The sequence below is a fragment of the Panicum virgatum genome, chromosome 4K (genome assembly GCF_016808335.1).
Source record: "Panicum virgatum strain AP13 chromosome 4K, P.virgatum_v5, whole genome shotgun sequence".
Lineage (NCBI taxonomy): Eukaryota > Viridiplantae > Streptophyta > Magnoliopsida > Poales > Poaceae > Panicum > Panicum virgatum.
The window spans coordinates 38901961-38971687 of NC_053139.1; the positions used below are offsets into that span (position 1 = coordinate 38901961).

The 69727-nt window shown below is 48.3% G+C and overlaps 5 protein-coding genes across 12 annotated transcripts; 2 read left to right on the plus strand and 3 right to left on the minus strand.

The window, feature by feature from the left end:
* The first annotated feature begins 25107 nt into the window (after positions 1-25107).
* On the plus strand, positions 25108-29405 carry LOC120703924. Its single transcript, XM_039988128.1, has 11 exons — positions 25108-25836; positions 25905-26305; positions 26433-26504; positions 26735-26830; positions 27049-27128; positions 27222-27297; positions 27422-27632; positions 27729-27808; positions 27903-28008; positions 28127-28216; positions 28431-29405. The coding sequence occupies exons 1-11, from the start codon at positions 25296-25298 to the stop codon at positions 29186-29188; spliced, it is 2511 nt and encodes an 836-aa protein (XP_039844062.1). The 5' UTR covers positions 25108-25295; the 3' UTR covers positions 29189-29405.
* A 5111-nt stretch (positions 29406-34516) lies between these two features.
* Positions 34517-37990, minus strand: LOC120703925 (FT-interacting protein 1-like). 2 transcript variants are annotated; one of them, XM_039988130.1, is made up of 3 exons: positions 37552-37990; positions 37347-37400; positions 34517-37230 (listed from the first exon to the last, which is right to left on the minus strand). In XM_039988130.1, the coding sequence occupies exon 3, from the start codon at positions 37205-37207 to the stop codon at positions 34751-34753; it is 2457 nt and encodes an 818-aa protein (XP_039844064.1). In that variant the 5' UTR covers positions 37208-37230; positions 37347-37400; positions 37552-37990; the 3' UTR covers positions 34517-34750. The 2 variants fall into 2 exon arrangements, with proteins under 2 accessions (XP_039844064.1, XP_039844063.1); XM_039988129.1 differs by having other exon boundaries at positions 37347-37465.
* A 4079-nt stretch (positions 37991-42069) lies between these two features.
* On the plus strand, positions 42070-47487 carry LOC120703926 (two-component response regulator ORR24-like). 3 transcript variants are annotated; one of them, XM_039988132.1, is made up of 7 exons: positions 42070-42576; positions 42712-42819; positions 42960-43118; positions 44697-45080; positions 45177-45253; positions 45637-46800; positions 47041-47487. In XM_039988132.1, exons 1-7 carry the CDS (start codon positions 42366-42368, stop codon positions 47089-47091), a joined length of 2154 nt encoding a protein of 717 aa, XP_039844066.1. In that variant the 5' UTR covers positions 42070-42365; the 3' UTR covers positions 47092-47487. The 3 variants fall into 3 exon arrangements, with proteins under 3 accessions (XP_039844066.1, XP_039844065.1, XP_039844067.1); XM_039988131.1 differs by having other exon boundaries at positions 42071-42576; positions 47038-47487; XM_039988133.1 differs by having other exon boundaries at positions 42072-42418; positions 47038-47487.
* A 756-nt stretch (positions 47488-48243) lies between these two features.
* Positions 48244-53659, minus strand: LOC120703928 (transcription factor TGAL8-like). 5 transcript variants are annotated; one of them, XM_039988138.1, is made up of 11 exons: positions 53368-53659; positions 53177-53269; positions 52153-52268; positions 51457-51509; positions 51234-51359; positions 50983-51135; positions 50593-50673; positions 50268-50301; positions 49849-50120; positions 48742-49041; positions 48244-48662 (listed from the first exon to the last, which is right to left on the minus strand). In XM_039988138.1, the coding sequence occupies exons 2-11, from the start codon at positions 53236-53238 to the stop codon at positions 48486-48488; spliced, it is 1374 nt and encodes a 457-aa protein (XP_039844072.1). In that variant the 5' UTR covers positions 53239-53269; positions 53368-53659; the 3' UTR covers positions 48244-48485. The 5 variants fall into 5 exon arrangements, with proteins under 5 accessions (XP_039844072.1, XP_039844071.1, XP_039844069.1 ...); XM_039988137.1 differs by having other exon boundaries at positions 53177-53274; XM_039988135.1 differs by having other exon boundaries at positions 53177-53278.
* A 2065-nt stretch (positions 53660-55724) lies between these two features.
* Positions 55725-59755, minus strand: LOC120703929 (FT-interacting protein 7-like). The gene is made up of 3 exons (XM_039988140.1): positions 59471-59755; positions 58565-58684; positions 55725-58465 (listed from the first exon to the last, which is right to left on the minus strand). The coding sequence occupies exon 3, from the start codon at positions 58383-58385 to the stop codon at positions 56058-56060; it is 2328 nt and encodes a 775-aa protein (XP_039844074.1). The 5' UTR covers positions 58386-58465; positions 58565-58684; positions 59471-59755; the 3' UTR covers positions 55725-56057.
* Positions 59756-69727: the final 9972 nt, after the last annotated feature.

Consider the following 69727-nt stretch of genomic DNA (forward strand, 5'->3'; position numbering starts at 1 on the left):
TGGGGCGTGGCCTAGGGGAGGAGGGGACAGGTGGAGGGTGCGGCCTCAGCGTGGGACAATAGCTCGGCGCATGGCCCGGCCATGGCCGATGGTGGTCGGTTCTGGGCGCCGGAGTGGAGCTCGGCTCTGGGCTCTGCGCGAGGAGGGGAAGAGAACTCGAAGTTGGCCTCGACAACGGTTTAAGTGGTGGCGCTGGGGGAAGAGCCACATGGCCAGGCGACACAGAGGCACGGCGACGGCCATCCTCGGCGTCGTCACGGCGAGCAGAGGACGGCGGGGCGCGTGTCGCGCGTAGGAGAAGCCAGCGCGATCGGTTTTGGGCGATACCGGGGGCGGGGAAGGTGGTTTTGGCCGGGGACGTGACGCGTCGGCGACCAGTGGCCGACGCCGGCGGCGAACGCTGTCACGGCGGGAAACAGAGAGGGGAAGAGAGGGAGACGGCGGTGAGGGCAGTTCTATAATTAACTCAAAGTTCAAAATTCCAGTTTTGAATTGAAAAAATGAAAAAATGAAAAAATTTTGAATACCAAACTTGCTTAAAATTTCGAGATCTACAACTTTTGTTTTAGACACTTTTTCATTTGAGGCTTCGTTTGAAAGATACAATTTGAAATTTGAGTGCATTTGAAAATGTCCTATACACTTCGAAATTCAAATTTTTCTTCCATTTTTGTGTGGCAACTCGAAAAACTTTGAACACAAAAGTTGTTCGTCATTTAAAACTCTATAACTTTGGTTTTAGGCAAAAGGTTATTTGAGCAACGATTTAAAATTTATTTTGAAAGATAATTTAAACATTTAAAAACTGTGATTTGAAGAACTCGTCAATTCATATACAAAATTTCTTTTTCTCACTTTGACTTCATCTAAACTTTGGTTTATCATGACGTTAGTGATATACCGATTCAATTTCATATGCATTCTGACATCGGTTTAAAAGATATTTAAATTTTCTGACCGGTGTTCAAATACACATAGACACACACATACACATGCATATTCAAACATACACATATATTATTTTCCAAGAGAAATGCATAGTTTTATTTGCTCTTGTTTATTAAGCATGATTCTATGTTTAGTTTCTTTTACTTAGTATTTTAAAACTCTGGGATGTCACACTCGGGGTCTCATTCGCTTCCTCCTCGGGTGAGGGGAAGGCAACTACCCGCCCTTGAACCGCGCCGGAGTGGCCGGTTGGGGGTGGATCCGCCGCGCCCCACCTTACAGTGACGGTCCTCTGACCGAAGCTCGCCGGGGTCGGGGCGGGACTACTCCGCCGGCCGGCCTCCATGGCCGGGCTCGAGCCCGCCATGCGAGGGAAGGAGCAAGGGATTGGGAACGACAATTCGATGGCAAAGGGCGGCGGCATGGGCTGAACGGCGGCACGGCGGGTCGGCGACCGGCGGCGGCGGCGGCCAGGCGCAGGGGGCGGTTAGGGTTGGCAAACCCTAACTGCCACCCTTATAAAGGCCGGCGGCGGCTTGGGCTGGGCTGGGCCGCGCGCCTGAGCGCTTGCCTGGCGGCGCTGCGTGCCTGGCTGGGTCGCGCGCCTGCCTGGCCGGCCCAAGCGCCTGCTCCGCCCACTGTTCTTCATTTTTTTCTCTTTCATTTATTTCTTATATAGCAGTATTAATTTAATTAGCATATGTCTTAGCTATGCAAGAACATCTGTTTATTTGTATTGTACATATTATTGCCTTGTACGTGTTACATATTATTTTGTATATATTTGTGGTTTGAATTTAATATATATATATATATATATATATATATATATATATATATATATACACATTGCAATTGAATATTCTATGAGAGTTTTGTTTGTGCGATCATATTTTATTTTTGCACTATACACAGATTATATTTGTGTTTGTTTTTGGTATATATTAGTGCAAATAATCTCCTCTGATTTTGCACTTTGTACTTGTTAAATTTGGCTTTACATCATAGAATCGTGTATGTTCGTGCACCCAAACCATTTTTGCTCTATATACATGATAGCTAGAGCAATACCGACGTCCATTAATAAAGTTGTTCTACACACCAGTTCTCTAATTACCATAGGATCAGAATTTATATCTTGTTTATTTTGGTTAATTAACACAAGGCAATGGAGATTAAGGCATTGGTTGCGTTTAATTCATGTATGAATTATTCTGGCCAGAGACCGTGCCTTAACAAGGATTAATTCACCCATTACTGAGAGGTCTACATCTTGTTTTTCCAAAACTTGATGATTACCTACAACGTGTTTTCACCAAAATAAATAGTTTGAATAGTAGTAAATGGTTTAAATCTTAGAAACGAATACCATTGTTTCATGATATTTTGTTGATCCTATGGTGTATTTCAACTTTTATGATTCGTTGTTTTTGGTCTAAATCTACAATATTCCAAAACTATGATAGGACATAGTTCTTTTTACCTATATATTACAACATTGCCATATTAAATTTACCATAAGGTAAATTAGCTAACCTATGGTTGTCCACGTAGGATCATGGCCACTAAGGAGTTCGATGAAGTTGCTTTAGATGGTAGTAATTACCCTACATGGGCTTCTGATATCAAGATATCGCTTGCATCTCGTGGTCTTTCGGCTACAATTCTGGAACCCCAAGATGGGGTTGTTGTGCAAGACAAGCAAATCTATACTGCATTGGCTTTACTATGTTTTTATATTCATAAAGATTTGAAAGCCGAATACATTATGACTGAAAATCCTTATGAATTATGGAAGTCTCTTAAAGAGAGATATGAACAGCAAAAGGAACTCATTTGGCCGGAGGCCAATCATGAATGGAATCATTTACGTCTTCAAGATTTTAAATCTGTGGCAGACTACAATCACGCTGTTCACAAAATTTGCTCTAAATTGAAGTTTTGCGAGAAAGAGCCAACAGATGCAGATAAGATAGAAAAGACACTCTCTACTATGCTTCCATCTGATTGAGTATTGCAACAGCAATACAGGGCTAAAAATTTCGAGGTTTATTTGAAGCTTATTCATACATTGTCTCAAGCAGAAAAACATGATGAACTTCTTATGAAGAATCATCATAAGCGCCTTGTTGGTTCGGCGCCTTTGCGTACAATAGATCAGTGGGTAGTTCTTGAGTAACTTCGATAAACAGTGACAGTTCTTGGGTACAATGTGTGTGTGAGAGAGAGAGAGGTAGCACACCGACCAGATACCGAAGAGCTGGCCTCGGAGTTCTTGACCATGTCGATGGAGAGATTGGTGAGGCGGCGAGGTGGTCGGTCGGAGTCGTGGACGAGGTGCGCAGAGGCGGTGATCGACGAGGTGGCGGCGGGGCTTCTCATCGCTTCAGCGCTCCCTAGATCGGATTACGGTTTGTAGGTGGGTTAGGAGGGCACGACGATCTTGAACGCTCGTACCCCTACGGCCCCCACCTTCTCTATATAGCGCTGTGAAACGGAGCCACCAGCTATGAGTTTTTTTTTGAGATTACACAGTACAACACAGACACTCACAACGCACGCACACTCACACCCCTATGAACACACGTATGCAAATCCTACCCCTTTGAGCATCTTCGAAGACTGAGCCGGCAAATCCTCGAGAATGACGAAGTCACCACAGGCACCTCGCTGTCGACGGGAACGTCGCCTACCACTGAATGCACAAAGCCGTTAAATCCCAGAATATTCGCTCCCATGGAGAGTCGAACCCAGGACCTCAGGTACTACTGAGGCTCTTGTAACCACTAGGCTACCGGCCCTTTCACACCAGCTATGAGTTGGCTAGGCGCCCCCGATTAGGGTGTGGATCAAGGCCCGACTCAGCCTTTGGGCCGAGCCGGAGGAGATCAACCTAACACTAACCCCACACCAATTAAGTCAGCCTTACATCTAGACGTATTGTTTCTAAGGTTCGGGTCTTTGTATTACAGCTATGGCAGAGAACATGGAGGGTCGTGAAGTTCCAGGAGCGGTCACCGGTAGGCGTTCGGAAGTGTGGAACCACTTTGATGTTTTTACAGATCGTGACGGCAACGTCCGAGCCACCTGCAAACGCTGCCACAGCTCGTTAGGCGCCGATACGAAGAACGGGACGAGACATCTGAAGCGCCATCTGGAGAGCGTGATCTGCACGAGACAACAACAGCGGCGACCAGGATCATCGGCGATAGGTCGTCCCGGCGACGAACCACCGGTGCCTCCTCCTCCAACCAACTGCGCTCCCTCTGAAACATCACTGCAGGCCGCTTACCCTGCCCAGCTGGGCAGCAGCGGCTGGTCGTCCAACAACCAGGAAGAATGCGTCGCCGAGCTTGCTCCGATGGTCGCCTTCCACGGCTACCCTTCCTCGATCGTGGAGGACGAGTGCTTCAGGCGCTTCGCGAGCGCCCTCAACCCTCGCTTCCAGATGCCCTCGCGCGCCGCCGTCGAGAGCGTCTGCGCTGGCCGCGCCGTGGACGCGATGAGGCAGCTCAGGGCGACGCTGGCGGCCTGCTCGGGGCGGATCAGCCTGGTGGCGGACACCACGGAGACCGGGAAAGGGAGGGCGCTGTACATGGCGTGCCAGTTCATCGACGGCGAGTGGGGTCTCCACAAGAGGACCCTGCAGGTGTTCAGGGTGATGCGCTTCCCTCCCTACGGCCACAGCGCGCTGCTGGGCGCCGAGGATGTCTGCCTGAATGTGCCGGAAGTGATTCAGAAACAGTTCACGGTGCCGGGGCCTTCCGACAAGCTGGAGGAGGCAGCTCGGCGCTGGGGGCTCGGGGGCCGGCTTTTCAGCGTGGCGTGGGGTGGGGTGGGGAGCAGCTCAAGACGTGCCTGGAGCACAAGGATTTCCTCGACAGGTTCGGAGCGGCGTCGACTGACGCTGAGCTCTCTGCTGCTGCGCCGTACTGCGTCACCTACGCCAGCGACATGCTGGAGCTGGACTCGGTCGGCGAGACGTTGCTGGAAACGCTCAGCATCAGATTCGAAGAGGCTTGTCTCAGGGCCGTCAAAGGGCTGCATCTGAGCCACGAGAGGCGCGCTCAGGACTTTTCAGAGCTGGGCTTGCATCTCGTTGGGAGGTATGACAAGAGATGGTACACCTACTACTGCGCCTTGGAGGTGCTTCACAAGGAATGTAGAGACAGCAGCAGCAATGGCGGCGAAGCCTCATCACCGGAGCAGCCAACGCTCAACCCAACCCAGCTTGCCGAGCTGTTCTCTAGGATGACACCCACAGAGCTCCAGGCCAAGGTCAGTAGCATGCTGAGCCCATCGGCATCGGCATCGGCATTTAAAGAGAGCATATTTACAGATCTACTTCGCAAGATCTTCGGGGCGATCTACCGTGCCTTGGCGATGATCAGCTCCTCCAGCATCCCCACTGCCAGCCTCTGCCTTGACGGGCTCATGAAGCTGCGAGCCGTCCTGCAACGCGAAAGAGAGGATTGCAGCACCGACGTATCCAAAGCGCTTGCTTACGCAAACCTTGGGGGTTTCTTGGGCGGCAAAGGCGCGCATGTCGTTCTCCAAGAAGTGCAGGATGTGCTGGACAAGCACATGAAGGAAGAGTACCTGTACCTGTGTGTACCGGCCGTGCTGGACCCACGTTTCAAGCTGGAGTGCGTAGCGAAAGCCTTGAGTGAAGTCTGTGGACCGTCGGAAGCTGCAGCCAAGATCTCAGGAGTCAAGAAGAGAATGGAGGATACCTTCAAGGAACATAAGCAGAAGCTCGGAAACATTGCCGTCAATGGCGGCGGCGAGGGCGCAAGCAGTTACATGGCAGCGGCATGGGCCGCGGCAATGGATGTTGACGGCAGCTGGCACGAGGACATCACTGGGCTGGACGATCTGCTGGTGCCCCCGGAAGGAAGCGAAGGTCTGGATGATTCTGATTCTCTCGCCATGCCAGAGTTCGACGACTTGGACATCCCTGAGCTGGACACTCAAGGCAACACCAACGCGCAGGAGGAGGGTATCATCCCAGATGAGCTGGAGCGCTACCTGGGAGACGGCCTGCTGGTCCCTCGTGGAGAAGAAGGCCAAGGCTTCGATGTTCTCATGTGGTGGAAGGATAACAGCAACAGGTACCCGACGGTGGCGAGCATGGCGAGGGATGCTCTGGCCATGCCCACGTCCGACCTGCTGTCTCCCGAGCACAGTGCCCGTATCAGGAGTATGATGTCCAGCTACTGTCTCACATATCCTGATTCCTGAAGCACCATCCAACGACTAGAGGCACCGCGTTTGGAGGCATGGAACGCGGCAACCTCGACGGATTCCTTTCTTGCAGCCGGGGTTCGTACTAGTTTTTTGAACATTAATTCCTGTGTTTCAAACTGGAACTCAAGTAGTAGATGCCTATTTCTTACGTTGATAATTGTGTGGTTACTATTACTTTAATTTTATTTCGTTTGTAATAATAAGATTTTAAGACGATGCCTTCCATTTCTCTATGACGAACTTGGCAGCGAAGCTTCTTATTTATTGCACTCTTTTATTCATGACTTAAGCTCCCTTTTGTTATAGTAAAATAAAAAAAACTTTTTCTGAGATTAGTAAAATAAATAACTTTGTGCCATTTTTTAGAAAGAGTTTAACTCTGCTTTTAAGAAAGACAGCATTTTTACACCCCTTTCCATGCCCTTTTAGTTAAGGCTACTCCATATTGCAATTTGTGGCAACCGGCAAGGAAGGGAGGATGAGCTGGTCACCACGCCTTATGCCTAGGGAGCAGGCCGGTGGCTTCTCCGGTGAAGCTGAAGCAATTTTGGAAAAATTTGACAAAACAGCTTATTTTTGTTCTTCATGAGTGGATAGAGGAGGTGAAACCGGCGAAGCTAGTATTTGTAGGCTTCACGAGGTGCTAGCTTCATGTATAAAGCCGTTTGCAAAATGCTTCTTTGGTACAGCTTCATGTGAAGCTGCTGGTAAAACTATTCCAAAAGCTCTGCCAAAAGCTTTAGCACGTAATTCACTAACTCATGTTCCAGACGTCGGAACTCCTCACGCGGTCAAGCCTGCCTGTTGTTTTGTAGGTTTCCAGATTCACTAAAACTATCATGATCGGCTGATCGCAACTGTGAATTCACATGTTATTCTGCTTGGAGCCATTGCCGAGGATACAATGTGCTAACTGAAAACATAGACAATTGCATATTAACTCATCGTATGCTATGGTGACACATTAGAACTTCAATGCGGACCTCTTATCACTCTCGAAGTGATTTCTCAAAGGTTTTCAGTGGCGAAACAACCCCATCGACAAAAACTAGAGTCGTTATGGTAAGCTTGGGTGCAAAGGGGCTTTAGCCCGGCTGGCAGATGTCCAAGATGGAAACCTCCAGGTCGAGAGTTTGACTCCCGCTTTGCACAAAAAAAACCCCTCGCATGTTCCCATTTTCAAAGCATAGTGTGGGGTCCAGTCTAACTCACAAGACGACGGGCCACTATGTATGGGTGGAGACAGTGGTTTGGAAGTTTTCTTAACCTGTGTGAGAAGGTCTTATTCTTAATACAATACCATGGGAGCGGTCCCCCCCCCCCCCTACGTCAAGTTTTTTTTATGATAAGCTTGGGTCAAACTAAACCCAGAAGAAGTGAAGAACAAACAGCGCAGAATAATTTTGCAACAAGGGTCGGGGCTTAGGATGATGCAGTCAGGACTGATGGAGCCACAAGAAATCAGCCAACGGTTAAGAGCCTAGTAAGCCTCAAAGCATCAGATTTTTTTTATAGATTTGCCAAAATCGTCTACGCTACGCCAGCATGGACAGATCATGCGAAATGTCTCTTTTGCCCCCTTGTTATCCATTACATGTCATCCGTTCATCTTCTACCCGCTCAGGCTGTTCACACTTATCATCCTATAAATTTATCCTCTAAAAGAATATTACTGTCCTACTCATCAAGATTCTTTCCTCTATACTCAGTTTTCCTGCACCCATTCATTCTCTAAATCTCTCATCCATACCAACTAACAACTACGGGACCCACGCGTCAGCTTTTTTATTTATTCTTTACCCGACGCCCCTCCCTCCTCCCACGCACGCGCTCTCTCTCTCTATCTGAAGCGTCCCCACATAAGTAGAGACTAAATATGATACAAATATCAGTCACAGGAGGCTGATAACACATTTATTCAATAGATAGTTCAATCACCATACGACCTCCGTGGAGGCGGATACACGATACAAACGATGATAAGTATTAAAACGGCTACGGTGATACACCAATGCACGACCCAGACGGGGTCCAGCTCGGGCTCAGAGTAACACGCTAGCAGAAGCATCTTGCAGAGGGCCAACACCACAGGCAGCGTTGGGTGCGGACGCAACCTCTACTCGACGTCTTCAGCAACAAAGTCCGGATCTTCCTCTGAAGCAAAACCACAAATATATATCGGGTGAGTACAAAAGTACTCAACAAGTCCAACCCCATCCACAGAGGGAGATAACACAGATATGAACAGGATAAATCAAGCATAATGCTGAGGTTTATTTGCAGCAAAACTAGATTTTACACATGCAAGGGTTTATTTTTGAAAAGGGTTTTCTCAAAGCAATTCTTTAGTAACCGAGTAATGAGTGGGGTTGATCCTACACAAAGGATCCAAGTTTTAATGCTACCGGACTGCTCATCTGCAGTAGCTCACGTCACAACTGCCGGACACCTTCCAAAAACAACTCACACCATAGAAACCATCCATCCCAGAAGCTAGTTATGTGACCAAATCGTAACTCGCCCAGTACCGTGGGCACGGCTATTCGAATAGGTTTTAACTCTGCAGAGGTGTACAACTTTACCCACAAGTGGGGTACCACAGCACGATCACTTTAGTGTCGGTGCAGATCCCAACAAAGTCATTACCCACCTTAGCTAGACCTGACTAGCCAACACAGAATCCACCAAGGGGCCATTGAGCTATCACCGAGGTTTAACCGAGGCATAAATCACCACGATCTTATCCCTTCTCCTTGATCACCCGTTGCTCTCAGCTCTCCTGATGGCTATCAGACTAACTAGTGGGGCTTAAGCTAAGCCGTTGCCACGCACAACGGTCGAGTGGTTTGCACGATAGTTGAGTTAGGCAAGATGACACATCAACTCGGTCCTTAATTGTGACAAGATAGATATCTCCCAACCTTCTTGCTCAACCACAAAGGTACAAGCCTCCAATATGACAATTCACATAGAAATGTCATTCATCCATCCCATCTTAATATTTTTTTCTTTAATTTCTCAAATATCCCATATTTCCCTTTACACACAACTCACGCATTTTCCCTTTTATAAAACATGTTGTAACCATATTTGAGTGTAGTAAAATGAGCACAAGGTCCTACGCGGCATTCTAGCAGTGCTCATCATCCAAACAAAGCATATTATGTTTAGAGACAAGCATAGGTTATTAAGGAATGATCATAGAAATCAAGGGGTGGCTATCCAAAGGGTTTCAGCAATAAAACATATACAATTTTGTAAAACAGGCTGATAGGTTGTGTTTATAAAACAGGGTTAAATATGCAATCAAAGGATGGAATTGGACTTGCCGTCTTCAAAGCCTTTCGGGAGCTCCTGCTCGCGGTACGGTTCTTCAAGCTCCGGCTCGTGGTACTGCTCGACAAACTCCTCAACGGGTTCTCCCTCGATCACACCGGCATCTACGGCGCACACAAACAAACACCCAATAAAAAAAGAAAGATTTTATCGTTGAGCTCGAATTAGGAGAAGTGAAGAAATAAAGGTAGGAAGAATATTTCTAAGAGATTTTTGGATAGCATCTGCTGGAATAATGTTGGAAATGGTGTGGTTGAGTTTCGGGATAATTGGAGGATTTTTAGCACATGAAATGATAGGCTAACGAGGTGTTTAGGGGCTAAATATGGATCCAAGGGCTTATTTGTAATTAGTTTTGAGAGTGAAAGGACTTGGTTATAATATTTGAAAATGTCAGGGTCACTGTTGGAAAGGGCAAGGATCTATTCATAAATATTTTATGTATGGTGGAGGGACCAATTCTTGAAAAGGAATATGGGAGGAGCTTTCTTTGAAAAAAAGAACTTGAGAGAGGGGGGTTCTTAAAAGAGAAGGAGGAAGGGGAGGGGGCTAAGGGCAAAACAGCCCTTCTTCTACCTCTTTCTCGTGAAACAGAGGAGGGGAGGGGACTGGCGCCGGCGGCGCCGATTCCGACGGCCTGGACCACGGTGGCGGCCGGGGAGAGAGGGAAAGAGAGAGGGAGGTGAGGGGACTTGATTCCCCCACTTACCCCGAGCGGAGGCGGCTTGTGGAGGCAGGGCTACGAGGGCCGGCGGGAGGCGGCAACAATGGCTATGGCTGCGGTGCTGCAGGGCTGGGGAGGAGGCGAGCGGTGGTGACCGTGGTAGTGGTGGTGGAGGACGTTGCGGGGGAGGTCTATTTATAGGCCAGCGAGGGCGGGGAGAAGGGCGGGGCGCGGTGGCCGGCCGGCGAGCTCAAAGACGGGCAGTAATGGCGATGGGGGCTGGCTCGGCCACTTGCTGGTGTCTGCTAGCGGCGTGGTGGCGCTGAGGCGACGGCGTGCAGGGGTGGTCGGTGGCGTGTAGCGGGGAGGCGGCGCCCAGGGGAGGTGCGGCGGCCAACGGCGAGATGCCGTGCGGCAGCCGTGCGAGCTCCGTTCGCGACGAGTGCGAGCGTCGAGGTGGCAAGGGGGTACGGCTATGCAGAGGGGATGGGACGGGGTGGCGCAAGTGGAGGAGAGTGGTGGCCATGTAGAGGTGGGGGCTCGGCGCTGCCGAGCTTGCTCTGCTCGGCGTCGTGCTGCGCGTGTGGGAAAGGAGAGAGGGAGAGAGAAGGAAGAAAGGAGAAGGGAGAAAAAAAGAGAAAAGGAAAAAGGGAGAGAGAGAAAGGGAAAGGAGAGGAGGCGTCGGCGGGATTCGCGGCGATGGTCGGGAGCGTGCGGCGGCTTCGGCGAGAAGCGACGCACGCGGAATGAGGTAGAACAGAGAGATGGGATGGTGATTGGTACTTGTGTCGGGACGGCGGGTTGCCGGAAAATAATTTTGGGAGATTGGACTCGGATAGAAAAAGATTTTGATTTGAGCTCAATGACAAAAAAGGTTTTCAAAAAAAATTTAGTGAGTGATTTATTTTGGTGAATTTTTCAGGATGTTAGAAACCTACCCCACTAAAAATGAATCTCGTCCTCGAGATTCGACTGAGTTCTGAACAGATGGGGATATTCCATCTTTAACGCATCTTCGCGTTCCCAAGTAGCTTCTTCTACTCCATTGGACTTTGCAAATCCGTACCTCAGGATTCCTAGTCCTTCTGGTAACAGTGTCTAGGATTTTGACTGGCACTTCTTGGTACCGAAGGTCCTTTTGCAGATCAATTATCTCCACTGGTACATGTTCCATTTCAGGCACTCCTAAATATTTCCTTAGCTGAGAGACATGAAATACCGGGTGTATATCCGACATTTCCTCGGGCAGTTAAATATGGTAGGCAGCCGCTCCAACTCTCTTTACTACTTGGTAGGGTCCAATATCCGAGAAGCTAATTTTCCTTGAACTTGAAACCTTCGAGTCCCTCGAATCGGGGAGACCTTAAGATATACATAATCTCCAACTTCAAAACTTAGTTCCCTTCTTCGTTTATCTGAATAATTCTTCTGGCAGGATTGAGCCGCTTTTAACTTTTCTCTAATTTCAGCCACACAGTCTTCTGCTTCTTTTATGAGAGCTGGTCCGGTTAGTGTATGCTCTCCTACTTCTAACCACATCAAAGGGGTTCTACACTTTCTACCATATAGGGCCTCAAAAGGTGGCATGCCTAAGCTTGCTTGATAACTATTGTTATATGAGAACTCTGCATAGGGTAAACTATGTTCCTAATCCTTGTCATAGGTAAGGACACAAGCTCTTAACATATCCTCCATAATCTGATTTACTCTTTCTGTCTGACCATCGGTCTGGAGGTGATAAGATGAACTAAAATCCAGCTTTGTATCCATAGCTTTATGCAAGCTTCTCCAAAACTTAGAGGTAAATTTAGTTCCTCTATCCGAAACAATTCTGCTAGGCACACCATGTAGTTTCACTATGTGGTCTATATAGAGTTGGGCTAACTTTTCTCCACCATAGTTGGTCCGTACGAGCAAGTAGTGAGCGACCTTGGTGAGTCATCCGCTATCACCCATATGGAGTCATTTCCTTTATGGATCTTGGGCAAACCAACCACAAAATCCATGCGAATCTCATCCCATTTCCGAACTGGGATGGGTAATGATTGCAATAATCCAGCTGGTTTCTAATGCTCAGCTTTGACTCTTTGGCAAATATCGCAATGGGCGACAAACTGGGCGATATCCGCCTTCATTCCATTCCACCAATATTTTTGCCTCAAATCCATATACATCTTGGTAGCTCCGCGGTGGATGGAGTATGCCGAGTTATGGGCTTCATCCATAATAATGTGTCGGAATTTCCCTTTTTTGGGCACACAAATTCTATTCTTATACCATAAGGTTCCTTTGTCATCCACTCTAAAATCTGGGGCCTTATTCTCTCTGGTGTGCTTATTGATTTTCATTAATTCTTGGTCCGACCCTTGGGCCCTCCTAATCTCTTCTTCCAAGGTAGGCTGAATACTCAACTTGCGGTGAGATCCTTGAGGAATGATGTGCACATTTAATCATGCCATCTCTTCTTGTAAGTGGGTATTCTCGGGTCTGAGCTGCCTATGAGATTTTCTGCTTAAGGCATCGGCTACCACAATAGCTTTGTCGGGGTGGTAATGAATTTCCAAATTATAATCCTTAACCAATTCCAACCACCTTCTTTGCCTTAAGTTCAAATCTGGTTGGGTGAAGATATACTTCAGGCTCTTATGGTCGGTGTAAATCTCACACTTATTTCCGATCAAGTAATGTCTCCAGATCTTAAGGGCATGCACTACGGCTGCAAACTCCAAATCATGAGTTGGGTAATTCTGCTCATGAGGCTTGAGCTGATGGGAAGCATATGCAACTACTTTCCCATTCTGCATTAGAACACACCCTAATTCTTGTCGGGATGCATCACAATAGATGACAAAGTCCCAATGAATATCCGGTAGAATTAATACTGGGGCGGTTGTCAATTTTTTCTTCAATTCTGGAAAACTTCATTCACATGACTCTGTCCAAGTGAATTTCTTATCCTTTCTGAGTAGCTCTATTATGGGTCTAGCTATCTTAGAAAATCCTTCAATAAATCTCCGGTAATAACCGGCTAATCCAAGAAAACTTCTGATTTCACTAACATTGGTCGGTTGCTACCAATTAGAAACTGTTTCAACTTTCTCGGGGTCGACTGCTACTCCTTCTGCGGTAAAAATATGACCAAGAAAAGCCACTTTCTCTAACCAAAATTCACATTTGCTGAATTTAGCATAGAGTTTGTGCGCTCTCAACTTTTCCAAAACCACTCGTAGGTGTTGTTCATGCTCTTGAGCACTTTTAGAGTAAATAAGTATGTCGTCAATAAAGACTACGACAAATGTATCTAACTCATCCATAAACACCTTATTCATGAGGTTCATGAAATAAGTAGGTGCATTGGTGAGTCCAAAAGATATCACTGTAAATTCAAACTGCCCATAACGGGTGACAAAGGCTGTCTTCGGGATGTCACTTTCTCTAATCTTAAACTGATGATATCCTGATCTTAGATCAATCTTAGATAAATACTTAGCTCCTTTTAGTTGATCAAAGAGATCATCAATCCTGGGGAGAGGATACTTATTCTTGATGGTGACCTCATTTAGTGCACGATAATCCACACACATCCTCATACTTCCATCCTTCTTCTTGACAAACAAGACTGGGGCTCCCCACGGGGATGAACTAGGTCTGATGAAACCACTTTCTTGCAATTCCCCTAATTTTTTCTTCAACTCTGCTAATTCTGAGACTGCCATCCTATAGGGTCTCTAGGCGATAGGGGAGGTTCCGGGGATAAGGTTAATAACAAATTCTATATCTCTGTCAGGTGGCATTCCAGGGAGTTCTTCCGGAAAAACATTCGGGTATTCGTCCACTACCGGGACCTCTTCCAGGGACTTAGCTTCCATGCTAAAAATCATCGGGTCTGGTCCACTTCCCCGAGTATGGCAGATCACTTGCACTCCGTCTGAGTTGGTCAGGTGTACTACCTTGTCAGCACATCCTATGTGACCATCATGCTGGCTTAACCAATCCATTCCAAGGATTACGTCTATCCCCTTAGACTTGAGTACTACTAGGTCCGCTAAGAATTCTACCCCACTTAAAATGATCCTTACCCGAGTACAACCTAGTCAACAATGTATGTCGGCCCCAGGCATACGGGTTAATAGGGGTAACTTTAGTAGTACTGTGGATATATTGTGCTTCTCCACAAAGCTTGATGATATGAATAAATGTGATGCTCCAAAATCAAACAGTACTGTTGCAAGAACTGAACCAACTAAAAACTCACCAAGTACTACTCCTTGGGCATTCTGGGCCTCCTGAGTGTTGATGTGGTTGACACAGGCTCGCCCAAATGACTGTTGTGGCTACCTCATCTGCTGGCTGTTGTTGGTGGTGTTGTTGATAGGGACTCGGTTGGCACCTGTCACAACTGGCCTTGGTCCGTTCACTGAGTTGGAGAAGATTGAGGCTGCTAGCTTGTTGTTGGCATAAGGACAGTTTGCTATGAAGTGTCCTGGATCAAGATAGTTGAAACAAGTCCTTGGGTTGTTAGTCACATGTCCAGTGTTTTTCTGCTGAGTCTTGACATTGCTTTGAGTCTTGTAACTTGGATTAGGCTGATAAGAAGTAGATGCTTGGGTTCTATAGTGCAGTGGTGCCTGAGTCTTCTATCCTGAGTTGTTGGAGTTCTTCTGCCTCTGGAACCTATCTTGCTGACGAGCTTTTTGCTCCATAAACTTGCGCTTATTATCTTTCTTTTCTTCTGCCTTGGCTTTCTCAGTTTGAATAGCCATGTTCATCAAAGTGTTGAAGTTTGGATAGATCTGAGGGGTCATTAAGGTCCTAAGTTTAGCAGTTAGACCTTTCTTAAATATATCTTGTTTCTTCTCATCGGTGTTGATCTCTTCAGGGGCATAACGAGACAACTCCATAAATTGGAAGGTGTACTCTTCCACTGTCTTGGTTCCTTGTTGCAGTTCACGGAATTCTTCGGCCTTACGCTTTATGGTTGCTACTGGGATATGATAATGACGGAACTCATCCACAAATTCTTCCCAAGTGATGGTAGTGGTATCATCTGTTGCTGCGCAATAGTTTTCCCACCAAGCAAGGGCTGTACCGGTGAGCTGGTGAGCTGCTAAGAGAACCTTATCTCTGTTTTCACAACCAAATGGCTCAAGCTTCTTTTGGATGACATGCAGCCAATCATCCGCATCCAAGGGGATGGATGAACCGCCAAAAGTGGGTGGCTTGGTTCGTAGAAAATCTGTCGGCTTTTCATTCATGCCTTGTCCACGGGGTCTTGGGCGGTTGATGGCATTGGCCAAAGCTTCCAACACACGGGTCTGGTTATTTAACACTTGTGCTAGGTCAATGAAAGGTGGGAGTGGTGGCTGCTGTGACCTCACTTGACTTTCCCCTCTACCTTCATTTTAGTTAAATTCTTGGTCTCGCTGAACAGGATCTTGTCCTTGCATTTTAGGTTGCTTTTCCACACTCGGGTTTGTCGGGGCTCAGCTTTGGGAGGTCCTGGTGGTGTGTGTGGGCGGCATCTATAGATTGAGTGGACCTTTATGAGAGTTGGATTTGGATTTAAGGTGATGTTTAAGTTTTCTACTTTGTATTTTCGAAAAAGCAGAATCCACCTTCTGCCGACAAGCACACAGACTAACAAACAACAAGCACAAATGATTTTTATTTCTAACACGGGGAGGGGTACAACACTTGAGCAAGGCCAAAACACGTACTACACAACCGGGTACATACTATTCAAAAGAGGGGGGTACAAATCTAAACTTCGGACCACACGGCTTCATCCTCTGACGGTCGACTGACACTTATGCTGGGTCGCTGGCTGGAGCGGTTCTCGGCCCATAGGTAATAGGAGAGAACACATATCCACTTGGTCTGGGCTGCGTCAATGGCAGTGGCTCTTCTTCTTTGGCAACTTTTGGATCAGGGGTCTCACGGGAGGCTTCTGTGGGTGGCGGTGCTACTAGGGCAGCAGGGCTCTTTCTCTTGCCAGATCCTTGGGCGGCTGGAATTCCTCCTAGGAGCAAGGGCTCCTCATCCTCAAAGGCATGCATCCTCTTTCGAGCACGACTCACAAGATGGGCTTCCTTCAGCTCCTGTGAGTGCTGTTCTTTGACTTCCTTTAGGGCCTCAATGATTGCGGCCTCATTGCTCTAGGCGACAGCGGCTCGTGCTTCGTCAGCTTTGAGTGCTGCTCGTCATAGAGTTCATCTAGGGTGAGAAGATAGGTCGACATCTGGAGCACAGTGGGGTCATTCTCGCGCTGTCCACATCCTTCCAAAGTCCTTACCCGGGCCAACCAATCCGGGCGGTTTTTCTTGACAGGTGGAAAGAATCTTATTGGAGTATGGCCGATGTGCCTCTTGTAGATCTGACATAGGTAACGCAGAGCCTTTCGGGCTGCCACTTGATAAGTGTCCTGGTGACGAAAACCCATGGCAGTCACATTCCATGGCTGAATGTCGGGGAATCGGCTGCTCCTCCCAACGTAGATGATCATCTCGCACCGGAGGGTTCCACGATCCTCGTACTCTCTGCTGGTGTACTCCGGGCGCTCATAAATGCCGAAACGGTCCATGCAAGCAAACAACTGTCTCAGAAAACCGGGACCTTCCAGACAGTGGCTGTTGATCCATCCTTCTTTGGCCATCTAGAAAGAGTCGGGGGCAAATCAGTTTTCGCTAAAGGGTAGGGGAAGCAAGAAGCTTTATAAATCCTATGTCTTGGTCAAAAGGGCTTTTCCAATCCTAATAGTCACGTCCTACAGCCAATTACGGCTCTAATACCACCAGAAGTGTCCCCACATAAGTAGAGACTAAATATGATACAAATATCAGTCCCAGGGGGCTGATAACACATTTATTCAACAGATAGTTTAGTCACCGTACAACCTCCGTGGAGGCGGATACTCGATACAAACGATGATAAGCAGTAAAACGGCTATGGTGATACACCAAAGCATGACCCAGACGGGGTCCAACTCGGGATCAGAGTAACACGCTAGCAGAATCATCTTGCAGAGGGCCAACACCACAGGCAGCGTTGGGTGCGGACGCAACCTCTACTCGATGTTTTCAGCAACAAAGTCTGGATCTTCCTGTGAAGCAAAACCACAAATATATATCGGGTGAGTACAAAAGTACTCAACAAGTCCAACCCCATCCACGGAGGGGGATAACACAGATATGCACAGGATAAATCAAGGATAAGGCCGAGGTTAATTTGCAGCAAAGCTAGATTTTACACATGCAAGGGTTTATTTTTGAAAAGGGTTTTCTCAAAGCAATTCTTTAGTAACCGAGTAATGAGTGGGGTTGATCCTACACAAAGGATCCAAGTTTTAATGTTACCGAACTCCTCATCTGCAGTAGCTCATGGCACAACTGCCGGACACCTTCCAAAAACAACTCACACCATAGAAACCATCCATCCTAGAAGCTAGTTATGTGACCAAACCGTAACTCGCCCAGTACCGTGGGCACGACTATTCGAATAGGTTTTAACTCTGCAGAGGTGTACAACTTTACCCACAAGTGGGGCACCACAGCACGATCACTTTAGTGTCGGTGCAGATCCCAACAAAATCATTACCCACCTTAGCTAGACCTGACTAGCCAACACGGAATCCACCAAGGGGGCATTGACCTATCACCGAGGTTTAACCGGGGCATAAATCACCACGATCTTATCTCTTCTTCGTGATCACCCGTTGCTCTCAGCTCTCCTGATGGCTATAAGACTAACTAGTGGGGTTTATGCTAAGCCGTAGCCACACACAATGGTCGAGTGGTTTGCACGATAGTTGAGTTAGGTAAGATGACACATCAACTCGGTCCTTAATTGTGATAAGATGGATATCTCCCAACCTTCTTGCTCAACCACAAAGGTACGAGCCTCCAATATGACAATTCACACAGAAATGCCATTCATCCATCCCATCTTAACATTCTTTTCATTAATTTCTCAAATATCCCATCTTTCCCTTTACACACAACTCACGCATTTTCCCTTTTATAAAACATATTGTAACCATATTTGAGTGTAGTAAAATGAGCACAAGGTCCTAGGCGGCATTCTAGCAGTGCTTATCATCCAAACAGAGCATATCATGTTTAGAGACAAGCATAGGTGTAGCGAAATGGCCTCTCATGCCATATTTCAATATAATGTTTTGGCGATTGATGACACACACAACACTTGGACTAATGTGATTGTTAAGATGACTATACTCAGGCCTTTAGGTTCAAGTGATGACAAAGAGAAGAGAGGCGTACCAAGGCCCGAAGGGCCGCCCCTACGGGGGTTCCGCCCCTGAAAGCTCTTCGGTCCAAGGGACAAGAATTGAGGCATTTTGCTATCATCGGTTAAATCGATGTAGGGCAAAATGAACTCACCGGTGCAATCACAGAGAAGGTCTGTGAGCAAGGGTTTTACACCGGATGAACCGACGCTACGAAAGTTATATACGTCGGTGCATTGGCAGATGAAGACCGAGGAAAATACCTACACCGGTTGAACCGACGATGCATCGGTCAATTACATCGGTTCAGTTGTCCAGAGAGGTGGTTTTTGGAGGAACGTGAAGAAGTTACACTCACCGGTTAAACCGACGGTAATATTACATACACCGGTTGATTACATCGGTTAAACCGGCGATACACCGGTTGATTGCTAACGGCTAGTTTTTCAAATAGCAGTTTACATACACCGGTTGAACCGATGATGGCTTTTGGGGTACGTCGGATTAACCGGCGTTACGCAGTTTTCTGGCAGCTTTTCTCCAACGGCTATATTTGCTTATGCTGCCTATATATACCCCCAAGGCCGGGTCATTTGAAAGTGCTGGAGTTCAAGGAAGTATACAAGAGCTAAAGATCATCTCCAACCACCATAGAGCTTCATTGTACATCATATAGGCTTAAGCACACTTGTTAGAGTGCTTAGTGCTTGATTAGGGATTAGTTCTTGCGAGAGCTCCCTTGAGAGAAGTCTTGCTGCGGCAAGCAAACACTTGTACTCGTCGTGTGACCCTCCTACTTGGTGTGGAGAGGCAACGACACTTTGTGCGGGGAAGGAGACCCCTCTTGGTGAGAAGCTCCGATAGTGAAGACGGTGCCGTGGTGACGCTTCGAGATAGACGGTGGCGGTGACCTCGTCTTGGTGACTTGGTGGCACTTAGCCTTTACTTGCCGGGTGCATTGGTGGCCAACGCAAGACGGTGATCAAGCAAAGAGACTCGGCATCACACTTGTTTGTGTTGGACAAGTGGCCGTGGACGTAGGGAGGGACTTTGGTGTCCTAACCGAACCACGTTAAATCGTGCGTCTTGGTGTCTTCACGGGAGTTTGCATATCCTCTCCCTTACCGCTTTACTTACCGCATTATGTTTCCGCATTTACTCTTTCTTGCTTACCTTTACTTTCCTAGTTAGTTTGATTAGGATTGGCTATAGGTTGCAAGTCTTTTGGGGTAAGTAGAGGGTAACATAGATAAACCTTAGTCATAACTAGCATGTGTAGGACGTGTTAGGTTTATCTTATGCAATTAGATTGAGCCCTAGGTTAAAAAGCGATTAGCGACCCTATTCACCCCCTCCCCCTCTAGGGTCGGACACCCCGCTGATCCTTACAATAGGTTATCAAGGAATGATCATAGAAATCAAGGGGTGGCTATCCAAAGGGTTTCAGCAATAAAACATATGCAATTTTGTAAAACAGGCTAATAGGTTGTGTTTATAAAACTGGGTTAAATATGCAATCAAAGGATAGAATTGGACTTGCCGTCTTCAAAGCCTTTCGGGAGCTCCTACTCGTGGTACAGTTCTTCAGGCTCCGGCTCGCGGTACTGCTCAGCAAACTCCTCGACGGGTTCTCCCTCGATCACATCGGCATCTACGGCGTACACAAACAAACACACAATAATAAAAAGAAAGATTTTATCGTTGAGCTCGAATCTGGAGAAGTGAAGAAATAAAGGTAGGAAGAATATTTCTGGGAGATTTTTGGATAGCATCTGCTAGAATAATATTGGAAATGGCGTGGTTGAGTTTCGGGATAATTGGAGGATTTTTGGCACATGAAATGATAGGCTAACGAGGTGTTTAAGGGCTAAATAAAGATCCAAGGGCTTATCTGTAATTAGTTTTAAGAGTGAAAGGACTTGATTATAATATTTGAAAATGTCAGGGTCACTCTTGGAAAGGGCAAGGATCTATTCATAAATATTTTCTGTATGGTGGAGGGACCTATTCTTGAAAAGGAATAAGGGAGGGGCTTTCTTTGAAAAAAAAAGAACAAGAGAGAGGGGGGTTCTTAAAAGAAAAGGAGGAAGGGGAGGGAGCTAAGGGCAAAACAGCCCTTCTTCTTCCTCTCTCCCGTGAAACAGAGGAGGGGAGGGGACTGGCGCCGGCGGCGCCGATTCCGGCGGCTTGGACCACGGTGGCGGCCAGGGAGAGGGGGAAAGAGAGAGGGAGGTGAGGGGACTCGTTCCCCTACTTACCCCGAGCGGAGGCGGCTTGTGGAGGCGGGGTTACGAGGGCCGGCGGGAGGCGGCGGCAATGGCAATGGCGGCGGCGCTGCAGGGCTGGGGAGGGGCGAGCAGTGGTGGCCGTGGTTGTGGTGGTGGAGGACGTTGCGGGGGATGTCTATTTATAGGCCGGCGAGGTCTGGGAGAAGGGCGGGGCACGGTGGCCGGCCGGCGAGCTCAAGGACGGGCAGTAATGGCGATGGTGGCCGGCTCAGCCACTTGCCGGCGTCTGCTACCGGCGTGGTGGCGCTGAGGCGACGGTGCACAGGGGTGGTCGGTGGCGTGTAGCGGGGGGGCGGCGCCCAGGGAAGGTGCGGCGGCCAACGGCGAGGTGCCGCGCGGCAGCCGTGCGAGCTCTGTTCGCGGCGAGCACGAGCGTCGAGGTGGCAAGAGGGTACGGCTGCACAGAGGGGATGGGACGGGGTGGCGCAAGTGGAGGAGAGTGGTGGCCAAGTAGAGGTGGGGGATCGGCGCTGCCGAACTTTCTCTGCACGGCGTCGTGCTGCGCGTGCGGGTAAGGAGAGAGGGAGAGAGAAGGAAGAAAGGAGAAGGGAGAAAAAAGAGAAAAGGAAAAAGGGAGAGAGAGAAAGGGAAAGGAGAGGAAGCGCCGGCGAGATTCGCGGCGACGGTCGGGAGCGTGCGGCGGCTTCGGCGGGAAGCGACGCACGCGAAATGAGGAAGAATAGAGAGATAGGATGGTGATTGGTACTTGTGTCGAGACGGCGGGTTTCCGGAAAATGATTTCGGGAGATTGGCCTCGGACAGAAAAATATTTTGATTTGAGTTCAATGACGAAAAATGTTTTCAAAAAAAATTTTAGCGAGTGATTTATTTTGGTGAATTTTTCTGGATGTTACACTATCCCCCTCGGCTCCTCCGCCATCATTCTCTCTCTCCATCTTTCTCTATCCCTCATGGCGTGGACAGCCATGGCGGCGGTGGGCTCGACTCCGGCACGGTACGGCTCCCCTCCGGCACGGCGCGGCTCCCCTCCATCCTCCTCCCTCTCCGCGCGTGGCGGAGCACTCTCGCCGCACCTCCCTGCCGCGCACCGGCCGCGCGGGGCTTTGTGCAGCGACAGGATCTGCCCTGGCGTGGGGCCATAGCGGGCACCACAAGCTCCGCCACGGCATGCGGGATTCGGCCCGGCTCGAGCGGATCGGCCGCTGCTCAGCTCCGCCCGCGGCCGAGCACGCCGCCGCAGCCGCCCTCCCTCCTCCATCCATGGCGTGCGAGTGCGAGTGCGAGCAGGCAAGGCGACCATCGCGAGGCGGGCGTGGAGGCCAAGAGAGCCCCCGCACCGGAGCGGGCCATGGTGGGTGGGCGCGGAGCAGGGACCATGGCGGGCGGGCGCGGAGCAGGGGCCCTCATCTACTCCGTGGCGGCTTGATCTCCGGCCGGCCTCCTTTGTGTGGCGGCCATGGCGCGCGGCTGCCATGGTTGCGGAGGCCTGCGCGGGGCAGAGGATGGCCATGGCGGCAGCGGGTTTGGCTCCGGCGCGCCACGGCTCCCCTCGACCGGCCGCGCGGCGCATAGCGCGGTCCTGCTCCCTCCCCGGCGCCCCCTCCTTCCTCCTCCATCGTCGTCGCGGCTGGGCAGCCAGCGGCCATGGCGAATCCATGGCTGCAGCGGCCATGGTGGGGCCACGCTTCCCCGCCGGTGCGCCCCACCCCGCCCTCGCCGCCGCTCATCCTTCAGCCATTCCCCCTCTTGATCTCCCTCCGTCGGCGAACCGCGGAGCCGCGCCCCCTCCCCTGCTCCCTCCGCAGGCGAGCCGTGGCGACATGGGCGCAGTGCCGCCGTGCTGTCCGCACAGGCGAGAGCGCAGGGTGGAGCGTGCGGGCCCGCACCAGGCGCCACATCCCCGATAGAGGAGCTCCTCTACTTCCCCAGGGATAGAGAAAAGAAGGTGGTCCCGGATGATGGAGAATCTCATGTAGTACACCGCTGCAGGGCATTTTTCCTCTATCCACGTCCTGGAGGAACCCATCTAGTACACCAGTGCGAACAGCATCACTACTGACTGCTCCGCCCCTGCTCCCGCGTGCTCCCCAGAGGGTTGACGTTTCCCACTACCCTGCTGCTTTAAGCACAGTTGTCTTTACATTTCCGTGACACGTACGGACACATCGTTCAAATTTTAATTGAGGCTTTGTTTAGTTGCAAAATTCAAAATTCTAAATCTATCATATCGAACGGGAATCTTACGTGCATGAAGTATTAAATCTAGATGAAATAAAAAATTAATTGCATAGTTTGCTTGTAAATTACGAGACGAATCTAATGAGCCTAATTAGGCCATGATTAGACACTAAAATGCTACAGTAATTGCTACAGTAACCATGCGCAAATGCCAGATTAATTAGGCTCGTTAGATTCGTCTCGTAGTTTACAAACGAGTTCTGTAATTAATTTTGTGATTAGTCTATATTTAATACTTCAGATATGAGAAGATTCCATTTCAAAAAATTTACAGGAGCAACTAAACAAGGCCTGAATTACAGTATCACCAGCTTCGCCGAGGAGCTTGTGGTACTTGTTGAACAGCAGCCAGAGGTTCATCTGGGTTCTGGACAGCGAAGCATGTGATCGCTCGAAATGCTCCAGTCATTCGCAGATTCAGAAAGGAGAGCGGGATGGGACTGAACTTTCAGTCAAGGGGCAAGTCCGAGTTTCCGACGACTTCTGTCTCCCGGGCTCCCGCGTCGCCTCGCCTCGCCATCACAGCCTCCGCGACCCGCATCCACCACCGCGTCCGGCCGACCACCGAGCCACAGCCACAGCCACGGCAACGCCGGCGTGCGTCTCCTTCCTGTTCCCAGAACATGCCAGCCTCTCCGCGCGCACCAGCTTGCCCGATGTGTCCAAACACTAGAACGCCTCGCGCCGTGACGCCTGCGGGGGCAGCCAGCCGCCCTCGCCGTCGGGGCGCTAGCTCTCTCGGTCACGGCGCCGTGGCGTCCCTACCGAACCGCAGGAGCGAAGCTGTGTGTACTTGACGGGGTCCGACGACCCCGATAAAATCTGCAAACTCCTTTGTATAAGATAGTTATACTTGTCAGGAGTTCTAGGATCTTAAGTTCAAAATAGAACCATATAGATGACATACTTTGGTCATTAGGGCCTCCCATCTTCTTCTTTTGTAGATCTTGTCTCTTGTTTTTGCCTCTGTGTGAGCGTATGTGTGTGTTTGTGCCGGTCACAAAAACCCCGGTGGTGGCAGCACGTAAGGATCGATTTTTTGAACGGGTTTCCCCCTTCTATTTATATGCCGCTCACCAGAGGGACCGACATCCCATGGTCGGTTCCCGTCCCAGATCAGGACGGGACGGGAATGTTCGTTCTCGTTCCATAATTTTCTTCCATTAGTTTATCTTATCATTTTATTGTAGATCATTTAATGAATCGCTGTTTAAGCTTCACAGATCACACAGATTTCTAACAATACTAGTATTTGACCCCATTATCTTAATGAGGCCGACCCCTGTGGCAAGCTCGGCTGGCTCCGCCCCTACAGAATCGGCAGCTTCACCGGCGCGGCGGCGCGTGCTCCAGCCACCACCTGGCGCACAATTTTCCCCGTCTTTTGGTGAAGATGCTCATGCGACGGGTGTGATTTGCGCCCGCCGGAATGCTGGCACCAGGGGTGGACGGTATTTCAGATCCCGTCCACCTGGCCCATGGAAGCTTCTCTTTTTTGGTTCTTCCTCTACAGAATTTATTTCGGGCCGAAATTTCGTGGGCACATGCGGACCTACGTTCTCCATCTCTGCTCATTTTTGTAGAATTATTGGCTGAGATTTGGATCGTCGATTTTAATTACAACATAGAACGGGGGTGGACGGTATTTCCACGGGCATTTCTCTTTTTCAGTTCTTCCTCTACAGAATTAATTTGGGTTTGAAATTTCGTGGAGACATGTGCACCTACATTCTTCGTCTGCGTCCATTTTTGTAGAATTTTTGGTGGACATTTGGATCGTCAATTTGAGGTCATAATGTAGAGTGGGGGTGGCAGGCCATGGTCACTTTCTCTTGCTCGTGTCGCGTCGCGTGGTTGCCATCCCGTGCCATGCCCCGACGCTCCGGTCGCCGTCGTCGTGCGTCGTTTTGCATTTCTTCGACATGAGGAAGCTGCAAAGTTTTCCCTGATCGGTGAAGTGCCAGCTGACTGGAGCCAAGGTAGGTTTGTGTCATTTTGCATTTCTTGGACATGGGGCAGCTGCAATTTTCAACAGATCGGTGGGAAACTGCCAAACTGCCAGCTGATCAAGGCAAAGGTAAGTGTACGTCGCGCCTTGCATTTCCTGGACACGATCGGGGCAGCTACAGTTTTCTGTAGATGGGCAAGATGAGGCGGGTAGCGTTCGCCGCCGGCGACCAACCGGGCCCAGGAATCTCCAACTGCCGTCGATCGACGACGACCTGTGCGGGTGCAGGGGATAAATAGCCTGAAAATCTCTGCCAATACCCACGCGTGCGTGTCGCGATGAGCGTTTGCTAGCTAGCGCTGTAGGAGAGCAGTGGTGGCCGGCCGGGAGCGAGAGGTGGCGCCCGGGTTATCCCCTGGAATAATGGCAGCGCCGTGGCGCGCGGCGTGGGGGTTGGTGGTGCTTGTGGCGGCGGCGGCGGGGGCGGTGGTGACGTTGAAAGAGTGCACCAACCAGGTGACGCCGTCGCGCACGGAGCAGGCGCGGCTGCAGGCGTCGCCGGAGCGGCGGTGGTGGCGCGACGAGCCGCTGTCCCACTACCACGAGCACCACCGCAACCCCACCGACGAGGCCGCGTGGATGGACCTCATGCCACCGCCCGCCGCGGCGGGGGAGCAGCGGGAGGAGCTAGACTGGGCGATGCTCTACCGCTCGCTCAAGGGCCGGCGCGGCGGCGGCGCCGATGCCGCCGGGCCGTTCCTGGAGGAGGTGTCCCTGCACGACGTGCGCCTCGACCCCGATGGCGACGCCGCGTACGGGCGCACGCAGCGCACCAACCTCGAGTACCTGCTGCTGCTGGACGTCGACCGCCTCGTCTGGCGCTTCCGCTCCCAGGCGGGGCTGCCGGCGCCGGGAGAGCCCTACGGCGGCTGGGAGGCCTTGGAACTCCGGGGCCACTACGTCGGTACGTGGAACTCCACATGCGGCTTGGCACGTTCGAGACGGGAGCTTGACGCGGTCGTGCACACGCAGGGCACTACCTGAGCGCGGCGGCCAAGATGTGGGCGAGCACGGGCAACGCCACGCTCGCCGGCAGGATGGCGGCGGTGGTGGACGCGCTGCACGAGTGCCAGCGCGCCGCCGGCACGGGCTACCTCTCCGCCTTCCCCTCCTCGTTCTTCGACAAATTGGAGGCCCTCGTCCACGTCTGGGCGCCCTACTACACCATCCATAAGATCATGCAGGGCATCCTCGACCAGCACGTCGTGGCCGTCAACGGCAAGGCGCTGGGGATGGCGGTCGCCATGGCCGACTACTTCGCCGGCCGCGTCAGGAGCGTCATCCGGCGGTACAGCGTCGAGCGACACTGGGCGTCGCTCAACGAGGAGACCGGCGGGATGAACGACGTGCTCTACCAGCTCTACACCATCACGGTACTGTCAGTGTCATCCTTCTTTTCATTTCTCTTGGAAAACCTTCATCAGAGATTCAGAAGCAGATTCTGAGTGATTGGAGTTGCCAAGACACCTGAGTGACATCCCTCCTGAATAATTTCGGAAGAACGATCAGAGACATCTGGTGCTCGCCCATCTATTTGACAAGCCTTGCTTCCTGGGGTTGCTTGCAGTGCAGGTCTGAACTCTGAACTCTGAATAGCTCAATTCCTTCCTGGCCCTCTGCGTTTTCTTACTGTATTTTCAGTATGATTTTGTATGAATCTTCTGGAGTTACTAGACACATCTATATATATGCCTACATCAAATAAGAGCGATAAATTGTTCTGTCTTGAATAATTTTGGATGAAAACACATTTTTGAACATTTACATGATTTTTTTTTTGCCTCCATCGTTTTGCTCTTCAGGCTGACAGTCTTTCGGATTTCCATGCCAACACGCATATTCCGGTCGTCGTGGGCGGGCAAATGCGATATGAAGTTACAGGTGATCCGCTTTACAAGGTAATTCAAGTACTGCACATAAATTTAAGTAGGGAAAATCAACCTAGTAGTTGTAATTTCCCCCCAAAACCCAATCAATTGGGGAAAAGGTTTTCCTTAGACGTGCTAATTCCAATTCCGAAAAGGGTGTTTTTTTTTCTCATTCCACCCAATTGTTGCCCTCTTCATATGATGAAACTTCTAGGTCAGGCTGACCATAAGCCTAACTCATGAAACAGGAAATTGCAGCATTCTTCATGGACACTGTCAATTCTTCTCATGCATATGCGACTGGTGGCACATCTGTCAACGAATTCTGGTAATGCATTATAGATGCCTAGATGCCTGAAGTTCGCGGTTTCATTTTTTTCCAGTCATGCCATGAATGAAGTTCTGAGATGGTTTTTGTCAGGTCCGATCCAAAGCGTTTAGCTGAAAATCTGAATACAGAGACCCAGGAATCCTGCACAACTTACAACATGCTCAAGGCGGTTCCCCTGTTCATGCTCACCAAACTTCTACTTCATTTTCAATCTTTCTTTCTTTTTTTGATAATTCGACCACCTTTTTCATGACTAGAGACAAGCTAAAATTTGGCAACAAAGTCTGCAGGTGTCACGCCATCTATTCAGATGGACGAAGGAGATTGCGTATGCAGACTACTACGAGCGAGCACTGATCAACGGCGTCCTGAGCATCCAGAGAGGCAGGGATCCTGGTGTGATGATCTACATGCTGCCCCAGGGCCCTGGGAGCTCAAAGGCAAGGAGCTACCATAAATGGGGAACTCCGTATGATTCATTCTGGTGTTGCTATGGCACTGGTAAGTGAAACAGTTCGGTGTTGTTTGTTCTTCTGAAACTGCTGATGGGATCATGCAATTGCAAATTCTGAATCATGTAAAAAATTGTGTTTGTAGGGATAGAATCCTTCTCCAAACTAGGTATCTTCAGGTCTCAGACTCCGTATCTTCAGGTCTCACTCTCCGTATCTTCAAAGGTAAACATACAAGAGATCGTCAAATGTACAGAAAGAAAAGATTCTTTATACCACAGCAATTTAGCATTGCGTCAGTTTGATTTCTGTAATGCAGACAGTCAGTCAGTTTGCGATATTGAACGTAAGAATACCAACATGGACATCTTTCAGTGGTGCAAAGGCAACTTTGAATGACAAAGATTTGGAATTAATATCTCCAGGTATGCTAATCAATAATTAGCATGTAAATAAATAGATGAAATTTTAAAAATAACATCAAATATCTATGATTAATCACTCACAGGGAATTGTTTCTGATACAATCTCTATTTGTCTCAGGGACATTCCTTACAATCAGCAAGAAGTGGGATAGCGGTGATCGTTTGTCACTCCAATTACCTATCCACCTACAAACTGAAGCAATAAAAGGTGAATTTCAAGCTCAATTTACAATTCATTTTTTAAATAAGTTCTATTTACAATGAAATTTCAACAAGAAGCACGATAAATTTGTCGATACATTGGTAGTTGATAACAAACCTAAATACTTCGGTCTATGATAATATCTGAAAATTGTCTGCACTCCTTTACTGTGGCGACATCGAAATTGAAGTTTTTTTAAGCACAACAATTTCCCTGAAAGACCGACTGCCAACTGAAACTTCAGATCGGCCGGAGTACGCATCTATACAGGCGATCCTGTTCGGGCCGTTCCTCCTCGCCGGCCTCACCACCGGAGACTGGGACGCCAAGACCGGCGGCGCCACCGCCGCACCCTCCGACTGGATCACCCCCGTCCCTCCGGAGTCCGACTCCCAGCTGGTGACCCTCGTGCAAGAGTCCGGCGGCAAGGGTTTTGTGCTCTCCGCCGTGAACGGCTCCCTGACGATGCAGGAGCGGCCCAAAGACGGCGGCGGCACCGACGCCGCCGTCCACGAGACGTTCAGGCTCATCCCCCAAGGTAGCCCCGGCGCCGGCGCCATGAACTCGACGGCCTCCGTGATGCTCGAGCCGTTGGACATGCCGGGGATGGTGGTCACGGACAAGCTCACGGTGTCCGCGGAGAAGAGCTCGGGTGCGCTGCTCGACGTCGTGCCGGGGCTCGACGGTAGCCCAGGCTCGGTGTCTCTCGAGCTCAGGGCCAGGCTGGGGTGCTTCTTGGTCGGCGGCGGCCGCCGCCGCGGCAAGAAGGTCGAGATCGGCTGTGGCGGCGTCCGGAAGCGCGGCGGCGACGGCGGCGCGGGGTTCCGGCGGGCGGCGAGCTTCACGCGGGCCGAGCCGCTGCGGCGGTACCACCCGGTGAGCTTCGCCGCCAGGGGGGTGAGGAGGAGCTTCCTCCTGGAGCCATTGTTCACCTTGAGGGACGAGTCCTACACCATCTACTTCAACCTCGTTGCTTGACATGCCAAAAGAAAATGTATATGGATTGGACTGTAGGGTACTTAGTGGAGTTCACTGGAAATCTCGAGCTGCAGCTCGCCGCCGTCTAGCCGGTGACTTCCAAATAAGTTTTCCTCTCCAGCAAGAAGAAACTTTGAAGCATACTGTACGCGGTGGGCTACTCATATTTCCCCAAAATAAAATCCACGGCCAGGAGGAGGAGCCGCGTGTGGTTTTGTATGCGTACTCACATTTTCCAGAACGTGTTGACAGATTTCTTGAGTACCAAATCTGTCAGGTTCTTTGTGCTTTAGAATTTGTGCTATAACTGTCTACTAGATTTGTATGTATAAAAAATCCGACAGATATAAAATCTCTCGGCAGATAACTAGACACTCCCTATTTTAAAAATAAAACGGTGTTATTATTTTAGTAGATTGTGCTTTTCGTCGTCCTTCGCAAAAAGAGAAAATGGAACAACATAACGTAAATTGGGTTTGTATTCATTCTGTTCCCATCACTACTGGAAACAAGCCAAAAGTCCAGGCCAAAAGTACCAGTTCATATTGTAACCGGTACTAATACTAGACATTGGTACCGGTTGCAATAACAGCCGGTACTCTTGGCCTGTGCCAAGTGCCGGAAAATTGCGCCGCGTCAAAAACCGGTACCAATTGAATATCAAAAACACCGGTTAAAACCATAAACCGGTTCCGATTGGCCCATGCATTAATGGCACCGGGTAATGACACGACCCGGTGCCTTTGGAGCAGACATCAACACCGGGTTATACCACAACCCGGGGTCAATGAAGGTGACAGGACTTAGGTACCGGTTCAAACAACCACCCGGCACCCAAACAGGCTCCGGCGCTTGATCTGTAAAAGCCCCCCCCCTCCGCGGCCGCACCGCAGCAGCCAGCATCAGACTCCCATCCAATCTTTATCCTTCCTTATCCTCTTCTTCCCTTCCTCCTCTGGTCCACCCACCACAACACTTCGTCTCGAGCCCCGCCGGCGGATGCGCCCCCGTGCCTGCCTGCCTGCCCCTGGCGCTCGCTAGCTAGCCATAGCCAGCCAGCAAGCCCCCCGTAGCCTCCATGTGGGCGTGTCCCGCCGCCGCCACGAGGCCCCCGCCGCACGGCCCCTTAGTGCCGACGCCGACGGAGGATGCGCGACGGCGCCTCCGCCTGCCGCCTCCCGCGGTACGCGCATGCAGGGGTGCGGAGGCACGGTGCCGCGGCGGCGAGGAGAGCGGGCATGTGGCTGCGTGGCGGGCGCGGCTGCGCTAGCCCAACGGTGGCAGCTCGGCACGCGGGGCCGACGGCTGCAGCTCGGCGCGCGGGCCGGTGGCGGCAGCTTGGCCCACCTGCACGTCGACGCCGCGGAGCCAAGGCTCGGCGTGCGGGGAGCAGCAGCAGTTGCGCGTCGTCGTCGAGATCATCGTGAGTTTCCCGATCTGTCCCCGGACACTCCCCCTTGCCCTTCTCATCCCTCCCTCTTTTTTTCATGTGATTTTTTATTCACGAGCTATACTCAATTTTTTGGCAAACTTTTTTTTTGGATCTGTTAATCTTTAAGGTTACGCATTTGTAGCTCGAGTTTCGTTTCGAATTGTTGTGATTTGAGGAAGTAATTTGGATTTGAAGTTTCGTGGCTCCTCTCGTTTTTTCCTTTTCTTCCTTCGGTTCTTGCGCAGGGAAGAGACAGACGAGCGAGCAGGAGCACACGTGGCCCGAGGCAAAGCACGAGCGGCACGGCGGCCAGTAGCTTGCGCAGTAGTGCACGGGACGCCGGCCAACTTCCGCAAGCTGCTGGATGGGCAGCTCAAGAAGCTTGTGGCCGTGGGGAACCTGACCCGCGTGAAGAACTCGTTCAAGCTGGCTGCCGCCGGACGGGAGCTGGCCGTGGGTGAATTTTTTTCTCTTTTTTTCTTATTTTTCAGAAATAGATATGCATGTGAGATTGTATAGATTGGATCTATCTTGTAAACAATTTTTTGGATGATTTGTGGAACCATTATTTGGAGCATGTGGTTGATTGGGTGATTGGAGTATTTTGTATCAATGGATTTAATATTTTGTGAACGATTCTTTTTGAAACGGGAAATGATATTAGGAATGCCATGAACTCATTGGTACCGGTTGGAAAAACCAACCGGTACCAAAAGGCTGCCAGCTTGCGTCAGCGTGGCAGTCTCTTTGGTACTGGTTGGTCTTTCCAACCGATACTAATGGAAGTCTAAGGCACCGGTTGAAAAACCCGGTGTCTTAAGACGAGTCCATTGGTCGCGGTTGCGGGGCACCGGTTGGGAAACCGGTTCCTTTGGACTTTTTCAGCCGGTGCTGAAGGCCTGTTTTCTAGTAGTGCATTATGCATACGCAACTCACCTCATAGCAATTACACTACTTCAACAAATAATGGGGCACTTTAGTCGACACTCATCACGTCCGGGATAGCGAGCACGTACACGCTTATCCTTGACACAGCACCAGCAGTCAGCCATACCATATTGCCCTCTGCAATCGCAGATGGTGCACACCTGGTCATCACCACCCATCTCACCCATGGCTGCTCGGCCTATTTTTCAGGCATGAAAAGAAATGTTGTTGAGGTACAAAGATACACAACGATAACCATGGATTAAGCATACAATCCATGGTGCATTTTGGAAGCAACATTTTTTATTTATTTCACTTACACTCCACATGAATGGAAAGGCATCCGAGGAGCAGCAACGGAAGCAGCACCAGTACTCCACTGTGCAGTGTGCGTTTCTCCATGCTGTAAAGAACGAAATGGGATTGTGTTCTGCTGTAATGTGATGCATCGAACCATGCATTGTTCATATATACAGGACAAATAGACTCTATACATGCCTGATAATTAGCAGGAATCGATCACTGCCAAGCTAGTCATGAATACGGTACTTTTACAATTTAATGGCTTCTAAAATCCTTCTATTTAAATCAGGGCTATGCTGCCAAACTATTTAAACTGGAGTTTTACTTATGGATATGTTTGATTGATCCAATTAAGTTTCACAACTATCAGGCACTGCCTGATACAAGAAAGCTTTAAAATTTTAGCATGATTTAATTACTATTAATGCCAGCTTTATATCAGGCACAGCTTTATAACCATTTCCGGATTGGCTTGTTCTAATTTAGGCACCTTATGAATTTAGAATTATTTATTGAAAAGCTGCAAATTTGTTGAGATTTTGCATGCAGGGATCTGCCCACCAACCCCAACCGATTTGTAGCTTCCAAATAAAATTTTATTTGTGATCATGTTTGAATTACATTTTTATCACAATTTTTTTTGAAGTTTGAACAATTTTCATTTACCAACTAAGTATCCAAATTAATTCTATTGGGATTGTTGTGTATATTATTCCACATTGATTATGTCTGGATTACATTTTATAAAACTTTAAAAAATTCAGCTTCACCACGAAATTGTTCCAATAAGGTTTGGATTCCAACTTTCTTGCGAAAGGGTGGATGTTTTTCGCGTCTCTGGAGATGTGCTCTTTGTCCGCATTGTTGGCTTTGCTAGCATCAATGTCTTTGTGTTGTCGGTGATGATACTGGTGGCGGTGGACTCCTTGTCTTCCTGTCTTCATGCCGTGGCGGCATATATTCGTTCATTGTATACGATGCATGCTGGTGGTGGATCCAGATGCTGGCTCTTGTGGCAAATCAATATGTTGATGTCGCTTATGGAGGAAGAAGATGGACTTTCCCGGGTTGCGACGAGATTTGCCGGCGGCCGGGTTACTTGAGGTAGACCACGTCTGAGGGGGGTGCTAGTTGTAATTCTCGGTTGTTCTAGGGTTTTCTTTGTAAAACTCTAGGGATCTATTGTGCTTTACGATTAATATATCTCCCCTTTTCGCAAAAAAAAAGCTGTTCCAGCATAAACCATCCAAATATATTGGAATAATGTGGATTTGTTTTGATATTTTGTTGTAAAAATGTAGAAATGTGAAGTGGATATTGATTTCGATGTTTTGTTTTTCTTAAACATGTCATTTTTGTATTTTCCAGATGTTTTTATTCTTTCCCTCCTCTATTCTTCTTCTCTTCGTTACGGAAGTTACGGAATTAACGAGCATGTGTATAATCTATGTATTCTTTGTGGTGGAACCTATCCACCTAGTATTCATCAAGCTCTAAATTAGGCAGTATTCATAATCTTCTAGAATTATTCTAAAAATAAAGAGCACTATTCTTTAAGTGCTGGTGGACATCGTTCAAAAACAAAGGAGCAATAAGCAGAGCACTTGGTTTGTATTCATTTTATTCCCATTACTCATACATAACTTTCCACAGCAATTACATTATTTCAAGTAAGAACGGGACACCTTGTTTCACACTCATCCAGTCCCGGAAAGCAAGCATCTTTGTTCTTGGCACAGCACCAGCAGTCAGCTTTACTGTATCGTCCTCTGCAATCAGAATAGATGCACACCTTCTGGTTACCCATTTCATCCATGACTGCTCGGCCTATTTTTCATGCAGGAAAAGTAAATCCATTAAGGTGCAATGCGTACACAGAAATGACGCTAGAGTAACGAAAAAAAATCGATGTCATGAAACTAGACATTCATTAGTGTCCCTGCCAGTGCATCTTACAATAATGGAATAGACTTTAGCAAGGTTTCTTTTTTAAAAAAAAAATGTTGTGAAGATACGCTGTTCTGTGTAGTAGTTAACTATGAAAGGCATTGGAAGCACTGTTTTGATTTATTTCACTTACATTCGGCATGGATGGAGAAGCATCCCAGGAGCAGCAACGAAAGCAGCAGCATTGTTTGTTTCTCCATGTTGTAAACTTGTAATCAGAATAGATGCACGCCGACGAATGCTGCTTGTAGGTTGTATGTTCTTGGGAGATGTTGTGTTCTGCTGGAATCGGGTGGATTGACCCATATATAGAGGGAGCAAATTGGTCACCAATGGTAATTAGCACAAACTGGTTACTAAAAAGGTAGTCATGAATACTCTCCTTTTGAAGTTAATGGTGGCCAATTTCTTTCTATTTTAAATCCGGTCCTTATATATGTTGCCAAAATAATTCCATTGATCCTGTGGATACATTTGCTTGATCCCACGTATCAAGCACTCCTGATCACAACATATACAAGAAAACCTCAAAATTTTAGCATAAAGTCGATTACCGCCAGCCTTTAAACCATATTTATCAGTATGTGTAGTTTTAAGAGCACATAATATATTAGCTAGTCTTTATTGGGCTCATTTACTTATCTCGCGCACAGCCCTCTTGAAATGCCGGCCAAATTTTGGCACCATTTAAATTTAAAATTATCCTAACCAAAAGGCACTTGGAGCATAGCATCACGCTTATTCAACAGACAAACATAGTTACACCTGAACTTTTTCAAATCTCAAGGTGCCCAAACTTAACACCTTACACACTAGAGAAAAGTCAAAAGAAATTCAAAAGGAAAACAAACGGAATGAAGGAAACATTCTCTTGACTGAAGATCGAACAGAGCATGCTTCATATTCAGAGCAGGAGGACAGGACTGGATCGGGTCATGCATCCTCGAGATTCATCAGAGCATGCTGTCGGCGCGCGACGGCAGGCGGCGGAAGAAGTTGCTGGGCACGGCGGGCAGCCTGCTCCGGAACCTCGGGTGGCGAAGCACGTAGAGCCCGGCGACGAGCGCCACCACCCGGAACGGCGTGACGTAGAGCACCACCGCGGCGAGCAGGCAGAAGAGGACGAAGAGGCAGGTCGCCCTCGGGTCGCGCCAGCTGAGCAGCGACTGCAGCCGCTCCCCCTGCGTGGCCATGTCCCCCACCACCGTCTGGATCCGCCCCGCCACGCTCCGCAGCCGGTCGTAGCGCATGTACACCACGTCCTGCGGCCGCGACGTCGGGAACGTGTCGAACTCCTCGTCCAGCTCGTCCGGGTGCGCCGCCTCCGCCCACGACAGCTTCGTGTCCATGTGCGGCGGGTGGCGCGGCCGCCGCCGGTAGTTCCACAGCCCGATCAGGAACATGTAGAGGAACACCGTGGGGAGGATCAGCTCCGGGTACCACACCAGGATGAGCAGGAGCACGTGCACCAGCGCCGTCGTCGCCACGTTCCGCCACCGGCACACGTCGCCGAACCACCGCGCCGCCGCCGCGAGCCCCGAGAAGAGCGAGACGGCGCGGAAGAAGTTGGCCTTGCTCCGCCGCATGCTCCACATGTGGGACTCCACGTCGAGCATGTACTCCACCACCTCCCGCCGGAGCGGCGGCTCCGCGCGGCTCAGGCGCGCCGCCACGATGCCCATGGCCTGGTATCGGAGCGCGTCGAGCTGCGTCACCGTGAACGGGTGCAGGTAGTGCATCCGGGGGAGCAGCGGCTGCGTGTAGAGGTGGAGCATGTTGACGAGGGAGAGGCAGGTGAAGCGCACGGCGAGCCGGAGCTCGCCCATCTTCTTCACGCCCGTCTTCTGGAGGGCGATGAGCGGGTAGGCGTGGGTGTAGACGCGGTCGGTCTCGAGCGTGGAGAGGCGGATGCGGACCTTGCCGATGCGGGCGTCGCGCGCCGGCGCCGGCTGGCCGTTGTTGCCGTTGCTGTTGGTGCCGAGGTGGCAGTTGTCGAAGACGCCGATGGTGATGACGGTGCAAGGGTCGAACACCTCCCAGGTGTACTGCTCGTTCCAGGCGGGGTTGAAGGTGCCGATCATGGTGCGCGTGCGCACCCACTTGTGGCCGTACTTGGCGACGCAGTAGGCGTCGGTGGTGCCGCGGCCGTCGCGGTGCTTCATGGGCTGCAGCCCGGCGGCGCCGAGGATGCCGACCTCGAGCACGCCGACGGGCGGCCGCCAGAGCTGCCGCGCCGTGGGCCGGGTGTCGCTGATGTACATGGTGGACTCGTCCATGACGTGGTACGCGCCCTCCAGGCAGGCGCGCACGTGCACGCGGCTCGCGAACCGGAGCTCCCGCCGCGTCTCGCCCTCGACAGCGGCGCCGACGCCAAACTTCTCGAGGTCGAACCACCGCGACTGCACGAAGGGGCGGTGGTCCAGCCGCTTCTCGAAGAGCGTGAGCGGTAGCGCGACGCGGCCGAGGAGGTCGTCCTTGCCGGGGGCCACCCGGTCCTCCACCATGAGCACCAGCTGCTCCTCGAACGGCTCGGCGACGACGAAGAGCAGGTCCTCGTTCCACCGCGGGTTCAGCGCCGGCGCCGGCACGGCGGAGGTCTTGAGGATCTGGCTCCCCACCTGCGCCTTGACGAACACCTCCGGCGCGCGGCCCCCGCCGGCGTGCAGCGGCTGCACGTCCTGCGCCTCGATCACGTTGACGCGGAGGTACCAGAGCTTGGGCGACACGTAGGCCTTGGACCGCACGCTGGCGACGCCCTCGCCGCGCACGGCGGCGGCGTCCGAGTGCCACGCCTCCGGGAAAGCCTCGTCGGCCTGCGTCCCGATCCAGACGGCCAGCATGAGCTCGCCGCGCACCTTGCCGCCGCCGCCCTCGCCGCGCCGCCGCTCCTCGAGGCGGTACCACTGCGGCGCGAGCGGGCTGTCGGGCGGCACCCGCGTGGGCACCTCGGCGAGGTCGAAGGTGACCTTGCCGACGTAGTCGTCGCGGCCGAGCATCTCGCGGTCCTTGAGGAAGACCTCGAGGGCGTTGGACTGGACGCGGGACTTGGAGAAGGCGAAGACGTGGTCCCACTTGGGGTTGGCGCGGCGGTCGAAGTGCCGCGTGGTGCCCTTGTAGTTGCCGAGCCGGACCTCGACGTAGGGGTCCATGGCGGCGCCGGTGATGGGGTTGGGGGGGAGGTCCCTGGCCTTGACGACGCGCACGTAGAGGAAGAACATCTGCTCCACGAGGTCGTAGGTGCTGGAGGGCTTGTCGACGCCCAGCCACCCGGCGAGCCCGCCGCCGCCGCCGCCGCCGGGGCGCGCCGGGCCGGCCGCGCCCTTGGGCCATTGCTCGCCCAGCAGCGGGTTCGTGTCCTTGAGCTGGAAGTCCTCATGGTGCGGGTCGCCGCCGCCGCCGTGCCCGCTCATCCTCCTCCTCCTCTTGAATTAACCTCCATTGCAAGAAAAGTGCCAACCACGCACATCGATCAGAAAAAGGAAAAAAAACGAGAAATTAATCCATGAACAAACAAACTGCATCAATTCCATCACCATTTTTTTCACTTACTGTTGATCCGATCCGACAAGTGTAGAAACCTATGAAGCTCGATCGTCTGCAGGGCTGCAGCGCAAGGTCTGGTCAGTGGCAATGGCGAGAGGCACTTATATGACACCTAGCTAGAAGCCCTGCACGTATGCAGCAAGAACATTTGGACGGCAAAGAACAAGAAGCATGTGTGGGCACACGCAGAACAGCAGCAGCAGCAGAGCACCTTTTGCCTGGACACGGAAGCGTATGCCCGACCAATGATGGTTGGCCGTGGCCCTGCTCGATCGCCTGCTGCCTGCAGCGGGGGATCGCGGCAAGCCTCGCCGGGAAGCAAAGCCGCCGCGTCGGCGGTGACCCCGGCGAGAAGGAAGGTATACGAGAGACGTCGACAGGATCGATCAGCTATAAGCCTCTACCAGGGCTACCCTAAAACCCTGCTGCGCCTTGTCCAGAGATACGAGGCTGCAGCTGAATGGGGATTGTTTCAATCAGAGGGAAGCTGTGTCTGATGACCTTTTCTTGGGCTCTTTCATGGCGATCGAAAGCACGGCGGATCATGTGGCGAAAGGCGATCGAAAGAGGGTGTCAGTGCGGGGGGGTGGTAAATCAAAAGCAGGCGATCGATCGATCGATTGGGGAATCGATCGATTCCTTGGGCTGCGGAGGGGGGCTTTGTTTATGCCCTTGGATTGATTGAATTGGCGAGCGCGCATATATATATACTATACTAAAGTTCCAAGAATCGAAGCATTTTCGTGAATTGTGGCCCCACGTGGGACACACGCACTTTTATGCGGGTCCCACATACTATTCAGGTGGGACCCACATGGGACCCACGCGCTATTCAGGCGGGACCCACATGGGACCCACGCGCTATTCAGGCGGGACACACGTGGGACCCACACGCTATTCAGGCGGGACCCACGTGGGGCCCACGCGCTATTCAGACGGGACCCACGTGGGGCCCACGGTTCTATTAAGTGAGCATTTTAATCTTAAAAAATTATTTTTTTCCATTATTTGATTATGCGGGTCCCACATACTATTCAGGTGGGACCCACATGGGACTCACGCGCTATTCAGGCGGGACCCACGTGGGACCCACGCGCTATTCAGACGGGACCCACGTGGGGCCCATGGTTCTATTAAGTGAGCATTTTAATCTTAAAAAATTATTTTTTTCCATTATTTGATTATGCGGGTCCCACATACTATTCAAGTGGGACCCACATGGGACCCACGCGCTATTCAAGCGGGACCCACGTGGGACCCACGCGCTATTCAGACGGGACCCACGTGGGGCCCACGGTTCTATTAAGTGAGCCTTTTTATCTTAAAAAAAATATTTTCTTTCCATTATCTGACAATACAAAATATATTTAACTACTTTCTACATATAAAAATAATAACTAAACTTTGTATACTACATTCACACGTGGTAGTTCTATTACTTTTTGGCTTTGGGTTTCCCTCTGTAAACTCACAAAATATACTTGAATTGTTCATTCATTTCTAATTTTTTTCCTACTAAAGTAATCAAACTATACATATAAAAATAATAACTAAAGTTTGTATATTACATTCACACGTGGTAGTTCTACTACTTTTTGGCTTTGGGTTTCCCTCCGTAAACTCACAAAATATACTTGAACTGTTCATTCATTTCTAATCTTTTTTTTTCTACTAAAGTAATCAAACTATACCTACTAACACAAAAAAACGAATTACTAAGGAAAAATTGTCTGTACCTCTATACTAAAATGCTTGAGATTGGCGCGCTCTCAGACTCTAAACTATTATGCCGTTTTACTGTAATTTTTAGATTTAACTCAATACATCGATACGATGTTGTTTCAAACATAGTCGCGAATAATATCTTTCTATTAATATTTTAGATCAATATTTTTTTATTTGTATAGGCGCGCGTAGCGCGCCAACCTGACTAGTCCTCTCAATCGGGGCAAGGAACCTGGCACAGTTCAGGGACACGGGTGCCATGGTAATTTCCGGCTTCTTCCCTGCTGGCTGCTACTCTGTTCGCAGCAACATCACTCAACGAGAAAAGTTTCCTTCAAAAAAAAATCAACGAGAAAAATAGGCGTTCAGAAAGCCATCCTTCTTTTCAAGCGCGCACATAAGAAAAAGAATAGATGTGTGTTAGCATTGCTTGTTTCAGCATATATTTTTGGCAAAGAAAACCCACCGCATGTTCTGCATATCACTGATACTATTAACTGGTAGCTAGTCTCTCAAGTGGGGGTAATTTTACAAATTACAGATGGATTTCCGCGACAAAATGAGCAACAACAGTGCATTCCACCTTCTGGCAAAAAGTAGTGAAAATGATGGTTCAAGTTGTGGTTTCAACCGTGCCATTTTTCTTCTTGTTATTTTTTTCTTTTGCCTGAAGGGTCACTAGCAAACCATCATGTCACTGCGTATGCAGGTCGACTAAATGACAAATGTATGCAAATCTTAAAATGCATTGGTAAATTTTCGTACAGAATACACATGAATTTATCAAACAAAATAAATGAAAAATGGTACGATTGAACTTCTGCCCCCCAACAAAGTGGCTCTTAATTTTGTCTACACTCCAAAGGATACTTACTATCCGAAAATGATGGTGGAAATTGTGAGCTCAGCCGCGTCACTTCTTCCCCACTCTTTTTGGCCGAAGGTAAGGTCCACCATAAACTGTGAAATGCATCACCTGTAAATCCAAATGTTGTCGCTTAAACGGAGGGAGATTTTCTGAGCCCACTGTACAGCACATACGGCATGCAGTGCTGTACAAATAAGCTTAGCAAGGAAGCAGACGGAAGTTACCTTTATTCCATGGCCGGGGAGGCAGCTCAAATGTGTCAAAAAGCACGCGGCGAATATATTCCCCATCTCATCTCGCCGCCACTTACTTGGCATCTAATCTGTGCATCGCCTAGTGTTTGATTCGGAAGACAATCCCATGTTTGCATCAGCTCTGTGTGATCACTCACTAGCAAAGTAGTAGCATAGTAGTTTCGGACTTTTGGTTGGATCCTCTGCTGACAGTGATTTTTTTTTAAGGAAGTGATAGTGAAACTATTCGGGCCAAGCAGGCCCAGCAATCGCTGAGGCCCACATGAAAAGCCCAGGGAAAACAATTATTTTGCAGAGGAAGGCCCAGAATGATGTGGATCCGGGACTGGGCTTCATTCAGCGAGCAGGGACGGCCATTGTAGAGTCAAAGTTTGTACTCAAAATGAAAACTAGATTCAGTCACAAACACCCATTGTAGAGTCCTCACTCATCATGCAACTTTGTAGAGTCTCTGGATGTTGATGCTGAAAGACCCTTGTATCTCTTTTTTTCACATATCTACCCTTGTATCCCTTGTACTTTATTGAAATTTCTTATGTCAGGGAGTGTGTATCTAGTTTCAACTCGGAGAGAAGAGATTAGGACTATATATATTCGTGCTGCTGAGAAAATGTGTATCAATAGGGTTGGTGTCCCACTAAAAAGAAAGATTTGGAGTTCCTGTTTTTGTTGTAGCATCTTGTGCTAAAATGATTCAACTTCAGAAGAAAAGGAGGATAAAGCCAATTTACACATTAGCACATGAGAGTGATACTAAACTCCAAACAATTACAAACTTATTTGCTAACTATTACTCTTGCAACTAGAAAAGGTCCTCCATTCAACAACTTTTTGAGTTGATTTTAAAACAAACTGTGGGTACCTAGTCCTGGCATGAGACCAAAGCCATACTCAGGTCAAATTGAGAAATAAGTAATTTAACTCTTGCTATTGGGCTTTAGACTCATGGCCATTGTAGGAACTAACTTCTTTCTTCCCCATTCACAAGAATCAAGGGATGATATCCCTTGGTTGTATTACTAAGCTGGTTCCATTTAGGGTAAGATTATCTCATTCCTAATCAGACTTGAGAACGTTCGATCGATTGTTCGGTGTCTCGGTACCGTAGAACATGGTTGGCTTGTAGCTACTAATTTGAATACTGCCGTTTTTATGGGAAATAGCATTTATGTGGTGTCTTATTCTGATTTGAGAACATTTGGTTGATGTTCTGTATATCTGAGTTGTACACAACATGGGTTTGGGTTGTCTTGTAGCTACTATTTCAAATATCCTACCGTTTCGAAAACGGCATTTATTTGGTTCTATAAATGAAATCCATCTATGTCAATACAAAATATGTTATCCACCAACAAACCGATACGGAATCCACCCAGATCGTGTGATAACGTTTTTTTGTCAAAATTGGGTAAGTACTAGCTCATTTCATCATGCGCATATAATAAGTTGGAGATATTATTAGTACTCCATCCGTTCCAAATTATAGATCATTTTGGCTTCTGTAAAGATGTCCATTTTGCTGTGCATCTAGACATAACCTACAATTTGAAGGGGGAGTAAATGTTAAGGATGGACCAGAGAATAACCCATAACTTTTATTGAGATTTCTTTTTCTCATGGCACAGGAGATACGATTTCCCAGCTTGCACCCAACCATCAAAATTCAAAATGGCCTCTATGAGCATTTCACACGAAAAAAACAACAATTTTGTCTCAATTTTTTTATGAAACTGTCCTCTGATTTTTCAGAATTCAAAATCATTTCAGATTTCTTTATTTATCAATATTTAATTTTCCGCTAAGTCAATAAAAATGAGCTAAAAACAGGAGAAGGAGCGAAAGCAACCATAAATGAACAGATAGACATTTGCACTGGCCTGGCCCACCTTGGCCTTGGCCCATTCAAACCCACGATCCTCTCGCCTCTCTTGCCGGCGGCACTCGACGCTCGGCTCGACCTCGACCTCGACCTCGACGAACTGATGTGGACAGGATCGGAGGTGGAGAGGCTCCCGTCAGAACAGATCGACGACAGGCTCCGCCGCCGTGGCCGGCGGCGGCCGAAACCTGTGGGCGCGATTCTTGGGTGGTTTTCCATCTAGAAACTGAAGTTAGCAAGCGACGAGCAAATCCAGCAGGCCTTGTGATACAACCATAGCATAACGGAAGCAGGAATTAATGAGTGGGGAATCCCGCACAAGGATGAACACCTTCCATCTTTGCAGCCTCAGGTACTCGGATCCCCGCTCCTCCCCCAGTCCCCCTCCCCCACGCTATAAATCCCCTTTCCCCTCGCTGCGTCGCGCGTCACCTCGAATTCGCCTCGCTCTCTCCTCCGCTTCCCTCCTGCTGCTCCGAGAGGTTCTTTGCAGGGAAGCCATTGCAGCAGGTAAGAAAGGGTGAATCTTTTTGGCTTCCGGGGGTATTCTTCTTGGCGTTCTGCTCCGATTTCTCGCGGGGAATTTTTGGCGGCCCTTGTGGTTGCTTTCCTGGTGCTGATTGTGTTTGTTTTCCATGGGCGAAGAGATGGACGCGGGCAAGTTCCCAGCGGGGATGCGCGTGCTCGCCGTCGACGACGACCGCGTCTCCCTCATGATCCTAGAGAAACAGCTGAAGCATTGTAACTACAACGGTGAGCGTTCTCGCCTTCTTGGCCACCCCTGTAAATTTTCCTCCCAATTCCATTGTGATAGAGATCGAGGTCGAGGCCAGATGAAATTTCCGAATGGTTTTTTGTTTCTTATTTTGTTGGAACTCTTGTGGTGCATGCAGTGACAATGGTGACGGACGCGAAGACGGCGCTGGACATGCTCAGGGAGAGGAAGGACGTGGACCAGTTCGAACTGGTGATCAGTGACGTCGTCATGCCCGACATTGATGGCTTCAAGCTCCTCGAGCTCATCGGCCTGGAGATGGATATCCCAGTCATCAGTAAAGCCCTTGTTGCTCAAACTCCCTGCTTGCCATTTTTTGCATGGCGTTCCTCTGACCCTAGACTTATGAGTAGTAGTATTACTATTTTTGGATATTGCTCTGGATAGATTTTACACATTTCGGTTGGCATGCGTGATTTCCAGACAGATCTGTCGGTTCCGAATATTTGGGTAGGATATCGATAAATGGTCACATGTCTTGAGTTACAATCAAGGTAATAACTGCTAGCTTTTGTGGTTTGTAGTTAAATTTATCTTTTGTTCGTATGCGCTAGCAGTTATGTTGGCTTCTTAATTTTGTCGTGTGTAGCTCCGTACATGACAGTTTGTTCGTAAGCCTTACGAGGAAAATAAAATTTTGCCATTTGCAGTAACCGTTACTGTTTGTTCATAAGCGCTAGATGGTGTCGCTGACCACTTAATGTTGTCGTTTAGTCTCATATACGGTTTCTTCATAAGCCCTATGTAAAAGTTGAATTTTAATGTTTTACCTTTGTAGTTACCATAGACACTAGATACAGTCAACCTGACCAAATAATGTTGCCACTTTTAGTTCCATATGTCACAATCCGTTAGTAAACCCTATATGCAATTGAATTTTTTCATTTATAGTGTTGTACTTGACCTCTGGTTTGTTGGACAAAAAAAAAGGGATATTTTGGTCAAAACATTCTGTTGAAGTGTCTTTCTATTTTGAATTGCATTCTTGCTATCACTCTGCTTTGGTTGTAGCTTTATCCTGTGTCCATTTGGTTTCAGGGTTTGTTTATAGGCCAAACCATATTTGTCCTTCAATTTTCTTGCACCAAATAGAAGGGTAAAACTTAAATTGCATTGCTGGAATTGAAGCTGGCCACCTGTTCTAGTCATAATTGAAGCTCATCCACTAGGCTACAGCTAAAGTTGTCAATGGAACGTAGGTAGCATATTTGCAAAATTTGTTTATCTCATCGGCGAATGAATTTTCTGAATCAAACTAGCTACTGAGTTGTTGTTTGAAGTTTATTTCATAGTCTACTGTGTTCACTATAGGTGCAATCAAGCTAACTTCCAACTTTTGTTGTTTGTAGTTTCTTGTGTTACCGTGGGTTGGTAATTAACCATTAGGTGCAATCAAGCTAACAGTTTCATTCTGTCATTTATGGTTTCATAAAATGCCATGGGTGAGTAGCTATAGGTGCAACCAAGACAACTTCCAAGTTTTGTGGTTTGCATCTCTGTTCATTATGTATTGTTTTCAGAAGGATGTATTGTTTTCAGAAGGATGTAATGGATGCCCTACTCTAATAAATTTGAAAATTTTACCTTATTAAATTCTGAAACACAAAAGTGGTCATGATAAAGACTTGCCCTTTTACTATGTATGTGGCATTTTCTTCAAAAAGAAGGTAAACGACATGTAATGCCTAAAGACATGAAAAATGGGAAAATGTTCCTAGTCAACTGAATAACATGAAGGCCACGTGATTATTTGATGTCTAATCTATCGAGTTTGTTGACTTCTGCATTTCAAAATTAGTCTTATGTTGCCTTATGTCATTTCAAAATTGATCTTATGTTGCCTTATGTCATGCAGTGCTATCTGCGAATGATGAGACAGAGACTGTGATGAAGGGGATAAATCATGGTGCTTGCGACTATTTGGTAAAGCCAGTGCGCCTTGAACAACTGAGGGGCATCTGGACACATGTGGTGAGGAATAGTAAGTGTGATCCAAGGAACAGCATCAGCGGTGGCAATGATGATTCAGGTAAGAAGATACAATCTGGGGATGGTGATAAAGGTGAGAAGGATGGTGAAAACCACGCCAGGAAGTATTCAAAGAAGAAGAAAAAGGATATAGATTGTGCTGGTGAGGACAAGGAGAACGCATCATCCACCCAGAAGCGGCAAAGGGTCCAGTGGCCTGGTGAACTACACCGCAAGTTTGTAGAAGCTGTCAATCAGATTGGCATGGACAGTAAGTCCTCAAATTTTGTGGCTCCTCTATCATATTAAGTTTAATTCTTATGTTATTTTTTTTCTCATAACAAATCTTTTGTTTCCGTAAATACAGGGGCTGTTCCAAAGAAAATATTGGAAGTCATGAATGTGGACAGCCTCACTAGAGAGAATGTCGCAAGTCATCTTCAGGTTTTGTTTGTACTATTATGTTTGAGTTCTATCTGCTATAGTTAAAAGATATTTGATCAAACTTGTTTCTTCCCAATTGCCATCTCAAACTCAATATTTGTGTTTATGTCAATTGAACTTGTGTTTATGATACTTCTCATGGAACTTGTCTGTGTGCTCCACAAAAGTTCTTGTGCCATACACACATCTTTGAATTTGGGATGGCATTCTCACACAAACATTTCTGGAGTTAGTGAAACTAAAGTCTACAGAACACTTTCATTTTTCTTTTTCCTCCTGAATATGTTCCAGAAACTACAGAGCTCATTTCATTTCTTTTATTTCCATGTCAATCTTTTTCTCTTAACAAAAACTTACTTGTCTATTTTGTGATTTGATTTCAGAAGTACCGTATCTTCCTGAGAAAGCTCAGTGAGGGCAAACTCAACAAATCTAGTCCATTTGCTGATGGACACAGAGCATGGTGCAGCGACTGGGTAGCCGAAAGTTCTGAGCATCATCCAGAACTTGGTAGATACCAGTCAGTCCCATCCTTTGTTGCCTCTCCAAGCTCAAGCAACCCTTTTGCAAGGATGAATTCACCATCTGCGTTAGCACACACTTTTCTGCCTACTCAGTCAGTTCAGCTCGTGAGCTCCCAGAGAAATGCTTGCATTCCTCAGCGGGATATGGAACTGGTTGGCCATGGTGTTAACCTGTCAGGTGCCAGCCAATGCTTCCCTTCCAATCCTAGTAGCTCCTTTGCAAATATACCGAATGGTGTGTCATTGGCCTCGAGCAAGCGCTTTCCTTTGCCTCGTTCTTGCAGCTCCTATGCAAGCATATTGCGTGGCAAAATTCTGGGGGCAAATAGAGGTATTCCTTTTGATGACACAGCAGATGGTGAGATTCTGGCTCCTTCCATACATTTACCGTTGCAGTCTCCTGAGTTGGTGAATCAGCTCCCCGATCAGATTCAATCATCTTTTGCTGGCCTATTCAACCAAGTTGCCAGGGAGGCTCACCAATTTGCAGGACATAGCAATTCCTGGAAAGCTGCTGTGGCATCAAGGTTTCCTGATCTTAGTCACAACGTTGAAATGCCTAAAGATCCATCACAGGGGAACATCGACAAGATCAACCAGTTGTCAAGACTTACAGCCTCCTCTGGACAGATTTCAATCTTTGAAAATTTGTATCAGAACCAAATTGCAGGGATCATAGGTAAAACTGCACCTGCATTAAGTTTCAATGAGCAGGTGGCACCATTCAACTTTGGAAGCAGCACACTCGATACATCAATGCCGATTGGTAACTCTGATCTAGGAAGTTCTTCAAGCACCAGACCTTCATTGCCTAACCTTCAGATAGACGATTCTGTCATGCCAGCCCAGATACTGAATGGTGAGGATGCAAGTGGCAACCACCCTGAAGGTGGTACCATTAATCAGCAAACTGTTGGCAATCAAGTGATTAGCAACAATGAGTTCCTCGTTGGAACAAGTGAGGTGCAGAATGGAGCAAGTAGTGGTGACCTGGATGATTTTTTTGCTGACATGGTTGATGAAGTAAGATCCTTTCCTATTCTTCTTTCTGAATAAATTCTGGTCTTTTCAATCTGCCTGCTTTGTCCTGATATTTTCATTGAGTTCCATTTTTTTCACTGAAAGCAAATGCTACAAGCAAAGAATTTACTTAACTGATGTTGGTTTAGTTACTTGTAGTTGTTATGCCTGTTCATGCATAATCTCAAACATAAGACATGTTTAGTTGTTAGCTTATTTTGACTTTTTTTGTCATTGCAGCAGGATTTCATCAACAATGGTGATGCTTTCCTCGGTGGGGACTGGGACTTTTGACGTCATATCTGGGAGAGATGTTTCTGCATCTATGTATTTCATGGTTCTTGCATGTTGTATGTGCAAAAAATGTGCTCTGTAGCAGGCTAGCTAGGAGCAGGGCCATCTTCAATGGAGTCCCATGTTTATCTACTTTAGTGTAGTCATTTGGGTTCTCTTTTGTATCAGCTGTAGCTTTTAACTTGGTGGTGTTAAGTTTGGCGGGAGGTGTGGATGTACCACCCCTTGACAACTCTCAGTCCAACTGTCAGCGTAGGCTCAAATTTCGGTGGCTATTTTCAGTTTTATTATACAAAACCACCTAGCCCCTCTTATGGATCATTTTTTAGTTGGGATCGTGACAATGTTATGTCAGTAAAAATCAGTTTATGTGTATGTTTTAGATATCAGGTGGTATGATTTTTGTGAACTATTTGAAATGTATTTGATCTGTTGTTCCAACCCATGCAATGCTTTCCTAGAAATTGGACGGATAGCCCTGATTTACATGCAGACAATTGACAGAATAAGTGCAATATGGCTTCATTGTTCGCTATCTTAGAATTAGAGAGGCAGAAGTAGCTCAGGGCAAGAAGGGAACCTTCAATTCATAAGACGTTTGAGTTTTAACAGTTTATGATGCTTAATAGGTGGCATAACTTATTGTCAATTCACCTTGTGCTATTTGAACTCTCTCTTGATCATCCTGTGTATAAGAACGAAATTGTCCCCTTTCTTCTTTTCCCATTTCTATCGGTATACATGCAAATATTTGTGTTCAGAAGCAGTAGCCAGTATCGGCTGAGATGGTTTGGACATGTCCAACGAAGACCTCCTGAGGCACCGGTGCGTAATGGGGTTCTTGAGCGGGTCGATAATGTAAAGAGGGGTAGAGGTAGACCTAAACTAACGTGGGATGAGTCGGTTAAGAGAGACCTTAAGGATTGGAATATTTGTAAAGAGATAGTTTTGGATACGAGCGCTTGGAGACTAGCTATCAATGTGCCTGAACTTTGAACTTATTTCTTTCGGGTTTCATCTCTAGCCTACCCCAACTTGCTTGGGAAAAAAAGCTATGTTGTTTGTAGAAGCAGTAGCCAGTAGGGCAGCGTGGACAAATTAGAGAAGATTGGATCTCTGAAGCTTCAGTTCTGCCTAGCGTGGTCTCAAGACTTAGAGGTGGAAATAGCAGCTTCAGCAATTTCAGTTGCCTAACTAACGCAACACATATGTTTTTCATCTTGTTCTTGAATTCCAGCTTCCCTGTTGTTTCTGTATCCAATATCCTACACAAGCCTGTGATCCTTTGGTACATGTACATTGGCATGGTGCTGCTAAATTCAACGTCTTTAATTTCTACGTCATAGCTAAGCTAGCCCATCCATGGCGTCGCCGTCGCTCAGCTCGATCGATCCCTACCCGGCGGGGCCTCTCGCCAACTGCGCCGCCGCCGTCCGGGTGGTGGTCCAGAGCGTGCTGAGCGCGCGGAGGCGGCAGAAGTAGTCGTCGACGGCGACGAAGCAGCGCGCCGCCTGCCTCGCCGTCAGGATCTGCCGGAGCGCCTGCAGCGCCTGCATCCGCAGCTCGTCCGCCTGCCACGCCAAGCAAAATCCACATGTCTGATGAGGAAAGGAAAGGGAAGGAGATTAACAGAGAGAGATGGTCGCTCACCTGTCTGAGGAAGGTGCCGAGGGTGGCGAGCTTGTCCATGGCGAGGGCCATGTGCATGTGCCCCATCCCCATGTAGCCGGCCGCCGCCGCGGCGTCGGCGCCCGGGAGGTGCTGGTAGAGCTGGCCGCCGAACACCCCGGGCGGCTGCTGCGCGTCGGAGGCGACGACCTCGGAGAGCGACCGCAGCAGCGCCTCCAGCTCCGCGTCGAGCGCCTCCTCCGCGCGCCGCGCCGCCTGCTCCACGTCGCGCGCCCCCGCCGCCTGCTGCTCCGCCAGCGGCTCCACGTGCCGCACCGCGACCTGCGCCGCCGCCGCAGCACGCGCGCGCGTGTTAGGTTTCAAAAAAAAGATCACGAGATACAAATCAAATAAAGGTCTCGCTCGCTCGGTCGGGAAGCAATCGCTGAACGCGTCTCAAAACGAAGACGGAGACGAAGACGGCGTTCTTGCGGACTCGATCGCGGCGCCATGGATCGATCGCCATCGCCGCCTCTCTCTCTCTCTCTCTCCATCGCCGGAGGAGCGCGTGACGATGACGCCCGCGCGCGCGGCAGAAGCTGCTGCCTGCTGCTGATTCGTTCGTCGACCCTCACCTACTCCGCCGCGACTGCTGATGGGTGTACAAGCCCCTGACGTGACACTGCTCGTGTCGTGTCGTGCTCGTACGTACGCAGGCGGCGGCAGCATCCGGCCGGCGACTTTTCTGAATCGGAGCTTCGGAACTGTTCCATCAACTACTACCGCGTGACGTCCCACCTGCTACATCCTGACTTGCCCCGCTAATCCGCTGCACCTAATCCCTCGACCAGTTACATTTATATATATGTAGCATCGACTTCGTATATATAGATAGATATATATATTATATATATATTCATATATGCTAAGTTTTTCTTGGCGACTTGGCGTTGAATAATGGCTGTGAGGTTGTCAGGCTGACGTTGCGCGTCACGGCCCCACGTGTCAGCGACGCGTCCGATCTATCGGCGTCGAGCTGACGAGTTCATGATTTCATGCATGGCCCTTTGGCTGGAGAGAGAGAGAGAGAGAGAGAGAGAGAGAGAGAGAGAGAGAGAGAGAGAGAGAGAGAGAGAGAGTACACCGTACATTGATGAGCTCGGAGGGGCGGAAGCCGCCGATCCAGAGGAAGCAGCGCTCGGCGGCGCCCTTCCAGAGGCCGGAGAGGAGGTGGAGCGGGTCGGCGGCGGCGGCCCGGGCCTTGAGGCCCATCAGCGCGCCGTAGTGGGAGGCGGCCTCGTCGGCGTACGCCCGGAGCTCGCCGTCCGGCCGGTGCTCCTCCGCGGCGGCGCGCAGCCGGGCCACCACCTTGCTGTGGTCGCCCAGCCACCGCTCGTACTCCAGGTTGAACAGCGCGGCGTCTGCATGCATCGCGTGCGTGCGTGCATGGACGCACGCACGTGTGTGCCCATTATCAGTTGATCACGTAGATGGATGCACAGCCGTGTGTTTTTTTTTCATGAGAAATATATAGAAGTTGTTGATGCATGGCTAGTGGCAACACAAACCTGGGCTTAGGGTTCCTGTACCCCATAGAGCACCCTGCGGGGAAGAAATGAAGATGAATAATTAGCGTTTCACACTTCAGAATTAATAAGGAATATACATGAATAATGTTAATCTTTTGCAAAATTGCAATGCTCCTCTTGTGATGAGTACTTTAATTTGTAGCAAACAGTTTTTTTTAAAAAAAAAATCGGTTTCAATGTTTGTAGCAATCTGCAAAGTCTTCACATTCCTCTGAAAAGTTCGTAATCGTCATGAAATTATTTACTCCTTGATTCAGAAAATATGTCTCCAATCTCTAAAACTACCCATCAGTTCATCATTTACCTGATGAGTTCTTGCCATCTGCATCTCCTGCTCCAGATGCGCCAGCCTGATCCTGCCTGACTCTAGTTGCTGAATGTAAGCCTGTTTCACACGCAACAAGCAAAGGGAATAAGAAATGAAGTAGCCAATCCATACATTATTGCAACTAACTCATCTTCCATGAAGGTCGGTATCTAAATGAAACTTCCAGCGAAATGTATCATACGTTAATTATGTGTGCAGTCTAAAACAAATCTTTAATTTTCTTTAGGCGTTAGGTTAACTTCACCACCCTACAATAATCTTCTCTCTCGATCAGTTCGTCAATGGCCCTTCCTTGCAGGACTTCTTCTCTCCTCGTGTTTTGAGGGTTGACTTGCCCACTAAATTTTTAAACCGAAAATTAATTACCTTCTTCCTCAGCCGGCTCTTCCTCGCGGCCTCCCTGTTCTGCGCCAGCCGCCGCAGCATCTTGGGGTCCGGCGTCCGGGGGCCCTCCTGATCCGAGCTCGAAGGCCCGGCGCCGTCGGCGCCGCCATGCTTGCCGCCGGCGCTACCTTCTCTCTGCAGGGTTGTACGTGATCATCATCATCACACATGAAGCGCTCGTCGACGACCACCGGAGACGGCAGAGAGATCGGGTTGTTACTATACACACACACCTTGATCGATGCTTTGGAGCTCTTGCCTGCGGCGAGCGGCGCGCCTCCGGCCTTCGACGGCGCCGCCTGCGAGGTCTTGGAAGGGCCGGCGACCTGTGCCGCCGCCGCTGAAGAAGACATGGAGCCCTGAATAGTAGGATGTTAGAATGTTAGATATAATCCAGATCGATCGCATCATCTCTTGTGCTTTGAGCTAGCGTGGTCGTCGAGCTTGAGAGGATACCTTTGGGGGTGGCTCGATATGCATTGGCTGGGAGGGGAAGATGTTGAGAGTCTCTGCACGCAAGAACAGGTCCTGCAAACATTAGGACTTTCTGGAGATAGATAGATAGATACACACAGCAGACACACGTACACGCATGTGTGCACATATGCTAGCTAATGTGTTTCCAACTTTCCATATAGATGGTTAATTTTCCAGATGCGCGTGGGAAAAAGATCTTCAGATGTATGCAGTTTTCATTTCACACACGCAATGGTAAGTAGTAAGTAAAAAACTGGTAAGAAAGGAAAAAAGGAGGTGTAAAATGCTGGTGGCTAATGGCAGAAATGGGGAAAAAGTGCAGAACATTATTGTGCTTTTGCCTTATTCTAGCATAACATCTTGAAACTATATGAGTCTGTGTTTGTTACGTGTCACTCTACTGCAACTAGCTACCAGTTGGTAGCTGGAAATATATATAGGAAAGTTTGAGCTCAAGCTCAACTGATGAGGAAAGCATCATATTGGTATCTCAAAATGGTGAAAGCTACATCTAAATTAGCCAGATAATCACATGCTTATTGGGACAAAGTTTGCCAGACGCTAATGGAAGCTTAGCAGTGACATTCCTTCAATATATGTGCTTATAATGGACGGTGGACATGCATTTGTCACAGAAAGAATGAACTTTTTTGCAATGTCAAGGAAGCGGCTTACGCGGTTGTTGTTCTTGAATTGATGGCTTATTAGCTGCTTGTTGCTGGCCATCGAAGTAGAGGAGTAGGGCTTGATCCAGATCGGACGGCATGTCATAACCTTCTGGATCCCTTCTTCTGCACTTTCAGAAATGCAACGGAATATCACAACTGCTCTAATCTTTATTGAGTAGCTACACAAGTTAAGATTATAAATTTAAAAATGTTTTAGTTGAAAGAGAGGGACACTAAAAAAATTAGTAGTGATGGAATAAGAGCTTGCATAGAGAGGTTGAACTAATCCCTTTGTTTGTTATAGGTGTACTCAGAAAAAAAAGAATAGCATATCATCAATTGTTTGTTTGAAAATAGCACATAACAAATAAAGAATCTGTATCTCTCTACAACAGGAAGAACTAAGAAAAAAAAACTTGCATAACAAAGGAGGTAAATTAAAGCAGCTTCTTAATTCAGCTTCGGGTTTGATAGAGATCATTTTACTCACAGCACAATTAACTTGAATTGATTAATTAACTTGATAAAATGATCGCATGAGCACAGGGTTCACAATATCGCTCGAAATTTCGCGGTATACCCGATATTTCGGTTTTATCGGCGGGGTCCGATATTTTTTACCGGCCGAAATTGATTTTTTGAATATTTGTTTCACTAAAAAATAAATTTAAAAAGTAAACATAAAAAATAAAAAATAAAAATAAAAATAAAAAATCCCGATATTCCCGATATTTCGACTTTATCGGTGATGGCCGATTTTTTTTCATACCGGAATTAAAAACCCTGCATGAGCATACAAAGATGACAACGAGTAGCTAATAAGGAAATAGGGGCCATTAATAATAGTGAACATCTCATGCTAATTAATCATAATGATCAGGTAACAGGATTTTCAGAGGGAAATCATCAACTGTAGAATCAAACACATGGCTCAAAAACACATGGTGTGATTCAATTTTGAGGAAAAAGCGAAACGAGGAAAATAAAGGAGAGCTAGCTATCTAGAAAGCTAAATGGATGGATTCACTTACATGCTTCCATGGAGGGATGAAGCAGAAGCTTGGACCATGCCGGAGGTGGATGGATACGCCATTCAGATGATTACTTGAACGACGAACTCAGCTCTGAACTTGCTTGCCCTCAAAAAAAAAAAAGCTCTGAACTTGTTTCTTGACCGCTCACATAAAATTGACCCATCTTGAAATGGAGTGAATCATCCTACCAATCCAAAATCAACTTTCTCCTTCTTCTTCCTCTTCTTCACGACAGATCGAGCTGCTATATGATCAACGGATCGATGAGCCCAGATGAACAGAAGAGTTGATGGTAGCAGCCAGTTTTGTTCCCCTTTCCTGCCAGATGATGACTAGCTAACCCAAAACAAATCACTTGGGAGCTGTGTGGCCTTTCTTCTGACCAGAAGGTAACGGATGACTTTTGGCTTGTGGATCGGAGTAGTTGTGCAAGAAATAGAAGGGAGCCAGTGGCTATAGAAAAGTTGGAAAAGCAACACATCTTCAGACTTCATAAAGAATTAAGAGGCGTGATAAGGTCTAGGCAATCGGGTAGTTTTGGAGCGGTTTTACACTTGTCGCTGTTTCATATATTTTCACATATTGACATTTCAGAGGGTGGATTTGGTTCAATTCTTTAAAAAACATATCCGAAGAATCAGTCCAAATTGGCTCCATCATTTGGATCTACTTGCACACGGGTAGCGGATAGCAAGTTTAAGAGATCCTCCAAATTAAATTCGAATGATACAAATGAGAAGACAAAGAGCCTTTTTTTATGCTTCATTTAATTAATTCCATGGGTGTTCTGTCTTCTGTGCCTTGTCTATCATGAACTAGGGACACAAATAGCTAGTGAAACTCGTCTATTTTAAATTACTTAAATTGGTATCTAACAAATTAGTCGGAGTAGTGGGATTAGCTTAAAAGACGGGTTTGTTTTGTTCAGCCCACTATCAAGGTTAGGTGTCATGTCATTCTCAAGCAGGTAGATCCATTTCTCTCTTGATTTAAGTTAACGCGTTAAATTAGCTAGGCTTGATTATGCCACTCTTGCACTGTATGACATCTCTGATTTCTCCTTATCTTTGCTTTGGTCCAACTGAGTAACTGACAGTCAGTCCAACTAGTACGTGTCGTATGGCTATGAACCATGGCAAGAAGCCCCAAAAAAAAAACTTGGTCTCGTGATTTTTACTGTTGTGCCACGTTTTCTTGACTTACATATATTCTAGAGCTCAAAGCCGGTTTATCATGTTTGTTTGTTTGTTTGGCGATGTATATTAGTACAGTGTCTTAACATATTACTCTCCTAGTACACATTGGCGTGCGTAGCTAGAGCATACTGCTGGCGTATATATACTATACGAGTAGTTGCTGCCGGATTTATGAATAAAATTTATTTTACAATGCGTTCAGAAAGCAAGCTCACCATCATGTCTGACCCTGATCCGAGTCCCTCCTTGATTCCTGGCATATTGCAGCATTTTAATCGGTTATTGTCTGCTGGTGATCCTCCCGTTCGATCGATTCTCGGGCTGTGCCTCTAAATACAGATGTGTGTATTTCAGGTCTCGAACATGGGAACGAATCATCCAAAAATAAACATTTATGGTATTCGTACAAATTTTATGGAAGGGATTACCGGAGCAAAACTCCTGCAGAAAACACACCTTAATCTTGTACCAGTTCAAGATCTATACTCAATGAGGCGAATTAAAATCCCCCAAAGATATGAATTCTGAAAGTGAGATTCTTTTTCAAATCTAGGCGCCGCCCCTGCAGTACAACGGCCCCGTACGAACAGTGAACACTCAATTCAAACTGGGGGAACGTGACGTTGCGGCGAGGCAGTTGGTTAGCAACGGCAGCAGGTAGCTGCAGTTCGACGACCACACCACACAGCGCAGGCGCAGTGCTCGGGAAGCCAGCCAGTTGGGTCGCCCTGTCCGTCCTGCTCCTGCACACACATTCCTGGGAACTTCCTTCTTGAAACAGAACGGCCATCCTACCCCGGCTTTGACATTGTGACAAGGAGTCAAGGAGAGGGCGTTGAAAGGAACTGGTCACCGTTCAAGTCTGGGTTTGAGTTTCATACCTTGACCACCAACGGACGGATGCAGCGATGCCATAGGTTGGGGAAGAAAAAGGTTTTACTGGTAGGATGCAATGCGATGGAACGCTCTGAAGAACTGATTTGCTGGTTCAGACAGTGAGAACACTCGGATCCTCCCAATTTTCTAGGATCCCAGATACAAGTCATTTCGGGATTATCCTAAGCCAAGCATTTTAATCACTACTTTCTTTTGAGAAAATATAGATTGGCAGCATCAATTTTTGATGCTAACGGATTGATCATGAAAACTAGATTAATAATATTATAAAGCTCTATCAATTATACTGCTATATTTTTTTTCAGAACAATTATAGTGATATATGAAGAACTTTCCTAGCGGTCCCGTCAATTGGCACTGGAGAATCACCAGCCCATAAAACATCTCACACAACGCGTCCAGTTGGGCCAAACACTTTATTTTCCAAGGGAACCACACATGCTTGCAGCCCATAGAAGACGCATCACACTTCCCCTGAGATTTCTGAATAAAACTTCGGCAACAACAACAACTTCACCTGGAAATGGAAGCAAAACCATTTCAGAAGCAACAACTTCGACATCAACACTCTGAATGGTTTTTGCTTCTTTCTACTTTTAGATAATACAAGTTCTGGTTCAATATCACTTCAGAAGCAAAACCACACATCTTGGAATACAAACACTAAATTAACATAGATAGCTAGCAGTTCATTGTTTTCGGATGCACTTAAGACATAACCATTGGAGTTGCAATTAGCAGGTGAAGAACTGAACCAACCATGAAAGCCTAACAACCAGATGCGACTACAGCATGCTGTCGGTCCTTGCCGGGAGCCGCCTGAAGAAGTTGAGCGGGACGGAGGGCATCCTGTGGCGGAACCTGGGGTGCCTCAGCACGTACAGGCCGGCGAGGAAGACCACCACACGGAACGGCGTGACGTACAGAACAATGGCGGCGATGAAGCAGAAGACCACGAACAGCGCTGTGGCCCTGGGGTCCCTCCAGCTCAGCAGGGACTGCAGCCGCTCACCCTGCGTCGCGAGGTCGCCGACGACAGTCTGGATCCTCCCAGCGACGCTCCGCAGCCTGTCATAACGCATCCGCACAATGTCTGGCGGGCGGGAGGTGGGGAATGTGTCGAACTCCTCGTCGAGCTCATCAGGGTGGGCTGTCTCGGCATGCGAGAGGCGGGTGTCCATGTGCGGTGGCTGCCTCGGACGCCACCTGTAGTACCACACCCCAATCAGAAACAGGTAGAGGAAGATTGTGGGCAGTATCAGCTCTGGGTATAGGACCAGTATCACAAAGAGGACATGGATCAGTATAGTGGTCAGCGGGTTCCTCCAGTGACAGATCTGATCAAACCACTTTGCCACAGCAATCAGGGGGCTCAGGACACCCATGATACGGAAGAAGTTTGCCTTGCTCTTTCTCATGCTCCACATGTGAGAGTCCACATCCAGCATGTACTCCACAATTTCCTTTCTCAGCGGAGGCTCTGCACGCCCCAGCCTTGTTGAGACAATGTTTGTGGCTTGACGCCTCAGGTTGTCTACTTGCATCACAGACAGTGGGTGCACATAGTGCATCTTGGGCAGTAGGGGCTGTGAATACAGATGCATCATATTGAGCAGTGATGAACATGTGAAACGGATGGCAAGCTGCACCTCACCCATCTTCTTAACACCAGCAGGTGTCAGAACAATAAGAGGGTATGAGTGGGTATAGACACGATCAGTTTCTAGTGTCGAGAGGCGGATGCGGACCTTCCCAATTCTGGTGTCCCGAGCACCATTAGCCTTTTCCCCGCCATTAAGGTGGCAATTGTCAAATACACCAATTGTGATCACAGTGCATGGGTCATACACCTCCCAGGTATACTGTTCATTCCATTTGGGGGTGAAACTGTCAATTATAGTCCTGGTCCGGACCCATTTTTGTCCATACTTTGCAACACAGTAAGCATCAGTTGTGCCACGTCCATCCTTGGTTTTCATCGGTAACAGGCCCTGTGCTGTCAAGATACCCAGCTCAAGAATGCCAATGCTAGGTTTCCACAGAGGTTTTGCAGTTGGCCTTAAATCACTACTATAATGTGTCGACTCATCCAAGACATGATATCCACCTTCAAGACAAATTCTCAAGTGAATCCGGCTGGAAAACTTTGTCTCTTTCTTCTGCTCACCATCAATCATCACATGCTTCTCAAGATTATACCACTGGCTGGTCAGCAGCCTGTGATCCAACCTTCGGGGTACATGCTGCAGAGAAATGGTTGTCCTTCCAATTACTTCATCCTTCCCAGGGGCCACCCTGTCCTCTATGCTCAACATCAGGTGCTCCTCGAATGGCTCAGCAGCAACAAACATCAAATCCTCATTCCACATTGGGTTCAGAGTGCGGCTTGCTGATACCCTGGTCCTAAGAACTTGGTTGCCTAGCATGGCTTTGACATAAACCTCAGGGAACCTGGTCTTATCATTTGGTATGAGATCCTGGGCTTCAATGACATTGACACGCAGATACCAAAGCTTTGGAGTGAGATACACCTTTGATCTAATACTTGCAAGCCCATCTCCAGGGACAGAGGCAGCATCAGAATGCCATGCTTCAGGGAATGCTTCATCTGCTTGAGTACCCATCCAAACAGCCAACATCAACTCCCCCTTCACCTTGTGCCCGTGTCGGTCTTCCAAGCGATACCACTGTGGAGCCAATGGGCTATCAGGTGGCACTCTCTTTGGGACCTCATTCAGGTCAAATACAACGCGCCCAATGAAGTCATCCTTAACAAGATCCTTGTCCTTGACCACAATCTCCACAACTGATGACTGAATGCGCTCCTTTGAAAAGGCAAAAACCTGATTCCACTCTGGGTTGTTGTTCTTCTCGAAAAACCTAGTTGTGCCCTTATAATTCCCTAGCTTCACCTCAACATATGGGTCACAGCCCCCAGTGATGTCCATGTTTGGAAGTTCCTTTGCTTTCACCACTCGGACATAGAGGTACTGCATCTGCTCAACCAGGTCATAGGTGCTGGTGAGCTTGTCACCGGCAGCATGGCCTCCAAGGTGAGGTCTGGTCTCCTTCAAGGAGTACTCCTCGGGACGGAACAGCGGCCTCTGCATCATCTTGAATGAAGAAGATCTTCAAACAAACAAGTACTCACTCCAGAAAGAACCAAGAAATCCCAGATGATGCCCTAGATGAGCTGGAACAACACCAAAAGTAAACAGTATTAATAAACTACTAGTACAAGGAACGCACACTAGTGAATAATAATAATATGAAACGATGAGGAAACTAGTACCTCTGCAATTACTTCATTACTTGTCAGGAAACTCAGCTATAAGAGCATTGTGAACATTTCCACATCTTGCACTGTGGGAGGAAACCATTGGAGTTCGGAAGAGCACTCTACATCACCAATCTTGGAAAAACACCAGCGGCAAGTATGAGAAATGGAATGAACCAACCAGGTAGGTTAAAAAAACTGCATTTCACTCAATCCAAAACCCCTCCTAAACACTACAGCCATCTGACTTAAGAAAAAATCGCAACTGTGTAGTGGTTCCTAATCAAAGTATACTGACTAAATTGAAAAAAAACATCTCTGATAGCTAGTACACAAAACCAGGAAGAGTCCATCCTAAAAATAGAAGCAATCTCGACTTGCTCAACAACTACAGGGAGAAACCAAAATATAAAAAATTAAGACTAACCATAATTACTTGCCACAGAAAAAGGGGTAAAGGAGCTCGCCAACTCTCCAGAGGCGAGCAAAAAGCCGGTGTCTTCCCCACCATTGCAAGACGCCAACAGCTCCAGATGGGCACCAATAATTACAGCTTTACCTTTTCTAACCCACTACACTACACTTCCTTTCCGCAGATTCAATTTTTTTTCCACCCACATCCTCATCTCAACGACGACCACAGCAAACAAATCCCCAGATCCCACGCCATTGCCACCCCCAAACAACCCAAGAACACAAAGAAACCGCTGGCCTAAAAACCGAACCGCTCGAGCAGCGCCGCGCCGTCGGACCAGGCGCAAATCCTGCGACCACCCCCGAAACAAGAACAGATCGAGGAGCCGCGGGCGCGGACACCGGCATTACCATTTCCATCCACGGGCTCCCGAGGAAACAGCAGATTAAAACCACAGGAGAAACAAAGGCTGGCAGAGGAAAAGCACGGATCTTTGGGCTGCTTACCGGCGGCGGCGGGCTGATCTCTCGCGGAGCGGCGGCGAGGAGGACCCAGGAGCTTCGGCGGTGGAGGAGCCGGCGGGTTTGCGCAGGGATTTCCGGCTTTTTCTTGCCAGAGGAGAGAGAGGGAGGGGGGGAGGGGAGTACTATAGAGCGGCGTGGAGTGCTCGATGGAGACGAAGTGGAGTCCAGAGTGGGGGGTTTTCGGAGCGCAAAAGCCCCCTCCCAGCCCCTGGACCCTGGTCGGTGATCTTGCGCGGAGGCCCTCAAGCGTTTCGAATTTCTGCGAGAGGACCGGCCGTGAGCCTCGGGTCCCGTGCCAGCTCTATCTACATTGTCGTTTCCTCGACCCTCCTCTCCGGAAAGAACTCGTGGAGTCGTCAATGAAAAAACAAAGGGAAAACTGCATGTTCTCCATGTTTTCTCTCTGCCTTCTCCTTCACCCTCCACCTTCACCGGTTGATTCGGTTGATAACTTGCAAGTTGCAATCGAAGGACAGTCAATGTTTAGCTCCCTAGCCTTCTGATCTTAAAATTATCCGATCCATGTGCATCCGGATGTGCTTCTTTCACAAAATCTAGTAAGGGATTGCTAATTTCTTCGTAGGCTCGAATTCAAAATTTCCATTTTGAGCTAAGTAGTGTCCTTCTCTTTCCCTTTTTTCTGAAAGTAATTCCTTTTCTCTTTTGATAAGACATGTTTACCTTTTCATCAATGTCGACTTTGCGCTTTGATCTCCCAACCACAAAATTTCACAAATTTATATATACACTAATAGCATATTTATAGTTTTATACCACTAAATTATAGAAAGAGTTAGAATGAAAATTAAGAATTTTGAAAGAAAACTTCCATGAAACTTTGGAGAAAATTTTAAGAAAGAAAATTTTGGAGAAGCAAAAATTATTAATAAAAATTTGAGAAATGAAAGGTTTATGCACAATTCTTGGGGGAAAAGGAGTACGGAGAAATTGAAAAGGGGATCTAGAAAACAAAGGAAAAGGAAAGTAAAAAAATACCTCCGCTAACACACTTGGTCGTCAGATCATCTGGCATAGCGATCATGGAGGTTTCCGCCGCCACATCTTGTTGCCTAACTCTACGGCACCACAGCACCCCCGCCTACAGAGCTTGCCATGTCTAGCGCCACTCTCATACACGAAGCCACCATGTCGATGTTGGCTAAGGAGAGATCGACTGAGGCACTGCTCTTGCGGGCTCGTCACGCCGCTAGCGGACTGTGCTAGGATCGAGCTCATCCAACCGCCTCGATCTGTTGCGGCACACTTCAATCCGCTACTGCTGGCCTCCGATAGCATGCTCACGACGGCGTGCCTTCACATCGAGCGGAGCTCAAGTTGTTTACCGGCGGCGTGGATCTAGATCTGGGAAGAGAGAGGAGGGGGGAAAGGAAAAGGAAAAGGAAATGGGAAGGGGAGAGAGATGCCGGGGAAAAGAAAATAAATGGTGTGACTGTCTCTATGGTGGGCCCATGCATGGGATCAAGTGGGGCAGGAGTGGAGGAAGGGTCACCCAATGATTCCAAAAGTAACAATAATGTTAGATTTATATCTGCAAATAAAATAGTGTCATCAAGACAAATCATCCGTGTCAAAAAAAAAACTGAATGGTTGACACATTTGTTACAGATGCAGCCTTACATTATTTACTCCATCGATAAACTTCGCCAATCCTTTTGTTCCTGGTGGATATCTATAAATACGGCGAAGAAACGAGAGTGGTAATGGTAGGCATTGTGATGCAAATTTTCTTCTATATTCCTTCTGTACTGTTGTCTTTTCCATTTAGAACTGGGCATAAAGATTAAGGATGTACATGACTGACTATCTTATTCTCATATAAGAGTTTGTCGGACTCAAAGTATTTTTGAAGTTTTAGGAAATACTAAGGCTTTGAAAAGGACAAGACTGTTTGGATACTACAAAACTTTGTAGTTTTGAAAACCTAATATTGCTAAAATTGTAGTCTTTTGGTGTTTTAGAAACTCCATTCCATATATCTCTTTTCTAAATCATGGCTATACACGTCTCTAGCTTCTAAAGCTATTGTTTGTTTATACTATGGTTTTTCACATATAAAACATCCCAATTAGAGTCTATTTTTTTTCTAAAATATGTATGAATAACTAACATATACATGACTCCTAGTCTATTGAATATTGTCACGCTCTGCAGGATATGGTAATATCATATAGAGGGAAGGATACAACCATTTACAATGCACTAATTAAACATTCGAGTTAGTGATGATGGCGTATCTGCTATCACCTCCACTCAAACTATATTTACATGTGTATCCCCCTGCTTATATACCTTCATTCTTTCCTTACCTACCATAACAACGTGATGTCTAATGCCTATTCCGACGATATCCATTATCATTACGATCATATCCATAGGGGAACAGAGCATGGGTAGGCGCCGCCGCACCTGATCTCCCAGCTCCGGCCGCCTCCAGCCCAGCCGGCTGTGGATCCGAGCTCTCCTCACGCGCTCTCTCCATTCATCCCACTAGGAGTTCCTCTCGTCGCGCGGGCTGGGAGAGCAGGGAACGCCTCCCTGCTGCCATAGACGTCTGCTCCGGCGCCGGCGTCGACTGTTACGCTGCCCCAACCTTCCCCTCCTGGCCCCTCTTGGTCGCAATGTGAGTGCAATGACGGCGCCGTAGCCTCGAAAGAGGCTCGCCGGGTGGTTCGGCAGCAGGAGGCAACGGCGAGGGACACTGGTGCCGCTGCCCCATCTCCGCGTCGCCGCCACCACCATCCCCCGCGACGCCAGCTGCAGGTGTTCCTGTCCCGCGTCGTACAGCCCAGCCGTCGGCCGGCCTATGCGCCGGTGATTCCTTCTTGCCGCTGCCTTCGTCGTCTTCCCTTCGTCGTCTTCCCCGGCCGGCATGTAAGGCATGGTCATGCTGCCCCCTTCAACCTGTGACCCTATGGGGTCCCGAACAGAAGGCCGCTCTTCCGACGACTCATCCTCCCGCCGTGTGCCGCCGCCGCCGCCGTCACTACAGTCCAAGTCACCGGCAGAGCGTAGCATTGCTTTCAAAGCGTGGGCTCGTGGCAGATGCTATCGCTGTCTTGCCCGCGATCATCAAGTTAACTCCTGCCAAGATGCTTTTCGTTGCATCCGCTGTCGTCGCCCTGGACATCGGGAGCGACATTGCCGCCTCCGGTCTCCCTCGGTCGCCCCATGCTCTCGCAAGGGTGATGTCCAACCTCGCAATCCACAACCAGCTCGAAGCTGGGCGGATGTCGTTGCTGCATCACCATCAGGTGGGCATCATGATCAGCTACCAGCTTCAACTAATCCCCATGCTAGATGCGGCATGGATGCCAACCCATGTATTAAATGCGGCTGTCGTTGTCATGCTGGTTTGCCCACCTCGGATCTTCCATCCATATTTGGGCCTGTGATGGAGTCGCTTCGTTCGGACCTCAAAGAGTTCTTCACATCTCGACTCGAGGAAGTACTGAGTCCACTCAAGGTTGAGGCCTCTACCATCAAATTGTGGCTAGCGCGGGTGGCTAACTACTTGGAACGTGTGGAGACATCTAGTGAAGACCCTCATGCTGCTGACTTGGTTGGTCTGTTTGGTCCTTGCTCCCCGGTTCATCGATCTCCAACTCCATCCTTCTTCAATTCATTTGCGGCTGCTTGCATGTCTACACGAGACTCCATGCCAGATGAGAAGTCGGTGTCCATAGAGAACCGAGCCACTCGTGTGCTTTTGGATGCCAATGGGTTGGAGGTGACCACTACTGGAGATGTGGCACACTCACCCTCTAAGGATTTTGGAATTCCCATCGCCAATGAGGTGGTTCTGGAACACACAACAACTCCCACTTTGCAAGTTCAAGCTCCCGAGTTTCAATCAACAACAACAGATACCACGACTCTCCCATTTCATGAGCCGGCAGAAGGAATTTCCAATCTCGCTGTCGGGACAATGCCTTTGGCCACGATCCCTTTGGAATGTGAGAAGCATGAGGTGGTTCCGTTGGACCTTCCCGTAGAGCAAATGTCCATACAAGGTGGCAGGCACCTCTATTGAGGATGTTGTGGTGGTGGAAGATGCATCTGATGATGAGGAAACAACCTCGGATGTGGGTACGGCGATTGAGGACCCCATTGTCCTCCTCCTTGATGCGGATGATTGCACCCAGCCTACAGTTGAGATCAAGGTGGAAGTGCCCGGACAGGTGCATAACATTTCAATGGACACAACGTCCATGACAGATGTTACTGCTATGAAGTTTGAGGAGCTTGCTTGCACTCGTACAGAACCCCCATCAATAGTGACACCGTTGGCGACATCAACAGCAAGACGTAGGTGCAAGCACTATGACAAATCGTCAGTTCGTCGAAGTGTTCGCCTCGCCCAGCGCAAGGCGTTAAAAGACTTGGGGATCATTGCGAATGATGGGAAGCTTAACGAGGATGCCATTCAAGATTGTGCAGACATACTCAAGGAGGTGCCACCAGACCTTCTCAAGTCTTTAGCGAATCTAAAAAGTAAAGACTTCTGGGATGTTGTGGCGGGGCTTACTTTGCCTCCTGGTTAGTCTTGGGTGCTACTTTTCGGTCTTTGTTGTTTATGGTTGTTTCTAGTCTCGTCAAGTGGAGTGGTGCGGCTGCATTGATGTCCCAATCCAATCGGTTGTTTGTTGAGTAGAGTTCGAGTGGAGTTGGAGTGGCCGTGTCCAATTCCAACTGGTCGGTTTCTTTGTCATTGTTATTTTGTCCAGTCTGGATGTTCTTTCTTCTTTTTAATATAATCGGCAGCTCTCCTGCCTGGTTCGTTTCATATCCATAGGGGAAAAACTCTTTGACGAAATGAGAAGGGGAAAATACAAATTTTACAAGAGGTAAGAGTAGAAATAACTTGCTAAAATTACCTTGAAAAACCAAAACAACTGATAATTTGGGATGCCGGGAGTAGAAAATAGGTAAATATGATAGAAACAATATTAATAATGAGTATTTTGAAACGAAACAAAACAAGTAGTAGCACTGCCATATATAAAATCTGCGAGGAGGTTTGCCGCTGTTTGTCCGCCGCCGCCGTCGTCGGCCGGTGGACCGACTATACGCGTCGGTATGGAGACGAGGTTCACCGACGGAGACGACGGGAGGGAATGAAATTTGCTCCGTGTGGGAAGCCACCCGACCCGACCGCACATCTCTATAACACTCTATAACACGAAACGTGGGTCTATTCTCTGGCACGAGATTGGGCCACGTCTACAGTTAAAAAAGGACCGTCGGATCGGGCACGAACGGGCAGGAAAGTGCCGCCTCCATCCTCCTCCTGAGCGCGGGCGTCGCAGCCCCGGGCTCGCCGGCGGCGACCTCCTGCTCATCGAGCCGGCAGCGGATGCGGCGGCGCCGCCAGGGGCCTCGCAGGCGGCCGCGGGAGCCTGCTCAGGGAGGAGTGGACGGAGCAGCTGAACAGCCAGCGCAGGGAGAAGAGGCGGCGCATGGGGGCAGAGGCGACGGTTGCTGGAAGACGACGGCACCGCCGGCGAAATCCGCCGTGGGTACCCTTCCATGGACCGATTGCTTCAGCCTCGACCTCCGCTTCCGCACCAGGGAACCTCCCTCACCCCTCAGGCGGAGCCCTCGTTGACTGCAGCGGCTCGCCGTCGACGCCATGGCCGGCCCTCATGGCAAGCTGACCCACCGGCCCTTCCTTCCTTCGATTAGTCGCAGAAATGGAGCCGCCGTCACCTGGCCAACCTGACGCGCCCATCGGCCGCTCGCGTTCGCCGCCGACGTAGCCGGAACGCAGCCATCGCTGCCGCGGACGCCATGACTGCGCCACCTGCACGTCGCCGGCCGGCTGCCGCTGCCCACACCCCGTGCTGCCTAGCTTAGTGGATGCGCGTCGTCCTCGTGATGCTCACGATGGCGATACCATCGCCATCGACGGCACGTTGTTGCTTGAGGATGACGTCGAAGAGTGCGTAGATACAGTGCTCGATCAAATGTCTCAACCATTGTAACAGCTTCTCCATGGACTGCAGATCTTTGCAAAGCTTCTCCATGTTGAGGAACGGACTGCTCTTGCCGTTCCAGCAGGTCAAGTTTGCATTCCAAGGATTGAACCCGCTCATAAGAGTGCACGCCACCACCGACCTCGCCTATAGTCGGCAGTGCTTTGCCGTGCTTGTTCGCCGCGTGGTCAGAGTGCAATTCCCTGTGGATCTGCGATGCTGCGCGTGTTCGCTCATAAGAGTGCACAAGCACACAAATACATGTATTATGTATACTCTGTTACCTGTAACCTGCTTCTGCAAGACCTGCAGCACCTCAGGCCCAAGCCACCCACCCACATGCTTAGGTCCAATCTTGTGAAGTCTTAATTACAAATCTGTTAGACTGCGAGGTAAGCTTCGTTCCTTTGCACAACCAAGATGCTCAAAGTAATTTTCTGATTAATCTTTTTCTCGGATGGTGTCACTTGATTGTTCTGTATATAGCTAAGGCCTATTAAGGCTATTAGCTCGTTGATATATCCAAACCAGCTTAATACTCTTCAATTAATTTCTCTATTCTCAGATTTGGCCATGCAATCATTACCAGAAAACGCACAAATGCCGAGTGTCTCCGACTTTGCCGAGCCGAGTGCTTGTTGGAGGCACTCGGCAAAGCCCGTTTCGCCGAGTGCCAGCCACTTGACACTCGGCAAAAAATTTCTATTTTTATTTTTTTTCGTTCAAACTTTTTTATTATCAACTCAAATTTGAAAAGTTAATCCCTGGTAGCATATGATACTTTTATTAATTATTGTACTATATTCTGATATTTATTTCTGTTTGCGGTAATATTCTTTGAAATTATGTATAAATTATAAGTGGTTCGAAATTTCAAAATCTTAGAAAGGAAAAGTTATATTCATGTATCTAGATGAAAACTGATGCCGTATCAGCGAAAGAAATAAATAGTTGAAGCATGTTTATCACGAAACTTGACCGCAATATTGCGCACGGATGTTCGGGAAAAACTAAAAATAGCAAATAAAGTCTGAAAATCATGGGACTTGTTGCGATGTCATGGCTTCATGCAGGGATAGTGTGGAAAAAAAATTCAAAGCATTTCGGACAAGTGATAACGTACGCTGCTTACAAACCAGAGGATCTTCGAAGAAGTTTCAGAGAGATGCAGAATAGTCGGATAGATTTGTACTCAAAATGAAAGTAGCATATGAATTTAAACTTGAAATTTTTTGTTTAGACAAACAATAAAAAAGTATCTATCCCATGAAATTTGAGTTAATTTTTTTGAGTTTGTTATATTTTTTTGCTACTCATTGGAAATAATTGTATTTAGTTTGAATTTTAACTTTAGACGCATGAAATAATAGATTTTTCTTCATGAAATTATGATCCATAAATTATTGACTTATGTTGGCAAGTTTTTTAATTGATATTCATTACAATTTTGTAAAACACATAATCAAAATAATTTTGTTGATATAAATTAAATTTAACTATGAAATACATGGAATAATAGTTTTTTTGCATGAAATAATGAAAAATGAAAAGTCAACTGTTCTAATATGAAATACAAATAATAATGTATGAAATAATGGATTTTTGTTGAATGTGCATATTAATATCATTTTTTGAAGCGAGTTCTTTGATTTTGCAGGAAAATTTCTTTGCCGAGTGTCGTATGGGCAAGCACTCGGCAAATATTTTTTGGTTTTTTATTTACTTTGCCGAGTACCGGATCGTGGGTACTCAACAAAGTTTTTTTTCTTTTTTTAATAGCCTTGCCGAGTGCTGGATCTTAAGCACTCGGCAATGATTGTATTTTTCTTTTTTTTAATATCTTTGCCGTGTGCCGGATCGGGGCACTCGGCAAAGAAGCCTTCCTGGCCCTTTACCGTCCGTGCCCACCACTCTCTCTCTTCTCACACTCCTCCACACCCGCCCGCGCCGCCGCCTCCACACTCGACCGCCGTCGCCATCGCACGCCGCCTCCCGCCGACCTCGCCTCCCGCCGCCGCCGCCCCATGCGCCCGGGCCGCCGCCGTCCCGCTCGCCACCCCGGGCCCCTCGCCGCCCGCAGCCGCTCCTCCGGCCGCTGCCGTCCCGTTCGCCGTCCCGCTCGCCGCCCCGGGCCCCTCGCCGCCCGCGGCCGGGCCTCCCGCCGCCGCCGTTCCGTGCCCCCCCCCGCCGCCCCGAGCCCCGCGTACCACCCGCGGCTGCGCCGCCGCCACCCCGGGCGCCGCAGCACGCCACTGCCGCCTCGGCTCCGCCCCGCCTCCCGCAGCTCCGCGCCGCCCGGCAGCCGAGGCCCGCGGCCTCTGCGCCTCCACGCTGCCCGGCGCAAGAGGGCGCGACCCGCCACCGGTCCTCGGCGCCCGAGGTAATTTGTTTATTTTTTAAGTAAATTATTAAGTTGGATTTGTTTGTTGTAAATTAGATTAGGATTATATTCTTTATGTAGATTTTTAGGTAGATTTAGTTTTTAGATAGATATAGATATTGTTTATTTAGTTTTATTTAGAATGATTTAGTTTATTTAGTTTAGGTAGATATAGATTTTTAGGTAGATATGAATATTGTTTATTTAGTTTATTTAAAATGATTTAGTTTATATAGTTTAGGTAGATATAAATTTAGAGATTAATTGTTTAATTAGTTTAGTTAGACTTGTTTAGTTTATGTACATATTTATTTAGACTGATTTTAGATGTTAATTGTTTATTTAGTTTTTAAGATCGGTTTAGTTTATTGATAACAAAATGATATATTTAGTTAGTTTATTCATAATTATATTTTGAAAATCAATGTACACCAGTTAGGCGTCTCCCGTTCAAAATAGATACGATTGCAAATACGCAGATATTTGCATATTGATGGCCGTATCTATTTCGAATTGTCCACGTTTTTTGACAGCCCGAGGATGCGTAGATGGGGTTAGTTTATATGGTCCACTCAGATCCAAGGCAGAGTTTCGGCATCATCTCCCTGTTGTTCTTCGGATACACAATCTCCCTTTCGGGACGTGTATCTGGAGAACAGCAGGGAGGTGCTGCCGAAATTCTGTCTCGAATAGGAGTGGATCATATAAACTGACCCCATCTACACATGGTCGGGTGGGATTAGGACCTATCTTTACCTACTAGACTCTAAGCCGAACGTCTACATGCATTTAAGTTTGATAGTAGTCGCCAACATCTTGGAAGATGGATGACCGTGAGTGGATGTACACTGGCCAGGTAACTCGAGCTAGCATGACCAATGAATGGATTGAGAAGACCAACGAGTTCTTGGAAGGGGCATGTGTGACCGTGAGTGGATGTACACTGGCCAGGTAACTCGAGCTAGCATGACCAATGAATGGATTGAGAAGACCAACGAGTTCTTGGAAGGGCATGTGCGCAAGATGAAGGGTCGAGTTCCTACGTACAGTACATTTCTTTCAGTTCCTGCAGATTTAGGTGTGTGCTTCCCTACATCTCGAAAATAGCTCAGTTCTCGGCTCCCACCAATCTCTCTAAATTTGCAAGGTTAACGTAACAAACTGCACCATTGCTTGTGCTGGTTGACGTGCTACCTGTGTGACCAATTGGTGAAGAGTCACGATTCACACATATATGCCGGTGATTAGCCATTGAGGATTCCTTCTGATTGGTTGTAGTGATTTCTTCTCTTCAGGTGTGGTGGTCCATGCCCATGTTTGGTCCAATTGGATTGTTTTCTGCATGTCTACAACCATTTATTAGATTAGCCTCATTATCATTGGAACCTTCATGCTTCAGTTATCCATCTGCCCAAGATCAGTTTGGGAAATTTTCTGGTTGATTCCTATTTGGCTTATGAGACTCGATGCCCTCAGAGAGTGGCAGGGATCTGAGCTCAATGTTAGTGAAGGACCAAAAACTAGAGCTACATAGAGGTGATGAAGAGGTTAAGGTAAGTTTCTTCCTCTGAACATAAAGAGCATTGGCCCGACGGACTCATGTTACAGTGATGCAGCCGAGAGTACAAACTGAGCCTTCTTTGGTGAAGTAACAATAGAAATAACGGCTGCTCCAACCAAGTGCCCCTAGGTTCGTTTCCTCTTTCCTCCATCTGTGTTCTAACACTCGCACCTAGGCACCTAGCTTCTTTCTGTATTCCATGAGTTGGACGAAAATGAATCATGAAACTGAACTCCAACTAATCCGCTGACGCTATAGGTATAAGATTGGTTACAAATCAGGAGCACTGAACTTTTTGATAGGCT

Coding starts and splice junctions, on each gene's coding strand:
- LOC120703924 (XM_039988128.1), top strand. CDS start 25,296: ATGGCAGCGCCGTGGCGCGCGGCGTGGGGGTTGGTGGTGCTTGTGGCG. Junction 26,831..27,048: donor CAGGTGATCCGCTTTACAAG/GTAATTCAAGTA, acceptor CTCATGAAACAG/GAAATTGCAGCATTCTTCAT. Junction 27,298..27,421: donor CAACTTACAACATGCTCAAG/GCGGTTCCCCTG, acceptor CAAAGTCTGCAG/GTGTCACGCCATCTATTCAG.
- LOC120703925 (XM_039988130.1), bottom strand. CDS start 37,207: ATGAGCGGGCACGGCGGCGGCGGCGACCCGCACCATGAGGACTTCCAG.
- LOC120703926 (XM_039988131.1), top strand. CDS start 42,366: ATGAGTGGGGAATCCCGCACAAGGATGAACACCTTCCATCTTTGCAGC. Junction 43,119..44,696: donor GATGGATATCCCAGTCATCA/GTAAAGCCCTTG, acceptor TATGTCATGCAG/TGCTATCTGCGAATGATGAG. Junction 45,254..45,636: donor ATGTCGCAAGTCATCTTCAG/GTTTTGTTTGTA, acceptor ATTTGATTTCAG/AAGTACCGTATCTTCCTGAG.
- LOC120703928 (XM_039988138.1), bottom strand. CDS start 53,238: ATGGCGTATCCATCCACCTCCGGCATGGTCCAAGCTTCTGCTTCATCC. Junction 51,510..52,152: donor AATTCAAGAACAACAACCGC/GTAAGCCGCTTC, acceptor TCTTGCGTGCAG/AGACTCTCAACATCTTCCCC. Junction 48,663..48,741: donor TCGGCACCTTCCTCAGACAG/GTGAGCGACCAT, acceptor TTGGCGTGGCAG/GCGGACGAGCTGCGGATGCA.
- LOC120703929 (XM_039988140.1), bottom strand. CDS start 58,385: ATGATGCAGAGGCCGCTGTTCCGTCCCGAGGAGTACTCCTTGAAGGAG.